The sequence below is a fragment of the Pelobates fuscus genome, chromosome 10, assembly GCF_036172605.1.
Source record: "Pelobates fuscus isolate aPelFus1 chromosome 10, aPelFus1.pri, whole genome shotgun sequence".
In the NCBI taxonomy this organism is placed as follows: Eukaryota; Metazoa; Chordata; class Amphibia; order Anura; family Pelobatidae; genus Pelobates; species Pelobates fuscus.
Genome location: NC_086326.1, coordinates 66,667,021 through 66,739,109, shown reverse-complemented (window position 1 = coordinate 66,739,109; position 72,089 = coordinate 66,667,021). Strand labels below are relative to the sequence as shown.

At 42.6% G+C, this 72,089-nt stretch overlaps 2 protein-coding genes and 1 pseudogene across 2 annotated transcripts; all 3 read right to left on the bottom strand.

Annotated features, from left to right (window-relative positions):
• Window positions 1-2,113: 2,113 nt before the first annotated feature.
• Window positions 2,114-13,354, bottom strand: LOC134574737 (interferon-induced protein with tetratricopeptide repeats 5-like). Its single transcript, XM_063433833.1, has 2 exons — window positions 13,329-13,354; window positions 2,114-3,542 (listed from the first exon to the last, which is right to left on the bottom strand). Exons 1-2 carry the CDS (start codon window positions 13,352-13,354, stop codon window positions 2,114-2,116), a joined length of 1,455 nt encoding a protein of 484 aa, XP_063289903.1.
• Window positions 13,355-17,024: 3,670 nt separating this feature from the next.
• Window positions 17,025-20,882, bottom strand: LOC134574736 (interferon-induced protein with tetratricopeptide repeats 5-like; annotated as a pseudogene).
• Window positions 20,883-24,157: 3,275 nt separating this feature from the next.
• Window positions 24,158-36,981, bottom strand: LOC134574735 (interferon-induced protein with tetratricopeptide repeats 5-like). The gene is made up of 3 exons (XM_063433832.1): window positions 36,471-36,981; window positions 35,482-35,677; window positions 24,158-25,595 (listed from the first exon to the last, which is right to left on the bottom strand). Exons 1-3 carry the CDS (start codon window positions 36,979-36,981, stop codon window positions 24,158-24,160), a joined length of 2,145 nt encoding a protein of 714 aa, XP_063289902.1.
• Window positions 36,982-72,089: the final 35,108 nt, after the last annotated feature.

Here is a 72,089-nt window from a genome sequence, read left to right as displayed (position 1 = left end):
ACTCCCGTAGTGCCCCTATAAAACCCACTTTATAAGTCTCACTACCCCGTGATGCGGAAAACAAGCAATGCCTACTTGAATCCCCCCAGGAAACAGAGTCCCCTGCCACAAGACTAAGTCCCCTACCACAAATAAACAGAAAACTGGAATTCCACCAGCCCCAGCGCTCGGGGTTGTGGTTACCAAAAGAAAATTGGAATTCCCTCAGCCTCCACACTTGAAGCTGCGGGTTACCACGTGCACAAGGAAGCTAGCTAGGCTCTCAAAGTGACACAAGAAGGATCACAGGAAATTAGGAGTCTACACAAAATCCACAGTTCCAACAATCCTCTTTTTCCTTACAGCCACAGCCACGAGGCTCCTAAAAGAGGTAAACAGGCAAAGAAGACCCCCAGGAACGCATCCGCGGGTCAACCCCCCTTTTTCCTTACAACCACAGCACCGTGGTTCCTAAAAGGAGTAAAACAGGCAACAGAAGACCCCCAGGAACGTATCCGCAGGTCCACCCCCCTTTATCCCAAAAGGGGTAAAATACAAACAGATAGACAGACACACAGAAGACCCCCAGGAACGCATCCGCAGGTCCACCCCCCTTTATCCCAAAAAGGGGAAACAGGCAAACAATTCAAACACACCCAGGCAACAGATAGACTAAAATGCAGGTAAACAAGTGAGTAACGAGACACCGGGCAAGATATTACCTGTCTTTGATGTCCTCCCGGGAAGCAGTCACAGACACGTGGACGGGTCAATCAAAGGGGCCGGAACATACCGGTGGCTCTGCAGAAGTCTCTACCGTGTACCTGGAGGTGATCAATCTCCTTTCCTTCCCCCCGGATTCCTCCGTCCACCCTTGTCTTCCTTAGGACGGCTCACCGGCCGGACATAGCCCGATGCCCCACGTTGGGCGCCAAGTTGTTATGGTACTTTTTAAAAGTAAACCAAAATGTTTAAATGTCTATCTGTTCCTGTCCAAATCAATAAAATTGAATTGCGTATATACGCTGAAGTAATTAAGTCTGACACACAAGGTTCAGGTTAAAATAACTTCGAGAAAGTTTATTGGCAAGTGAAGAAAAAGCGGGCGCGCAGGCCCTTTTAAGAGGCATTTTGCGTCATCATTGATTATAAGAATATCAGCAAATAAACATCATCAATTGGATTAATTGTTAAGTGTCGGGGTTAGTGTCTTACCTATTGGTTCAAAAATTAAGAAGTTAGTCCCGTGCCCACCCACCGAAGGTGGGATTGTTCTGGACACGGGTGGGGATAAGGGGGGTCTTGAGCGTCATTTTACACGGTCAGTGATATCAGGCCTCATGTCCAGGTGCAAGGTCTCTTATGAATAGAACATTTCATTACTACTGTGTTCTCGTGGCCTTCAAACTATACTATCTTACAAGTTTTAAGGAGTAGCCAGCACCTCCTGGTGCTTGTCCTTGCAGGAAATACAGTCTTTGTCTACTATACTAATTGGGTTGAGAAGTTCAGTCACGTAAGGTAGTTTTAAAATGAACAAGTTAAGTCATGAGGACAAAATGGAGGATTGAAGAAGTCAGGTTAGGAGGACAAAATGGAGGATTGAAGAAGTCAGGTTAGGAGGACAACATGGAGGATCATCACAGTATAGAGTTAAAATGGAGTTAGTACAATAATTCAATACAAGTACAATAAAGATTTTTAATAATCCCACATCAGTAGAATCTGAGCCAACATGGCTGCTAATAAAAAAAGAGGCATTTTCTCAAAAACTGAATAGGCATTATTTAAAAAAAAAAAAGTGATTAAATGTAGTGAACTTTTTAAGTGAAAAGTGAACATTTAATGGCAGTCATTAAAGAAAAGTTACATTTCAATTGCTAAGAAAAATAGTAAGAAAAAGATAAAAAGTAAGAAAAAGTTAAAATGTTCCCAGTGCTCAAGGGAACTCACTTTAGAGAGAGCAGTGACCAGGCTCTGTGTGAAAAAAAATGGAATGTTGTTGATATTACAGATAATGCAGAAAGTTCCCAAATGGTTGTCCTGATGAAACAAGATGTAGAGGAGTCAACAATGAATATCTAAAATATTCACAGACTCTTTAGTGCACTAACTCAGTTTATGATTGGACCTTTTACAAAATTGCTAATTCACACAGAGCCCTGGTATATTCATCATTGGAAGGGTCGTGCTTTAGGGCTTTTTCATAATATTCAGCTGCCTTGGTGATGTTTCCTTGCACTTTATACACTAGTCCAAGTAAGCCATAACCAGTTGCTTCACTTGGGTCTCTCCTAATCTTTCTCATTGCTAACCTTTGCAAATCCCTTTCACATTTCTCGCTATTCATCCAAGAGCAGGGTATCAGGAGTGCTTCCTTGTAATGTTCCATAGCTTCCCATTCAGATTTCTTAGAATATTCTGCAAAACGACCATACTGGAAAAGAATTTGCTGTTTATCTTCTCCTATAAGATTTTCAAACGCCAGTACCTTTTTGAATGTTTCCTCTGCTTTCTTATTTTGCTTTGCTTCTCTATATACATTTGCCAAATCTATGTAAGCATAATGAAATGATTTTTCATATTCCAAAGTCAATTCAAAGTGAAATATGGCTTTCTGAATATGTTCATTTAAGTATTTTTCAGACAATTTTCTATATTGACAATTAGATTTTTCATTTCTATTTGCTATAATTATATGCCTGTGACATAGGCCTATCTGATGATGAAGAAATGCAGACGTAGGAAGTAAATTCAATGCTCTTGATAGAATATTGAGAGCTTCATCAATCATCCCTGCTCTTCTATAAAATTTTGCAACATAGCGAAGTAAATATGGAAAATCCGGCTTTTCATCTATAGCCTCTTCAATATATTTTAGTCCTTCGTCTTGTCTGTTCAGGTCCTGTAACGTCAAACCAAGAAGTGCCTTAAGTACAGTATCCTTTGGGTTTAGTTCTATTGCTCGTTCCAATGGCTGTAATAAATCTTGATCGTAGTTTACATTTGGTAAAGATGCAAATCGATAAACCGCAGTGGCATAGCCAGAGTTCCATTCAGGATCATCAGGGGCTTCTTCAAGTGCTTTTTCAAAACACTCTTTGGCTTTCTCATAATATTGTTCACCGTACTGCAAAAACGACCATCCCTGTTCACCGTATATTTCAGGAATACTAAACTCCGGGTCTGTTGAGAGCTGTAGTTCTGTGTAAATTTTATTCACTTTGTCAATATAGTGCTGAGACTTTTCAGACTGGTTTAATTTGTAATATACCCATGCACAGTTACCATAAATGACCAGAAGGTTAGCACTTGTTTGAGTTGAATTAGACAGACAAATCTTCTCAGCTTCTTCTAGATTGGCAATGGCATCATCAGAATGACCTTGCATATGTTTTAAATATGCCATCAGATTGTACACCATATATTTATACTCGGTAACCAAATATTCTTGCTGGCCACTCACTTTTTCCTCCATTGAAATAATGTCTCCTTCTTTCTCATGCAGATCCCAAGTAAAATGGCATCTTAGTTTAATCAGTTGAGATTTTAATGTGCTCTCACTAGTAAAGAAAACATAAAATGAAAGTTTCAGCAACTATAACAAAGTAGTATGTAGTAAACTAAGTCCTAGGACTTTGTACAGTTTTTAGACTTTCTCATTTTGCATTGAACATTTGGTGTGTTCACAAGGTTAAAAACAAAACAAAACAGGTTGTTAGATAAAAAAAAATAAACATGAGACAAATATTGAGCAAATCACTCCCAATGTAGATATATTTAAGGATGGCAGGACCACTAGTTGAATTAGGCAGCTGTCTAGGCAGCTGACTGCCTAGCAGTCTCTGGGTGACCAGCAGGAGGGGAGTGCACAACACAGAACATACAGCACAGCACTCCCCCTACTGCCGGTCACAGCATGTCGACTGGCCCACCCGCGGTAGAGGAGCTTGTTTCCCTCTACCTGGTCTGACAGGAAGTGTGTGCAAAGATCTTCGAACTGCTTCCTGTCAGACCAGGTAAAGGAATCAGAAGCTCTTCTACCACGGTCGGCAGCTTGGCAACACTACACAGGAGGAGAGAGAATAGCTGGCACAGAGGCTAGTAAGGGGAGAAAGAGGCACACAGGGGTTGGTGGGTGAGAAAGAGGCACAGAAGGGCTAGGGGAGAAAGAGACACACAGAGGGGCTGGGGCAAAAAAGACACACTAAGTTGTCGATTTTTGTTTGGAGGGTGCAAGTAGCTGGTCTTATCTAGGACGCAAAACAGTCTTGCTCTTACCCTGGATAGATTTAGATACATTGGCACTGCATATACTTTTTTATAATTAGAAAACTCCATAATTACATGGTAATTTTTAGTTGAAAAAGATGCATCAAGCTCAACATTCACACATGTGTTCCAAAAGACTATGGAAACCCCTGTTTGAATCAATTTCTAGTTGTGTCACAATATAGCAAAAATGCTTCTTAACTCCAAAATGATAAATCAGATTTCTCCTAGGATTAAGAAGCTGTTGCCTCTCATATTACCTGCTTAAATATTCATTTTTCCTACAAAATCATGTTCTTTAGGAGGAGAATTCCACATTTTGTTTTGTCCTTACTCCAAAAAAAACAAAAAACCTTACTCCAACCTTTCTCCAGACATGTCCTTTGCTCATGTCTTAATCTATTTTCCTTAACACAGTCTTGATGATGAACGGGCTAGTAGAAAGTGGTCTGTGCTTGCCCTGTGTTTATTTATATAGTGCAATCAAATCTTTCTCAGAAGAATTTCCTGGCTAATCATGTAGCATCACTTATGGGTTAGTCCTGCCTCAGTCACATCAAGACAGGAAATAACCAATCAAAAGGCAACTGAACGTATACATGGTCCCTCCTCCCTTCACACACAAGTCTTTTTTCTTGTCCTCATCCGGAAGGCAGGACATTTTGCCTTCCTAAACTTATTATTTTTTTGGCCACCTTCCCATGTGTACCATGGGTCTCCCAGACACAGGTCAGCCTATCTGTACCTGAAGGATCCACTAATCAGCTTACATTAGCATTTTGAATCCACTATTAAGAACTAAATGGCTTCAAATCATCTGACATATTTGCAGAGTACTGGCTCTAAAGTAGCCTTCATATTAGCCTTCATATTTTGTCAGATGCTCCACCACCCTGATTGCCAAGCTAATAAATGACACTCATCACGAAACTAAAAATGTGGATCAGGTCCCACTAAATTTGAAAAGACCCAATATAGACAAGTTCAATTTTAGACCTGTACCTATTAGTGTCATTAAGAAACATCTCAGTAATTTAAAAATGAAAAACAAGTCTGGACCTGATCAAATTCAAATTTCAAATCTTCCCCAGGCCTAAAATCCTTTAAGAGATCCCTCTCTACATAACTCAAAACAGAATGCACCTGTCATGGTTGATTATATATTTCTTACTTGTTCTATGTTAAATTTTGTATATATTGTGTATTAATATTGTTTTTGTATTTTATTGTACCCTTTTGTATCAATGCAATGTTTTTTGGACCCATGACATACTTGAAAAGAAGAGGAATCTCAATGTATCCTTCCTGGTAAAATATTTTATAAATAAATAAAAGTATGCCTCATCAATAACCCTTAGAGGCAGCAGGGATAATTGTTATTAAATTCCTGTATATCCATCTGGCCAAGAATATCTCAAGCTCCTCCCTGGAGACTACCTGAATCATCAGACCTCCTGTTTCAGAGGCCAGCAACCCAACCAAACCTTCCAGGTGGAACTTGGAGCATAGCTTTCGAAAAGAGGAATCCCTCTTGAACCAGAGGCTATTGGAGCCGGTAATAAACACCCTTCTCGAGGCAAGGAAACCTTCTACCCCATCCTGCTATTACTAGGTTTGGAATGCGTTTATAATCTGGGCAGAAGAAAATTCAATTGACTTCCAGCATCCTTCTCACCTCCATATCTTGGAATTTCTGCAGGCAGGCCTGGACATTTCTAGGTTCTTCAAAGCTACATAGTGAATATATCCACCAGTAAGAAATATGTCTCCTCAATGAAACCTTGCTCTGGGGTTAGACTCCTTCATCTTACTTCCATTTGCTTCCTTTCTGAGATTTCTATCCAATATTTCACTTACAACACAATGTTCTTGGTAGCCTATTTCCAACAGCAAAACGAATGTCAGTCTTTTCCAGCAACACTTCCCACACTCTTTTCTTCCATGACAGAATAGTTCTAAGACCAAGAGAAGATTTTCTTCTGAAGGTTGTTTTAAAATTTCCCCTTCATCAAGAAGTGGTGCACAGCTTTATGTCCATCTCCCTCCTCTCCAGAAGACATTAAACTGCACAATGTGGATGTGAAAGAATGCATCATTAAATACATCTCTACCACTTCATAATTCAAACATTTAGGTGTTTGCAAAGTAGAAGTTGCTTCCACTCACACAATAAGACGCTGAATTGCTGGAGTAATTTCAAATGCATACCAAGAGAACAAGCTGCCTCCTCCAGAAAAGATTAAGGCTCATTCAACCATATCCATGGCTACATCTTGGGCTAATTGGGCAAAGATTCCTCCAGATGACATCTGCAAGGCAGAAATCTGGTAACCTCCTTCTACCTTTATCAATCATTACAAGCTAGACCTGAGCTCCTCTTCATCAACTTCCATTGGGAAGGGAGTCCTTGCCTCTGTTTCTAAGCACAATAAAAAAATGGGTTTCTTTTGCACCTATCTAATGTCTTGTCTTCCTTAACCCCTTAAGGACCACACTTCTGGATTAAAAGGGAATCATGACATGTCACACATGTGATGTGTCCTTAAGGGGTTAAAGAAGTTGGGTTTTCTCTCCCATTTGTTTGAGCTTGGGTATTACCCATAAGTGATGCTGCCATGATTAGCCAGGAATAAGGACAATTAGACTCATACATACTTGGTAAGTTTCCTGGCTATTTATCAAGGCTGCATCAAAATTCCCACCCTGAATTTAGCGTTAATACTCGACTCATGTGAAGGAAGAAGGTTACTCTTTATATATTCAGTCGCCTGTTGATTAGTTATTTCCTGTCCTCATTTGACTGAGGCAGAGCCAACCCATAAGTGATGCTGCCATGATAAATAGTGAGGAAAAGAAAATTACCAGTTATGTAGGAGTTTAATTTTCTTTATTGTCTACAGTAAATAAATGCATTTTCCTTGTCTTTAGTCATTTTGTCAATTCCTCTTCAATTCTTAAATGTTTTATTTATTTTTGTATTAATTTTGTAGCTCACCTCTGCGCTTTTTTTTACAGATGGTTTTGCTACACATTCAATATGGAATCTCATCATTGATATTTTCATCACGTGAATTATTGCTGAATGATACTGTGTCTTGTTGTCTAGTCTCTTTCCTATGATCATTCCAAAAGTCCTGTTCATTTACCTTCTGTCTAAGTCAAGAACACAATTTTGTGTGTTCCTCACAAAATGCATAACTTTCATTTTATCTATGTTGAGTCTCATCTGCCCTTGCCTGCCCTTGTTACCCTTATTTATCCAAATTCCACTTTAGAGAAGCAATATCCTGCTCAGACTGTACCTTGCCAAGTTTTGTGTCATCTGCAAACAATGACATATGACTTTTGATATCCATTTCAAAAACATTAATACACAGAACAAAGAAAGAACTCTGAGGTACTCCACTTACCACTTTTTTCCCCCAAAATCCCAAAATTTCCTTTAAAATCTGTATTAATTTGTATAGGATCCATGGGCGTCTGCAGTAAAGGGGGGTACTTGGTACACCTTGGATTTTTCAACTTTCTTCCTTACCACAGACACCAGGATATCTAATCTGCCTTTTAAATAATTAAAAGAAGGAGAGGGAGGTACTGGAGGCTGCAGGGAGGTGCTGGGGCCCGCATGTAGGGTGCCAGGGGACCGGAGTGAGCACTGTGAGGCTACCTTCAGAATCCCCAGCAATTCGGTGCCTCTATGCTCAACTCCCACACTCAGGCCCCACCTCCAGCATGCAATCCTTCCCCCACATGAGCTACGCACATACTCACGCTGCTGACCTCAACGGAAGGAAGAGCAGAGAACATGAAGACTTCGCCATCCAGTGCTCCCAGTCTCCCACAGCCTTCTGTGACAGGTAGGTTTCCATGACAGTGAGTGTGTGGGAGTGGGAGTGTGTGTCTGATAGTGAGTGAGCTTGTATGTGTGTGTGTGTGTGTGTGTCAGTGAACTTGCCTGTAAGTGCACATTTGTATATGTGTGTCAGTGAGTTTGTAGTGAGCATGTGTGTGTCAGTTAGCATGTGTGTGTGTCAGTGAGCTTGTCAGGTTTGAAATTTGCCTGGGTTATAATTAAGTGGAGCGGCTGAGATGCTAAAGCAGTTAGTTGCCTTCTTTTGGAGGAATAGGTAGGGGATGTGTAGGCGGTCTGTCTGCCTTAGACAGCTGAGGTAACTTAGGCTACAGATACACCTGACTGCATTTGCAGCCCTTCATCTTTGGCTTGTTGATTATTAAGGGATTGCAATGTGCTGCAGGAAATACTGCTTGTCTGATTTTTTTTTTTTTAGGATTAGCCAGCAGCAATTATATGTTTAGAAGGTTGGCTGCATCTTAGTAATCTAATTGAACTGCTATTTTTCCTTCAGCTTAAAATTTATTTTTTTTGTAAGTTTGTTGAGCCTGTCCTTTTGTCATTTCCGATTTCTAATCCCTGGTAATCCTCAGAGTTCAGGAGTTACAACCTTCTCTGATACATCTTCATGGTTAGATTAGGCTTCCCTTGTTCTTTAAGCCTATACCTTTAGCTATTTTACACCCTCTGCTACTTTTATTACTTTAGACAGTCATCCTCTTTAGGTAACTGGTTATTCAATTCCCCTTTAACTGCTTTAGTAGTAGATAATACTTTGTTCTCTCAGTTATAATCAGTGTTATATAGAAACTATTCTCCTTGCCAACCTTTCTGTTTTGTTGACCGTAGCTGTATATTGATATTATCAGTGATCTCTTTGGCACATTTTAATAAAGCATTTAGAGCCATTGGATACTTTGTATACCTTTTCACTGTTACTGTTAATTTGTATCCATTTACCCAGTATCCTAGACTTCATTGTGTTTATTAACATAGATCATTAGACCTGTGTCTTAAAGAGACACTATAGTCACCAGAACAACTACAGCTTATTGAATTTGTTCTGGTGAGTAGAATCATTACCTTCAGGCTTTTTGCTGTAAGCAGTGTCTTTTCAGAGAAAATGCAGTGTTTATATTACATCCTAGTGATAACTCCACTGGCCATTCCTTAGATGGCTGCTAGAGCTGCTTCCTATCTCAGTTTTGCCTAGTGTGCATCACAATATATCAATATCTCTACCCTCTGCATGCAGACACTGAACTTTCCTCATAGAAATACATTGATTCAATTAATTTCGATGAGGAGATGCTGATTGGCCAGAGCTGTGTTTGACTTGTGTTGGCTCTGGCCCTGATCTGCCCCCTTGACAGTCTCAGCCAATCCTATGGGGAAGCATCATGATTGGCTCAGACCACCACTGATGATGGTCAGAGGCCAGAGGAAGTTCACAGGCAGAGGCAGCAACTTCAGACCTGAATACAAGTAAGATTTTACTATATTTAGGGAGGCAAAGGGGCCAGGGGGCTAGATGGTGGTTTTAACACTATAGGGTCAGGAATACGTTTGTGTTCCTGACCCTATAGTGTTCCTTTAATATTCATTACCAGATTTATTTTGCCTCTTTTTATCTATTTGTATTAATAGGGTTCAAGCCCAGGGTAGGGCTGGTACTACCCACACTGACCAACCTATTAGTGATTTATTCTTATAAGTGGATATAATTTTACAGAATGCTGCACTATAATCTAGCCTTTGTAGCTACTCTGTAGAAAAAGACTTCCATAGACTGTAGCAGTTCAGCTCAGACAGTGCTGTGACAGTGGGAAAGCTTTTTACCAACACCAGGTGTAAGCAACCTTTGGCACTCCATAATTTGTAGGACTACATCTCCCATTATGCCCTTACGGCCATAATGCTGACAAAGCAGCAGGGGAGATGTAGTCCACAACATCTGGAGTGCTGAAGGTTGTCTTTCCATGGCCTTCACTATTAAGGAATTCTAAATAGTAGAATTCAAATGGTGGCTTTGCCAAGGAGGCAGACATATGGTGTAACATTCTGCAAATTATGCAATATTAACAATGTGTCAAAACTTAGCATCAACATGGATTGAGCGTCTCTTATATTAAATCTCTAAAAATAACATTAGTCTGTAAACTGAATGGTATTCTGTTATAAAATATATTAGCATAAAAGTGCACTGACATACACTGACCTTCCAAAAGAATATAGATAGTAGAAGGGGTATAGGTAAAGCACAAATTTAAATAAAATCAATCAATCATATTGGGTAGATAACAGCTATTTTTATAATGTAATGGACGTTTAATTTGCAGCGTCAAGAAACTAGTAACAGACCCTAAATTACACAGTCTCCCAAAGCATTTTCTGTATTACCTCATGGTGATATGTTGCTAGTGTCTCGATTTCCAGTGCTGTAGTGATGATGTCTTGATAGTGATCCAGTGCTTTTAAAGGAAAAAAAAAATATTGACGCACCTACAATTATCTATGAGATAACATTTATGGGATGCGTTATTGCTGGATAGATTGGATATGTACATTCCAATCTAAAACTCTAAACTCAATTTAGTGCACACAGCATATTTCCTTCTGATTAACCCTTCATTAGCGACTTTTCATTTTACTCCACATGCAAACTAAAATTTAAATACATTATGAATTGTAGCAGAGCTCCAATACCTAGCATAGGCATCTCCACTATTCCTTCCTCGAAGCTGAAAGAAAGACTGTAGTAATCCAAAACTCTTCCCCCCCCAGCTACTAGACGACACATAGTTCTGGGAGTTAACTGATTTTATTTTGGCCTCATACTGCTTTTATTCACTGTCTCCTAGCATGAGGTCTCCATTTGAAAAATACGAGGTTTTTCTACCCAGGATTCTCTGTTTCTGAGAGATAATTGCATGAGAAAACTATAATCCAATTATCTCTCAGATACAGGAAAACATACAATATTTCTAAAACACCCAAAAAAACATACTTTAGTTACATAGAAACCACATCAAAGTCACATCACCGAATAGCTTGGATCTGAGCACCCACTTTGTCAAAATATTGCTCAGATCCCTTCAGTGGTTTGGGAATGCCATTCTAATTAAATTTTGACTGGTCGGCCACGAGGTGATGCCCCAAAACAGTTCCAGAGAAAACAAGGTATCGACCGGTCATCTTTCGGGGTTCTCACACGAACACTGACGAATGCATCCCCTGGCTGTTAAGGAGCAAATGCTCCACCCGTCCAATAGTTCATGCCTCCTGAACACCATTCTCATCACTGTTTGGGAAGTTGGATGGGCAGCAGCACTAGTTTCCTGGGTATCCGCAGGGTCGCGTATCCGAAAATAGTTCCTCGCTGTTGATGACCATGTACCACTGCCTGCTTTCGGGAGACAAAATGTGTTCAGTTATACAAATGGCGGCCACACAAGGGAAACACTTGTACTAATGATCAATTTGTGGTTAACAGCCAGGGGTGGTCGATGCAAACCAGGGGATCACACTGAGTTGATTCGGTAAAGGAACGGAGGTGTACGGACAGTCGAACAAAAGGGAATAAAAGTGTAGCTAGGGCATCCATTCCATCAACTGCTAAATTTTACGTTAAAAAAGCTACAAAAACTTATAAAAAGACATATATACAGATATAGTCCAATTTTATGGTTTTCATATTTAACCACACAATATACGACCAAAAAATAAAACTGACCTACTAGTGGACAGAGAGGACAAATCAGACCAGCATTAAGGTGTACCTGAGGACGCCAAACACACACCATGCACACACCTGCAGAACAGAATTAGTGATGTCCCGAACAGTTCGCCGGGAACCGTTCGCCAGCGAACATAGCGTGTTCGCGGTCCCTAACACGCGCGATGTTCGGTCCGCCCCCTATTCGTCATCATTGAGTAAACTTTGACCCTGTACCTCACAGTCAGCAGACACATTCCAGCCAATCAGCAGCAGACCCTCCCTCCCAGACCCTCCCACCTCCATGACGAATAGGGGGTGGACCGAACATCGCGCATGTTCCCGGCGAACTGTTCGGGACATCACTACACAGAATAGATTCAAATAGAATAAAAGATCAGCAACAGGTGGAGACGTAAAGTTTTTTAAAATAAAGAAAAATATAATACTATGTCAGAATGTCCCCTCAGCAAGGATTAAGTCTGACTAATATCTCTTGCTGAATTATGTCATAGTGTTTAATACTTAATTGTTTAATATTTGTCTGATTAAGTTTGCCTATTTTAAGGGATTCTACAGTGCCAGGAAAACAAAGCCGTTTTCCTAGCACTATAGAATTCGACAGTGCCCCCCTCCCTCGCACCCCCTCCCGCAGCACTGAAGGAGTTAAAATCCCTTCAGTCACTTACATGAATCCAGTGCCGATGTCCCTCGGTGCTGGGCCAGTCTCTGCCCAAGCTCCTCCACCGCTGACTTCAGCAGGCGTGGGAGACCTAATGCGCATGGGCGGCAATGGCCGCACTCGCATTAGGATTATTCAATGCTTTCCTATCGGTAAAAATCTGACACTGGAGGTCATCATGCAGGGCGTGAGGAAGTCCAGTGTCAGATAATGGACCAAGGATCAATTTCAAACCAGTAAGCCCTCTAGTGGCTGTCTGGTGGACAGCCACTAGAGGTAGAGTTAACCATGTATAGTATATATTGCAGTTTCTCAATAACTGCAATAATTACTATTGCAGGGTTAAGGGACATGGGACATTGCATCCAGACCACTTTAATGAGCTTCAGTGGTCTGGGTGCCAACAGTGTCCCATTAAGTATTGATCATTGGAATCCTTATTGCTAAATTATTGAGTACAGTGCTCTAAGTGACCTGATCAGATCTGTTGCTCTGCTTGTTGGCTTCTGACCTTCGCTCCAATGTAGTGACCAGACTATTGGTAATCCCTTCTTCTCTCAACTCGCTGGCTTCTCACAAGGATCTGATATTTCAATTATGCTTAAGCCACAACCCTTTATGCTCTGACCTTGATTGTAGTCTTGCTCTGCTCTTCAGACTTTCACAGATTGCACCCTTTGTGCTGTGGCCCCAGTTTGGACAGATTCCTTGTATCAACCTACATTGTATTGAACTTTGCCCATTTTGCAAGCTTCTGCTGTATTCCACATAGGTTACAGTAAACTCCCAATACTCACTTATTCAGCCTGTTATCATGGTGCACTCACTTGATGAGCTGCATTATGAAAGTCATTTTTAAGTTTGGCCCTTTGTGCTTCCCTTTGCGGGTGTGTCCCGATGGTTGTACCCTTTGCAGGTGAGCCTTGATGGCTATTTGGCCCTTGTATGCCACCTAATGCATCCTCTGGCACTTGGCTCCCAGTGTTGCTCACAGCCGCATCTTGTGGTACATGCAGCTTTGCCGCTTTTTATTCCCAAAGTTTTTATTTGGCATAAAAGTAAGTTGTGTTTTGCCCTTGGACACCCCTTTTCTTTATTGATTTATTGTTTAAGGAAAATAGTCTCTTGTGACATGTTTTTCACTGCGTAATTGGATTTTTGCCTATGAGGTTCAACCAATGGGATCGTTATGCAGTTCATGCAATTAATGAAGTAAGTGTTTGTTTGCAATTTCACTTATATTTATGGTTCATGACATACAGACACAGGCATACAGAGACATACAGACAGGGGCATACACGCATATAGTGACATTCAGACACAGATGTACAGTCATATAGTGACATATAGACACATTCATATTGTGACAGATAGAGTCATACAGAGACATGCAGACACAGACATACATAAACAGACATACATGCAGTCACAATTAAATATTTTTCAGTCCTGTGCAATTTGGTGCTTCCGGGTCTGTGGAGTCCCAATCTTCCAGCCCAGCCCCATCAATAAAGTGCTGCCATGCCAACCACAATGTACAAGGAGCAGAATTATAACATGATTCATATCCTCAGTCTGCAGCATGAATGGAATGCTGTGCTTGGCAAAGGAGCTAGAGCTCAGCACTCTATATGAAGTAAGTGACTTGCAGGTGAGGAGTGCTGTGTGCTCCCCTACTGCTGGTCACCTGAATATTGCATCCCCTGGGCTGATGCGCCTTATGGTGGACACCTGTGTTGCCTTATGGTAGCGCCACCCCTGGGCTCAGGTATCACAGTCTATAAAAAAAAGTGGTAAGGTATTTGTTAAGATACTCACCGCTTAAATAGATGAAACCGCCGTTTAGCCGATAATCCCCTTCGGTAGAAATGCAGGCTTTGCACAGCCAACCGCCAAACTCCCGAACGGAGTGTAAGGGAATGCAGTAACTCACGAACATAAAATCAGCTGAACTCCTTTCACGGCTAAAATAAACGAAATGCGCTTTCCAAGTAATAATTCCCCCCACAAACGAGATCAAGCTCCGTCTTGAGGGTAAAACAGGATTCTGTTTAATGGGGGCTACCTGCCCGGTATTTACACAGGTCTCCCACCGGGTGGACACCCCCTAGGGGACCAGATGGAAGACTGTAACACATATTGGACAGTAGCCAATCGCAGTGGCTTAGGTATAATCACTCCCCTTTACACACATAAATCCCTCCTCTCTATCCTGGAGATAATTGGGAAGAAACCTAATTATCTCCAGGGATAGAGGTAAATCGCCATTTTAAATACAGTAATAAAAATACATTAAAATACATAAATGTGAAAATACCGAATGTATGTGTTTCATGTAACGTATCCCCAGATAGCCTGGATCTGAGTGCACATTTCTACCGAATAGCGCTCAGATCCAATGTATACAGTTCAATCGCCATGGAGTCAAAGTCTCTCACAATTCTTTACATATATACGATATACGATTGACTCCATGGGATGGCTATCTGGGCGAAGTTCATACGTACGTTGCAAACTCCCGAACGGACTGGTGTTCGTATGCCTCGACGAAATAGAAGGCGGGCGGTAGTTTTCAGCGGTGTTCGGTAGATAAAGTGTCTGCTTTTAATTCCATAGAATCCTCTCCGAACACCGCTGATTCTTTTCGTGTTCTAAAATGGCCGTCGCCTCGTGGTCGGCATACGAACGACGACCACCCGTACGGATGGAATGGAGAGGTGTCTGCGGTTAACCGCAATGTTCTAATTGGGGCCAAGAGGTTAACCAACAGCACACTCCTCTCCTGGGTGGCCATCCGTTCGCTAGTTTCAATCGGTATTTAGAGAAACACACGAACAGGGGCATACGGACAGGAATTCAAACGAAATAAAGACAAACAGACAAACCAGCAATCTAAGTCTGTACAGATGGATCTGTCACAGTATTTTCATTTACTACTAAAATTATTGTGTCCTCCAACCATTGCACAATATAACCATGACTACCAGGAAACAATAGAGGAGGTTAAAACATGAGGGAAGGGGTTTAAAACCATACCAGGGGTAAGAGGACTAGTGATACACATGGGAGGTTAACAGATGCAAATGAGCTTTAACAGACACACAAGGGGTAAGGGAGTAAGAGATGAATATGGGGGATTAATAGTCACACATCAAGATTAACAGACACACATGAGATTAAGACACACATTTAACAAAGCAAAGTGCACTTGTTTACTCTGTAGCATGTCAGAAACGATACTTAAGACTAGTTTCTAATCTTAACAAACTTCTTAACAGATGCCATAAACAGTCACTTTTAGTTAGTGATATCTAATATTTACCAACATATTTCCAACCTTTATTTCATTTTTACTGGTTGACAACCAATAAAGTCTGCTGTCAAAGTTACTACTGAAGATTAGCCACATGCTGTAAAAGTACAGAAATGCGTTTAAGCGGTCACCATAGCAAACAAAGTAAATTCTATATTGTCTCATGTTAATAATTTGCAAGAGTCTTACATAGCGACTGGGTTTACGTAGAGGCAACGGTCATCCCTACTCGTCATTGCTAGTCATAAACCTTGAAGGGTTGCTTATTTTCTATTTTTAGCAAATATGTGTTTTGTGAGGTCTGCAAAATAACATTAAATGAAAAATTCTAAACCCCTGTATTGATCTCTTTTCTTGATTTAAGTGCCTCAGTATTTTTACTACATCATTGTAATTTGTGCCCTACCTGTGTCTGGATGGAGCTAGGTTGCGATAGCAAATCATACATTTTTATTTAAAGGACCTTAATTTTTATCCTTTGTTTTTCTTCTTAATTCTTTATTTTATTTGTGCATAGATTAAACAAGCAAGTTTGCTTTGCCACAACAGCTTGGGTAAACACATTGTTAAACATGGCATAACATTAGTGTGACATCGAGAGTACTGCACATTTTTGTAAAATTAAAACATTATTAACCTGATGCCTACATGCCGAAGCGGAGAGATTAAAATACTAAATTACAAGGTAGGAGACATGTGAGAGTTGCTGATGATATGCACCACTGGCTCACAGTAGGAGAAAAGTGTTCCTCCGTGGCAAGACAATGCTAATAATATTAGAAAGGAAGTTAACATTTGCAGAGGTGAAATTAAACTTATGGTGTAAGCAATGGGAAGGTTGGGGACATCCACCTGGCATATGAAAGTCCCAGAGTAGAGGCTAGACTACTTCCTCAGGATGGGGCGCTCACTCATTCAATGCCCTTGTTTGTTTTACTCAGGGGAGTTATACTGAGATTGCATAGTAGTGTGGTGGAAGGAGTATAAGGGGGAACATACCTCCTGCCCCAGGCCAGTAAGTAGGCCAGCATCCATATCCCTCTAACTCAAAGGCTCCAAGAGTCCAAGTCCTCCTTCGCTTAGGAGAGACAGGAGGCCTAGCAGGTGTTGTGCTACTGCTGAAAGTGGTCGGTTTCCTGGCCGTTTGGTCGATGCTTAGGGGTCCCCCCCTTCGTGGCCCTCAGCCCTTACCATAATGGAAATTAATTTTCTATTTTTTCTCATCTGTAAGGGTTGTAAAGGACAATACTTTTTGGAATGTTTCCACTGCTTTTTTGTACTCCTTAGCATCTTTATACATCTTGGCTAAATCAATATATGCGTATATATGTGTTTTTCTTTTTGTATTCCAACCCCATTTCAAAGGGAAATATGGCCTTCTGAAGTAGTTCTTGCATTTCTTTTAACCCCTTAAGGACACATGACATGTGTCACATGTCATCATTCCCTTTTATTCCAGAAGTTTGGTCCTTAAGGGGTTAAGTATGTTCTTTTATTAGTAAAATCAGAGTATGCCAAAAAAAACCTGTTTAAACATTTTATTCCTGTAACACAGGCCAAGCTGATAATGGTGAAATCCTGAATTAGGAATTAAACCCAGAGCTGTTTTAAGAACACAAATGGCTTCATCAATCATCTCTGCTCTCCTATAAAATCTCGCAACATAGCGAAGTAAATATGGAAAGTGTGGTGTTTGTTTTAGAGCTTCTTCTATATATTTCAGTCCTTCCTCTGTCTTCTCCAGGTCCTGTAGTGTCAAACCAAGAAGTGCCTTTATCACGGAATCCTTTGGATTTAACTCTATGGCTTGTTTTAACAGTCTTAGAGATTCTTCATTTGCACCTCCCAACCGATAAACTACAGTGGCGTAACCATAGTTCCACTCAGGATCTTCAGGAGCCTATGTGAGTGCCTTCTCAAAGCACTCTTTAGCTTTTTCATAATATTTATGATTAAACTTTAACAGAGTCCATCCCTGCTCCCCGTATAGTTCAGGATATTTTCAGAATCCTTTTTTTGTTTAGGTTCATTGAAAATACTGTTTACTTTCTGAATGTAATGTTGGGATTTTTCAAACCTATTTAAGTATTAGTGTACCCAGGCATAGTTACTATAAATGACAAGAAGTTTGCAGTTGGTTCCATTTAAATAAGACAAACAAACCATCCCTGCTTCAGCTAAAAGAGCAATTGATTCACCTTGTAGATGTTTTATGTAAGCTAGTTGATTGTACAAAATGAATTTGTTGTCGCTAACTGAAAATTCTAACTGATTGTGCAGGCTTTCTTCAATTTCATCAAAACTGCCAGCCTTCTTCTGTAAACCCCAAGTAAAATGGCAATTTAGTTCTAGCAAGTGGGTTTTCAAAGATGTCTCACTATTGAAGAAAAATGATAGTAAGCATAAGTAATGGCAATATTATTTGAAATTGAATAGAAGCTAAACAGTTTAACTATGATATAAGTAATATAATAATATGATGTCCATCCTGCCTAGAATAGGTTGGGTGTGATGTATGTGGCAAATCCCAGGACTCCATCCACAGTGAGTGAAAGTGATCTTGTGGGAAATTAGCTTCTGAGTACTATTGAGCTTTGTGTCAGTGAGCTTGTGTGTGTCAGTGAGCTTGTGCATAGTGAGGTTTGTGTAGTGAGCTTCTGTGTGTCACTGAGCTAGCTGTGAGCTGTGTGATATTTTGCGTGTATGTCAGTTAGTTTGTGTCTAGTGAGCTAATTGAATTGAGCTTTTGTGTGTGTCAATGAACTTTCTGTAGTGATTTTTCTCTAATGCGCTTGTATGTCGATGGATGAGCTTGTGTGTAGTGAGCTGTGTTTAATGAGCTTATGAAAGTGTTAGTGGACCTATGTGTAGTGAGCCTATGTGTGGATGAGTGAGCTGTCTGCAGTGGGTTGTGTGATTTTGTGTGTGTGTATATCAGTTTTAATGTAGGGAGCTGTATGTAGTGAGTTTGTTGTGTGTATGTAGTGAGCTTGTCTTTGAGAATGTGTGTGTATGTGTAAGGAACAACATTTAGAATTTTTAAAAGAATGTTTTTTAAATCAAAAAAACCCTGGGTGGGAGCTGCAGGCCCCCTTGTAGCATGTTGCAGAATACTGCCAGTGACGCACATAGGTAATTAAGAGACGTTTATGCTGTCTAAAGTGATGTCCTAGGGGCTCGCCTAAAGTCTCCTAATGGGTGATCCAGCTAGGAGTGTACATAGTAATATAGGCTAAACTTGTCCATTCGATTTCAGGTGGATTGTGATTCATCAGAACTTTGGGCGATGAGCAATTTGTCCTAAATCTTAAACTCCACAATACCATATGGACATATCATGGAACAATAAAGGCAATGAACTAACCATTTTATTTGTGCAGCATATCTCTATGCACTTGTGGATACAGCATCAGACTCTTGTGTCATTCGTGTTGAGAATGTGCTCTTGTTAAATATGCTATGCAGTGCATGAACCATTTGGCATTGCAAGAATGACACTGACCTGTCACACGCAAGGGTTACATAAGCTCATTCCTCACACAGTACCCTGCCTTGGTAATCCAAGAGAACATTATATTTTGGTTTCTGTTTTGGCTACTTTGACCTCGGCAAGTATATTGACCATTCTGTTGTACATGCAACTTGGCTTCTCTACTCAATTACATTTCACACTGTCTCCCTTACCTTGGCAAATTTACGACTATGTCTAGTTTCAAGCCTGGCCACTCTAAAATCCAGTAATACATCACTATACCTTTTCTCATCCTACTTGAGTTTCCAAGAGGTTTGTGACATTACAACATGGTCAAATTGACCCTTTAGGCTTAGGTAAGCAATTGTCCTCATGAGAGTCTAAGGTAGAGGAACTTGATCATCACATGGATCAGTTCAAACAGGCACTCCAGACATTACTCAATTAAAACTGCCTATCTCCAACCTGAGTAACAATCTGCATCTCACACACAACAAAAGTCTGGTGCAGCAGGAGTTTCTTCCAATAACGGTCCCTCTGTTCATCTGGCACCTCCTCCAAGAAATGGAGAAGATCCTCCAGACTAAACCAAACTGGGGTTGAGGTTTATTTTGAGATTTCCCCTAAATCTATCCTGTCAGTCATTGCTAAGATAAGTCATGTCATGAACATAATACTGGGTAAAGCTCTTGCTTAGACAAATCCACTATGATAAAGCAATTGTTCCATTGCTTATAATTACTATGAGCTTTCTTCTGAGTTTAAGAGAATATTTGAATTCCATTAAGCCTTCATACATTCCTTGTGGGTGGCTTACCGAACAAAACTGAAACTCCCGAACTTCCATCATCGCCTGCGTTCGGTTCTATACAACTTAGAAGGGCACTGTTCTGTGGAATCGTTTGTCTGGATGAGGGGAACAAGCTCTAGGGTAAGACTATTGACTATGTTTGGTAGTTTGTTTGGTTTTTAAACTACCGAGCTAGACCAGTTTGTGAGGCTCCCATGTGTTTTTGGGATACTTTTGGGGTATTGTTATGTGCCTGTATGTTTTCTGTGCTTGGAGATAATTCAGTTTAGTACAGTTCCTGACTCAATGATCTCACAGGCACAGGCGAGGGATTATCCTTTTTTGTGTGGGAGTGTCCTGGACCTGAGAGCCAATGTAATTACAGTATGTACTTTGCCATAGTCCCCTCTCAGGTCCAGTGGGGAATTCCCCTGGAATATTTCACGGTAAACCCCTTGCATGGGGACTTGCATATAAACCGGCCAGTTGACCTTAATAAATTAATTCCTGTTGTACCCTTCATCTAGTCTAGGCTGCGAGCTATAATCACTCAGCCTCTAGCAGTTCAGGAGGAAACAAAAAATAATCCTGTGCTAGCCCGTCAAATCCTGTGCTAGCCCTCATAGACTGAAGGCCACAGGGGCTCAGCCACCAAAATATCGGCAACACAAGCAGACAGCGGTTAGTTGTGAATGCCAACCTGTCTCCTGGTTGAGAGGGACCTGGCCTCATGTTGATCCAAGGGCTGTGTTTCACTGATGCAGGTCTACAAGATGGCCTGGGTCAGAGGGAATGTCTTACCTCATCCTAAAGCATCTGTCTCTTCGGTGGATTGCCCTGAGAGCTTGTTACACTTCCCACTATTGGATGTCGGCTGACATGGACTATATTCTGAAGCAGCCACACACTTGCTTGCCAAAATCTCAATTACTTGATTATTATGTTGTCAAAACTAAGTTTGATTATTTTTTCCATTATTCCACTATTTTTTATTAATAAGCTGTACTATCGCTTCTGCAGTATAATCCACTTTGATTACTCATAAGTAGTAATTTTCACTGACACCTTAATGTAACCTCTTATCTCCAATTAGACATGGAAACATAGCTTGAATATGTTGTTTTTCATTATAAATAAAAATAATGTGCATGTTTTCTCAATTACCCCATATATTATGCTATTATGCATGATGAAATGCTTGATGATTGCGGTTGGGGCACCCCAAGCTTGTCTGTGTTATTACAATGCACTACAAAAACACAAAATAAAAAAAATGAAAACATCTAAAGCATACAGAAAGAGTGAGTGTTTACACTTTGATTACAGCTATGCCTCTCTGTATACGAATAGTGACTCTGTCTAGAATGTCAGCACGTGTGAGCAAGGCCCTACACATCCTCTGCTCCTGTACGTCCAACTCGTCTTGTTACAAATAATTGTCTGTTAGTCCAACTGCGGAATTTGTTTATAAATAATAATTATAATAATAATTGTTTATTTAACAGTTCTTATATGGTGCTCTACAGAGTGCTTTACAATCTATAAAAACTGAACAAAGACCTCCCTCAGCTTACAATCTAGCAATTACAGTTTTGCAGTAATAACAGACCTAAAGGAACAGTTATACAGGGAGTAAAAGTCCTCTAGTGTGTGTTTGAGCCTGGAAAATAAGGGATAACTGCCCACTAGTAACCTCAGACAGGAAATGCCTTGCAGGAGGAGAAGGGGAAGCTTTCAGTGATACACTCTGTATACCCACTCCACAAGAGGCTCATTATGATAATCTCAGCCAAGAAGGTGGATTAGAGGCCCACACATGTGGCGCTGGAATAAAGGTGAGTGTTCTTTTTAATATACAGCGGATACAATGGCGGACCTACTGTGGTCGCAGGGGTCTAAGGTGTGACTGGGCACGTCACTCCGGGGGCCCTGCCACTCTGTGGACCCCAACGACAAGGGTGTCCGTTGGCCATGTGGTGCGGCGCTGGCCCGCCTGCCGGGGCTGCACATTTATGGACCCATGGGGAGGTCTATGCTGTTAGGGCCACCCAATGCAATGTAGTTTCAGGGGCCCGGTTAGCGCTACAACACTAATGCAGCAATAATACAGTGCTAATAGCGCAATCGGCCCTCCTGTAATGAGGTCAGATAGCTGGGAGGAATTGACAGCCCTGGTCACTTCTTCCCTGCAAACACCGAAAGCCACATGGGAGGAGGAAGGAGTCAGAGTTGGAACTCTGACTCCCATCAGCCTGAACCAGCTACTGGACCCCAGGGTAGTCCTGCAATTAAAAGGTAGAAAACAGGAGGGTGATTAAAACATGCTGCATGTGTGTGTCTCTGTGTGTGTGTGTCTGTCTGTGTGTGTCTGTCTGTATCCGGGAGCCTCTGTATGTACAGGTGTGTGTCCCTGTATGTATGTGTGTGTCTCTGTATCTGTGTATGTGTGTGTATGTATGTTTGTATGTATCTGTGTGTCTCTGTATGTATGTGTGTGTATCTGTGTGTGTATGTATTTGTGTGTGTGTGTATGTATGTGTATCTGTTTGTCTGTTTTTGTATCTGCATGTCTGTGTATCTGTATGCCAGTGTGTGGCCAATGTATCTATATTTGTGTCACTGTTTGTGTCTGTATGAGTGTAATTCTGTGTATCTGAATGTTTGTCATTAAGTGTCTGTGTATCTGCATGTGTGTCTGTATATGTGTCTGTGTATCTGCATGTGTGTCAATGTCTGTATCTGTAGGAGTGTCATTCTGTGTATTTGCATGTGTGTCAGTGTGTATCTGTATGTTATATGGTGTGTATCTGCATGTATGTCCGTGTGTTTTTGTCTGTTTATCTGCATGTATGTCTGTGTAACTGTCACCCCACCACACACACTGACCCCCCTCTTCACCCTGCCACACTCACAATAACTACCCCAATCTTATCACTCTCCCATGCCATACTCATTTCCCATTGCTTTACACTCACCTTTCCTAGCAGTCACACTCACTCCCCAATCCTGTCACACTTATTCTCCATCACTCTGTCACACTTGCCCCCTTTCACCCTGCTACACCCTATCACATAAACCCCTACAATTCTGTCATACTCATCCACCCCAACCATGCCACTCTCACTATGTGGGGCGTAAATGAAACAGATGGAGGGGCTGGGGGGAGGGGTGGTGTGAATGTTACACATGGAGGGGCTGGGCAAGGGAGTGGGAGATGTATGGGTGGAGGGGGGAGCCCAGGGAAATTTTCGCACCGGGGCCTGTGGTTTCTAGTTACGCCTCTGAGCAAACCTTTGTATGAACTGACTCCTTTGTATGATCTCTTAATAGTGTCTCCAGGTACTTGGGGCATGGCACGGTCTGAATAGAACTATACTATAATAAGTCCATAGGAGTATGTTCCAACACTAGGGCCGGCCCAAGACATTATGTTGCCTGGATCCAAGTATGAAAGGCTGCCCCTCCCACCCCCCCCCCCCCCCCCCCAAAAAAAAAACCAAAAAAAAAAACATATATGCTCCTGCATTGGAAGTGTCTCTATGTGTGTGTGTGCTGGGGATGTAGTGTGTCTCTGTGTGTGCTGGGGATGAAGTGTGTGTCTGTGTGTGTGCTGGGCACGTAGTATGTCTGTGTGTGCTGGGGATGTAGCTTGTGTTTGTGTGTGCACTGCAGCCAATACACTTACCTATACACTGTGTCTATGTATATGCATGTGTGTCAGTGTTTGTATCTGTGTGTGTGTGTGTGTCAGTGATTGTATCTGTTTGTCTATGTATCTGCATGTGTGGCGGTGATTGTGTGTCTGTATATCTGCATGTGTATCAGAGTGTCTGTGCAACTGTATGTGTGTCAGTATATGTATCAAAAACTGACACACATGCAGATACTGACACACATACAGATGTACAGACACACTGATATGCCTGCAGATACACAGACACATACTGACACTGACACACACACTGACAAACATGTAGGTACACAGACATACAGATATTATGCCGAACATGTAAATTATATTTTTACTTATAAGTGATACAATGTTTGTATTGGAGTCCATATTGCTCATCCCACAGTTTCTTTATATTGCTAGTTTCAATTCACAGAGATTACTTAAATATTCTTCATTATGTGGATCCAGCTTCAGGGCTTTTCCATAACATTCAATTGCGTCTGTTGACTTTTTCTGTATTTTATAAACAAACCCAAGCAGACTGAATCCAGATGCATCTGTAGGGTCTCTAGTGACCTTCCGCTCTGCCAGTTTTTTCAATGCCTGCTCACATCTTTGTTTATTATAGAAAGCACCTGGTATGAGGAGTGCTTCTTTGTAATGACGTATAGCTTCTTTTTCAGATTTTTTATGAAATTGTTCAAAATTACCATAGTGGAAATGAATTTGTTGTTTTTCATTATCTGTAAGGTTTGTAAAGGACAATACTGTCTGGAATGTTTCCTCTGCTTTTTTGTATTCGTTAGCCTCTGTATACATGTTGGCTAAACCAATATATGCATACATATATGTTTTTTTACATTCCAACCCTTTTTTGAAATGAAATATGGCCTTCTGAAGTAGTTCCTGTATTTCCCTTGAGTATGTTTTAATATTTTTAAAATCTGATTTTGCTAATGTTTTCTTTTCAGACATTTTGCTCCTGTAACATAGGCCGATCGAATAATGATGAAATCCTGAATTAGGTATTAAACTCACAGCTGTTTTCAGAACATGAAGGGCTTCATCAATCATCCCTGCTCTTCTATAAAATATAGCAACATAGCGAAGTAAATATGGAAGGTTTGGTGTCTGTTGCAGAGCTTCTTCTATATATGTTAGTCCTTCCTGTGTCCTCTTCAGGTCCTGCAATCTCAAACCAAGAAGTGCCTTCACCACTGAATCCTTTGGATTTAGTTCTATGGCTCGTTTCAACAGATTTAATGATTCCCATTTCAGACCTGGACTTTTTACGTTTTGAAAACTTTCTAATCGATAAACTGCAGTTGCGTAACCAGAGTTCCACTCAGGATATTCTGGAGCCTCTTTGAGTGCCTTCTCGAAACAGTCTTTGGCTTTTTCATAATATTTTTTATTAAAATTCAACAGAGACCATCCCTGCTCACCATATATTTCAGGATATATATCATCACGATTCTCTGTGTGCTTTAATTCTTTGTAAACATTGTTTACTTTGTCAATGTACAGTTGAGATTTTTCCAATTGATTTAAGTAGTAGTGCACCCAGGCATAGTTACCATAAATAACCAGAAGTTTGCCGTTTGGTCCATTTGATGTAGACAAGCAATTCCTTTCCGCTTCATCCAAATTAGCAATGGATTCTGTGTAATCACTCTGTAGATGTTTTATATAAGCCAAAAGATTGTACACCATGTGTTTGTTCTCTCTGACTAAAAACTTTAATTGATTTTGCAGTCTTTCTTCTATTTCATCAATTTCACCATCTATTAGATCCCATGTAAAATGGCAGTTTAGTTGTAGCAAGCAAGTTTTGAAATTTGTCGCACTATTGAAAAAAAAAAATAAGAGTAAGCATTAGTGATTGTAACAGTATTTTATGTCAAAGTACTATTACTACAGCCCATTGTGGTGGTTATGGTGCTAGCAGACTGCATTTTCATCCCTTGGTTCTGTGTTAGAGTGTATTTAAACAGTTTGACACAAACCAGGGGTATCTCATAGGCCCAATACCAGGTCCCTTAACCTGCATGTCAATTTCATCTAATTTGGGATAACATTAATTAACCGAGTGTGTCAGCTGAATTGCTAAGAATTCAAAGGAGATTTTAAAATGTAAAGATAAAATAGATAAAATGGAAACAGATTTTTTATTTTATTTATTTGGATTAAGAGTTATATCTACTTACTTCTAGTACACAGGCAGTATAAACAATATATGTAGAACCTATAATGCTGTATTTTTGTATTAATTCATTTATTTGTGTTTATGTGGTTTGTTCCTAAAAAGTTATGCCCTGAAAGTATATTCCTTCTATTGTAAGAGGGACCTTTAAGAATATTCTACCAATTCTGATTTGTTAATTACTATCAAGTTCTTAACTTACATATGGTTAATATTTACTTGTATTATCTATGTATACTGCAGCTATAGAACCACTGTGGTTACTTTTTACAATTATTCAGTGTTGAGAAAGATCCCCTGAGGGATAAAACGCGTTGACTTTCTTTTATGAGAGCGAGCATTATGCTATTGTCTTTATATTGATAAGCGGATTTACTTCATCACTGCTGACTTCATCCTTTTCCACTAGGATTCAATTTGTGCAGGAGGTCCCTGTGTGCATGTGTGAGAGGATTGTCTCTGTGTGGAGGGCAGTGCCTTCCCAATGGGGCCATAGGCCCCAGGTGTCTTTTTTACATGGATTGGCATTTTGCCACCCCTGTATATGTTAACATGGCAGCACACAATAGGCGACTTAGGCAGCCGCCTACTCAACTTAGGCCAGACTGATGAGCCTGGCTCTTGGTCCGTGACAGAGGTCCTAACACTGGGAGGGGGCTCAGCAGCTTGCCCTGTATGCTGCCGGGTGTGGGGCCACTCCAGTCAGTCTGCCCAAACAGGGAGAGAGAGAGTCTGTGAAATAGCTGTCAGTGAGCTTAGCCAGTCAGAACTTGAGTAGCTCTACTATGTAGCACCTGGGCGGTATGATCCCAATAAGGTAAAGAAATGGTTCAAAAAGGTACTTTATTGAAGAAGAGACCAGCCATTCTTAGGAAGGGATCATGCCACACAGTGCCCCATCCCCCTGTGGCATAAATGTGGGCATATCACAATTTAGGCACATTACCTAAATTGTATTATAGCCTCACAAATGCCACACTGTGCTAAGCCAAACCATCATGCCACATTGTCCAACTTGTGTTTATCTCACATCCATGACACATTGGCAAAGATGTGGGCATAACACAATGGAGGCAAACAGAAATAAATGTAGGGCATGTGGACAAAATAAAGAGGAGACAAACTTAAAAAATATCAAGGATGTGGGCAATAAGGTATCATGTGAGCATAATAAAAGGAGGCAAACTGAAATAAATGTATATAACGTGGCATGATGTGGGTGTAACAAAAGGAGGCTAATTGAAATAAATGTGCACAGAATGGCATTTGAGCCATGTGGCAGGGATGGTGTAATAAAACCTTATTAGTTACACTCACAACCACTCAGTGTCTGTTCACTGGTCTTCATTAGTGGCATATTTAATTTATGTGATTTTTCACAGAGCAATGATGAAAAAATGAATTATGATATAACATAATGGATGTAGGTGTGGTTTTGATAAGGGCTGGCAGTATTTCATCCTTGGACCTATGTAGCACAATGTCTTTGCCATCCCTGTTGGAGGGGGTACACTCAGGGGCATACCTAGAGCATTTAGCACCTGGGGTGGATCCTGTGTTTGGCTCCCCCCCTTCCCCCTCCCCCCCCCCCCCCGCCCACCACTCTCCCCACCTCCAGATAATAATAAAATAAACACCTGCAATTTTTTTTTGTATTGCACAAATTTGTAAACTTTGTAAAACCCCTTTTAGCCCTCTTCTACAAAACCCCTGTCCTGCCCCGTTCCTACAGAGCACCTGTCCTGCCCCCTTCTACATACCCCTTTAGTGCCCCCTTCTACAAAACCCCTGCATTCCCCTTCCACAAATCCCCTGCTCAGTCCCCCTTATACAAGACCCCTGCCCCAATACAAAACTCCTGCCCCCTTCTACAAAATCCCTGCACCCCCTCACACACAGTTACAGGCAGACAGTCACACACACAGTTACAGGCACACAGTTACACACACACGGGGTTACAGGCAGACAGTCACACATGCTCAGTTACAGGCATACAGTCACACACAGTTACAGACACACACCGGCAGACAGCCACTCAGACAGGCAGGCAGACAGTCAGGCAGACAGTCATGCAGTCAGACAGGCAGGCACACAGACAGACAGACAGGCACACAGACAGATAGGCAGGCCCACTTGCAGGCACACCGACAGGCAAGCAGGCAGACAGACAGGCACACAGACAGGCAGGCAGATAGGCAGGCATACAGGCACGCAGGCACACAGACAGACAGTCAGGTACACAGACAAACAGGAACACAGACAGATAGGCAGGCAGGCACACAGACAGATAGGCAGGCAGGCACACAGTCAGATAGTCAGGCACACAGACAGACAGGCATGCAGGAATACAGATAGACAGAGAGGCAGGCAGGCACACAGACAGGCAGGCACACAAACAGTCAGACAGGCACATAGACAGACAGGCACACAGACAATTACTTCTTTCCATTATGGCTGGAAGGGTAAAGTGGAGGCAGTGCAGCTCCTTTTGTCAAGTTGGTGGGGAAGGACTTCATGTGCATCAGTTACCAGGGGATTCTGCTGCCATAGCTCTGCCTCCTGCTAAGCTCTGCCCCAATCATTCCACCCCCGCTGCTTTGCTATTTTTTTTTTTATAGACCCGGGTGCAGAATAATGAAATCCTCCACTTGCTTTGGCTCACCCCCTGCACTCTTGTCACCCGGCCATGTGTGAGCTCGCACACCCTAAGGCCGACCCTGGACCAGGGTGAGGGTCATGGCACCTCCCTACCTGGTGGCACCCGGGAAGGAACTCCCCCCCACGCCCTCCTCTTAGTACGCCACTGGGTACACTGAGTGTGTGTGGCGTTGCACTGCATGTGGGAGGAATGCTCTGTGTGGGGTGTATTGCGTGGGAAAATACTGTTGTGTGGGTGGTGCATAATGTGTGGGTGCATTGGGTTTGCTCTATTTGTGTATCTAGGAGATGTAGGGTAGCATGTATGTGTATAGGGGCTGTACTCTGTGTCTAGGTATAGGGATTGTACTGTTTGTGGGGTGTGCCCTATTGTAGAGGCTGTACTGTGTGTGTGTTTGCATTGTGTGTAAGAGTGTACCCTGTGTGTGTGGGATGCACTTTGCGGTTGGTTTTACTGTGTGTAGGGGTGTCCTGTGTGGGAATGTAGTCTGTGTATGTAGGGGGGTTGTGTGAATGCACTGTGTGAGGGTGAGGGTGTACTATGTATGTCTGTGGGGATGTACTCCGTAGTGGATGCCCTTTCAGCGGATCTAGTCTGTGTGTGTGTTTGGAGATGCTGTCTGTGGTGGGTTGTAGTTTGTGTGGCTCAGAGGGCTGCTTATTATCAAGTGTAGGGAAGGAGCTGGGAGGTCTATGTCTGCCCTGCACTTACTGTCAGTGTTGCTGCAGGTAACCATGCTTGCGAGGGGTGCAGTTTTACAGGGCAAATATAGACCTCACATATCCTTTCCCCCAGCATTATGGCTACCCCTCTCTCCCCACCACCTGCCTGACATCTTCGACCTCCCCACAGGTTCATTAGGGTATTTTACCCCAGCAGGAATAAGTGCAGGAACACCAGTCCCACACATCCCGGCAGGACTACAGAACCACAAACACTCACAGGTCTATAGTTACAAAAATAATGCAACAATGCCACTCAGTGGGTTACATTCAAGCATAATTATGACACTTTGTATAACTATACATTTGTATAACTATACATTTATGCACAATAGATTCATATAAATACAGCTCTGCAGTTTACATTTTTATTAATGACACTTGTTTTTGAGACCATCAAATTACTAGTTAATTAATAAATTTGAGAGATAATTGTTAAAGCAAAACATACTGGTTAAAATGGAACTTGCAAAATGTGGATAAACATTCTATCGATTTCCATGGTGACTGACTGGTTATATAGCACTTTTTACCAAAATAATAACTGTTTTCTCCATAAGATAGAATACTCATAAGGAAAACCGAAATATTGTTCATTGAATTCTGTACTTACATCATGATAGTTTTTGTTGTTGTTGTTGGAGAAGACCTTGTCCTGGATATCTTTGCTGTTAGCTCTGTGGCATAAAGTGCTAACTACTATTATGCCTATAAAGGTAAAATGCAGAAAGTCAATGACATCCTAAGAGAGAAACGAAAGTTGGAATTCAGTCAAGTATTGCTATCTTGAACTCACATTGTCGATGAGTCAGCAGCAAGGGAAAATAAAACTCAAGGGAGTTGTCTTTGCTTGTTGCAAACATAGGTTGTCACAGGGATTACGCTCTGTGGCAGTATATGTTTTAGTGACTACGTAAGAGTTAGGTTTGGGGTCAGGTTATTGCTAGTCTGTTTAGAAAGCTTGTCTGAGGAATTTGGAGGTTTCTAGGCAGAAAAGGAGCTGTAGGTCACTGAGCTGTTCCGGGGGGGCTAAAGCTGACTGGGGATTGGAAGTGAGCTGTGTAAATGGCAGGAAAGGGCAAATGGATAGTCAAACCGCGGTGTAACGGAACTCCACGTACTCTGACCGAGTACCTTCCGTTGATGGACGCTTCCTAGCTTGCGCCGAGGACCACAAGCACCACACCGGACACCACAACCACTGCAGACTCCACAACTGCCGTAACTTAACTGGAGTCTCACCGTCTTCCTTCCACCCCGGATCAGCTTCTGTCCTCCAGGACCGTGTGGGAAATACCTCTTCCTTCCACCCTGTAGGAACCTCCAGCATCCAGGACTGTGTGGGGAAGCCCTCTCCTCCAGGAGAGCGTATCAGGAACAGCTCTTAGAAGAGCTGGATGATTTAAAGCTCAAGGGAGTATGCAGAGCATAGCAATCCCCAGTGTGATTATAGCAGTTCCCTCCAATCACGAGACAAGACTAAGTGTTGAGGGTCAAGAAGATCTCTTTAATCCACACAAAAGGACTTTCTTTTATACAAGTTTTTTTTATATATCCTGGAGATAATTGGCTTAAGGAACTGCAATAAACTCAATTATCTCCAGGTACAGAAAATATCACCATTTTACACTAACAGTAAAATACAAAAAAATTCATAATTCCTATTATATTACACAGAACCCCCACATTTAACCTATCCCCAGATAGCTCGGATCTGAGCACTAGAGATGTCCCGAATAGTTCACTGGCGAATAGTTCCTGGCGAACATAGCTTGTTCGTGTTCGCCACAGCGGGCGAACATATGCGATGTTCGGTCCGCCCCCTATTCGTCATCATTGAGTAAACTTTGACCCTGTACCTCACAGTCAGCAGACACATTCCAGCCAATCAGCAGCAGACCCTCCCTCCAACACCCTCCCACCTCCTGGACAGCATCCATTTTAGATTCATTCGGAAGCTGCATTAATTTTTTTTATTATTATTATTTTTTTTTTATTCTAAATGCAAAACATTGTTATACAGGGGAATATTCACTGTCTGTGATTGTGTGTTTGTAGGTAAGTGATTGTACGTATAGGTCTGTGACTGTGTGTGTATGACTCTGTGATTGTGTATGTGTATATCTGTGATTATGTATGTGAATGTATGTGCTGTGTGTATAGGTATGTGATTGTGTGTGTGTGGGGGTCTGATTTTGTGTGCATGTTTGTGATTGTGCGAATAGGTCTATAGCTCCCTCTCTACCCTCTTCTTTCCAGTATCCGATACCATAAATGTCAATGTTACTGAATCTTACAAGTTTATGTTAAATGTGCATTGTGAGGAGATACTCAACTGTTATGATCACATGAAACCTTGTTTACCAATCAATGTATCGAAATCAAGATTAACTTTGTATCACTGGCGATGTAAACTTGATGCAATGTACATTTCCACCCTGTTTGACTTAATAAAAATGATATATGAAAAAAATAAATAATAATCTTCATCTTGCATCAGTGATGAGATGTTCCTCTACTTTGGGGGAAAAAAGTCTGCGAGTGTCAACTTCACAGTTTTGTTAATCCAATTTTTGGCAGATAGACATTTGGGTCTTGCCAGACAAACATCTTGCCCAGCGCTTGGCTAATGTGAACTTTCAGTTCTGGATAAACCTTTTAACCTGGAATAGCAATGACATAGTGGCGGGTTAATCACATGGCAGGCAAGAGGACGGGCTGTAAGTACCAGGTGAGACCCCATTCTGACATATACAGGGGCATAGGCGTGCGCAGCCTATTGCATTAGGGTGTGCACCCTAAAGCACAAACACACACGCCGTGTGTGTATATGTATATTATATATCCACACATACACGTGCAGTCAGAGAGGGCTGGTAACCTAAATAGTTAGTTTAACCCTATAGTGTCAGGAATACCTGTTTGTGTTCCTGACTCTATAGTGTTTCTTTAAAGATATGCTAATAATCTATTCATTGCAATATTTAGGTGGAATTAAATCCTTTCCTTAATATCTCAGTCAGCAATCAAAATCTTTGTAGACGTTTTCTTTTGTCTTTGCTGCACATTTTCTATGTATTATAACTTTTAGTAACATCCTATTTATCTCAAGACAATGTCATGCAAACTGCATCCAGGCAAAAAACAACAGAGTGGAACCCACATCTAATGAGCATACGATATATGTATACAACCTGGGAATTAGACCAGAGTGAAATATTCTATATACAATAATAGTAGGATCTAGAAAAACAAAAATTGAAGATCATAGCATAACACTGTTATGTGTAATGAGTGAATAAGTGATAGTGATATCTAACTCACAAACGAAGGTAGAAATCAGGCCTCTCACCCCCTTGGGGTATATGGAGTATGAACCTTGATAGCCGCTTCAAATGCACAATTCAAGGAGGTATGTATCTTTAAGAAGTGGATAAAAGAAAACCATACATGGTGAAGTATGTTATAAAAATTACAAAAAGGATTTATTGGATACACTTACAAACAGAAGGAAATTCTGAGCATATCTCCACTCTCTGTGGAACTCCAGAGCAGCATGGAACAAACAGCACGATTCCAAAGAGGAGTAGCACGACCAAGAGAGATCAAAATACAATAAAATATAAAATAAAAATTAAGAACAACTTGAGTCCATATATCCAACGCGTTTCGTCCAGATAAAATATAAGGGACTTCTTCAGGGATATGTAGAGGATCGTATGAAGGAGGATCTTCTTATACCCGTTGCAATTCTTCATAATGCCGATCACCGGCGGCGTGCGTTTCAGTGTGGAACGCACAAACATATTTCCTGTGACGTACATCCGTTTGTTGAGCGCATGCGCGCTAGAAATCTAAGAGTAAAACGCTCGAGACTCGAGCATATGTAAACACAAAAAGGGGAGATCAAAACACCAGAGATATAAATAGCCCATGATTATGTCGTTGAGTAACAAAAACATAGTTAGAACCATACAGAACCCCAGAAATTATGGTATACAACCGATTCAAAATTATATACATGGATAGACAACCTATCTACTGAACAAATACATAATAAATCCAGCGTTAATTCCAATGTGTACATGGATGCGTAGGCAGGTTGACAAAACACCCAATATATGCATCCATGTACATAAACGACAACGAACTGGAATAAATTGGGTTATAAAATTACAGAACAACCATCTAAGTATGCATATATACCTCATAGTACAAATAAAGCAAAAAATGGTATAAATATTATATACATACATATGTCGGTAAATGAACAAGAAATGAGAAAATACAAGAAGAAAACCAGTCTATACCAATTAATATGACCAGCGATCAAAATATCTATATAAGACCTTGAAGATCTATTTCAGCATTCCATCCATAATGTAGCGTCTTTAGTGTATAAATCCAAAATGCTTCTTGTCGGATTAATTGTTGGAGCTTATCTCCTCCTCTGCAACCCAGTGTGATATGTTCAATACCAAAAGCCTGGAAATTTTCCCAACGAAAAAGGGGACATGAATTACAATGTTTAGGAACACTGTGATCCAGAGTACCCCTTTTAATGTTGTTAAAATGCTCCAAAATTCTGATGTGGAGTTTTCTGGTGGTACGACCCACATACTGGGCTCCGCATCCACACTGGAGTATATAGATAACAAAAGTGGTAGAACACTGTATGTGTTTTTTAATTACATATGTTTTTTTGGTCTGGGTACTGACAAAGCTAGTAATTTTTCTTTTTTGATGTTTGCACGTGGAACAATGTCCGCAACAATAAAAACCTTTAAGGGGTTGAAGAAAAGAACCAGAAGTAGATGAAGGAAGTGCAGGAAGAAGGCTAGGAGCTAATTTGTTTTTTAAATTGGCCGCTCTTTTGTATATAATCATGGGCTTATCAGGAATAATCTCTTTGAGTACGCTATCACGTTGTAAAATGTACCAATACTTATTTAGAATCTTTTTGATTTTATTGGCATGTGGGTTATATTGGGTGATAAATGCAAATTGAAATTTATTGTTCTTAGGGTCAGCTATATTATTGCTTTTAGTGTGTTGTTTTTTATGATGATTTTTCAGGAATGTATTTCTGTCTGTAGTTAATATATTTTGTATATCTGTGTTGATTTGATCCTGATTATAGCCCTTTTCCAAATAGCGTGCCTTTATTACTTGAGCTTGTTGTACAAATGTAGCATTATCTGAACAATTCCTCCTGAGTCGAACTAACTGGCTTCTTGGCACATTGGAAAGCCAGGGGGGGTAATGGGCACTCGACAAGTCTATGGCATTGTTACAGTCGGTTGGTTTGAAAAATGTCTTGGTTTGAAGCTGATTTTGATCTATATAGATAGTAAGGTCTAAGAAATCCAAGGACACTGAGCTTGTGTTATAAGTGAATTTAAGATTATAATCATTCGAATTGACATGATTAAAGAAAAGATCCAAACTTTCCATGGAGCCCTCCCAGATAATGAGCACATCATCTATGTAGCGCCGCCATAGGACCAGATTGCCCCCCAGCTGAGGGCCTAGATGAATATGACTCTGTTCCCAATGGGAAACATATATATTGGCAAAGCTGGGGGCAAACTTAGTACCCATGGCGACGCCACATTTCTGCAAAAAGTACTGACCATTAAACCAAAAAAAATTCTTAGTCAGTACAAAAGCCATGCATTGTATTAGAAATTCGATTTGAATAGGTGGAAGACATTGATGTTTAATAAGTACATCTTTAATGGCCTGAATGCCCTTATCGTGTGGAATGTTTGAATATAGGGCTGTGATGTCTGTAGTGGCCAAAACGTATGTAGATTTCCAACGAATTGAGGAAATATCCTGTAGAATATGTTTGGTATCCCTAATATATGAATCAATGCGGGAAACGTATGGTTGGAGAAAAAAATCAACATACTCTGACAAATTACAGGAGAGGGAATTAATGCCACTGACTATAGGGCGGCCAGGAGGTCTTTGTAGGTTCTTATGAATCTTGGGTAAAAAATAAAAGGTAGCTAGTTTGCAATTGGAATTGTAAATAAAATCATATTCTTTCTTTGTTAGAATTTCTTTTTCAATACCCAAGTCTAATAGTTGTTTTAAAGATTGTAAGAACCTCAAAGTTGGATTCTGTGATAGAATTTCATACGTGTTAGTGTCATTTAGAATGTTATATGCCTCTTCCATATAGTATGATCTATCCATTATTACTGTACCACCTCCCTTATCAGCCTCCTTAATGATTATATTCGGATTTTCAGTTAACCTTCTTAAGGCGTCTCTTTTCTTTTTGTTCAAGTTAAGATGGTATTTGTTATTAGTTAGTTTATCAAGGTCTGCTTGAACTAATTCATTAAAAATATCCAAGTATTTGCTTTTAGCAGACCAGGGGTAGAAATGAGAAGTGGATTTAAAAGGAGTATGTATAATATCTGGTATAGACTTAGAATCATCGTTAGGCGTCTGGTTTAGTTCTTCCTGCACTATTGTATTAAGTTGTGAATTACCGCTGTTTTTATTCTGAAAGAATCTTTTGATGGTTAATTTTTTTAAGAATTTTTGGTTGTCTAAATATAAATTGAAACTATTAATGTTAGTTGTGGGGGCAAAATTAAGTCCCCTCTTTAAGAGGGTTAATTCATCTGATGAAAATTCAACCTGTGAAAGATTGAAAATACCTTCAACTTGATTTAATTTTGTCTGTATGGGATATGTACTGATATAGTCTGATCCTCCTCTACCTCTGAGTGGGGTCTTTTCTTTATTGGGGATCTGAGTGTTTGAAACCTGTTTTGAGTAGGGAATGTGTATATTCGATCTGATTTTGGTCTCGCCCCTTGTCTAAAAAAATGTCTTGGTTACCATTCTGAGGGTGTGAATGGGTGGGGGAACGAGGGGGACTCCGTGTCTTAGAATTTGATTTAGAATACGAATTAGAATTAGAATAGTTAGAATTCGAATTAGAATTAGAAATGGCAGAACGTGTACGATTGAAAGAATTAGAATTAGAAGAATTACGTCTGGCCTTAAAACCATGGCCAGCTGGGTTATGGACTCTTAATTGTGATTTCTGTTTATTGTTAAAATGATCTCGTTGTTTAGATTGAAAATTGGATTTGGACCAATTTCTTTGATTACCCTTTTGGTAATCGTCTTGGTCTCTTTTAAATTTGGTGGATTTTGTTGTTGAGATTTTCTCATCAACAGTCTTTATTTTCTCTTTGAGAATACTGTAATTGTTCTCTACGGCTTTTGGTTCCCTGCAATTGGAGATATCATTCTCTAAGATTTTAATTTCATCCTCTAGTGAGGTGAGAGATCTCCTTTGATAATCAATCAAGCTAACCATGTATTTCTTAGAGCATTCATCGCTAGCTTGATGCCAGTCTTTCATTAATTGGTGGTCTTCCAGACCAAAAGCTGGAACTTTTAAAACTCTTAGTCCTCGAGGTATAATATTTGAGGCTAGATATTGCTCTAGTGAGGTAATTTCCCACCACTTACGGGTTTCCTTTTCCAAAAGGTGCTCTAATTGTACAAATTTACGGTTTAATGAGTATTCTGTAGGAGGAGAGCCTCCTTTGAATAGGGAATCAATCCTCTTTTTTCTCTCATTTCTTATTTCATCATATATATTTTTGGAAGCCATAATTAAATTGCAGTGATATAGTGTATTAGTAGTATACAAGTGAGGAATAAACGTCAAAGTGAAAACAGAGAGTATACTAACTAATTACAAATAAAAAATCTATATAATAGAAGGGGTCCTAGGTGAACCTCACTGATCACCCAAATAGTGAGACAAAAAACAACAGAGTGGAACCCACATCTAATGAGCATACGATATATGTATACAACCTGGGAATTAGACCAGAGTGAAATATTCTATATACAATAATAGTAGGATCTAGAAAAACAAAAATTGAAGATCATAGCATAACACTGTTATGTGTAATGAGTGAATAAGTGATAGTGATATCTAACTCACAAACGAAGGTAGAAATCAGGCCTCTCACCCCCTTGGGGTATATGGAGTATGAACCTTGATAGCCGCTTCAAATGCACAATTCAAGGAGGTATGTATCTTTAAGAAGTGGATAAAAGAAAACCATACATGGTGAAGTATGTTATAAAAATTACAAAAAGGATTTATTGGATACACTTACAAACAGAAGGAAATTCTGAGCATATCTCCACTCTCTGTGGAACTCCAGAGCAGCATGGAACAAACAGCACGATTCCAAAGAGGAGTAGCACGACCAAGAGAGATCAAAATACAATAAAATATAAAATAAAAATTAAGAACAACTTGAGTCCATATATCCAACGCGTTTCGTCCAGATAAAATATAAGGGACTTCTTCAGGGCTATGTAGAGGATCGTATGAAGGAGGATCTTCTTATACCCGTTGCAATTCTTCATAATGCCGATCACCGGCGGCGTGCGTTTCAGTGTGGAACGCACAAACATATTTCCTGTGACGTACATCCGTTTGTTGAGCGCATGCGCGCTAGAAATCTAAGAGTAAAACGCTCGAGACTCGAGCATATGTAAACACAAAAAGGGGATGTAACGGACCGTTTCACTTACAAGAGGATAAAACCCAGTTTAGGCGATAATCCCCTTTCCAGATGCACAGGCAGCTACTGCAAACACCATTCTCCCGACTGGAACCACACGAACACTGGAACAGCTGAACAAGAAAAGCAGACATCGGCTTACACTCTTGGCAGTCAGCATACAATCCCATTCCCCCAAAGACCGAGACGACACAACGCTTTGAGGGTTAAGCAAGACTCTAGACTGGGACACCCAGTCTGGCTTTTATTTCCAACTCACACATACAGGCCACACCCAGGGGGAGGCATAAAATAACCAATGACATAGATGTTACCTCCCACACATCCCCTCCCCTTAGTGTGACACATAATCCCATTATGCATACAGAGTAAAATATACTTTTACACAACTTTCATAACTTTAAAACCATACATCACATTCACATAAAAATACATATCCACAATCAATCCATTCAGGGGAACAACATATTAAAAAATGGCATGAATCCGACCAGGGGTTTAAAAGTTACTAAAAGTATATTTTGGGCCCTGGCTTGCAGCATGGCACAATCTGGCTCAAACAGAAGTAAAACATCCCCCACAATGCATCCCGGCTTCCTCCCTTCTGCCCTGGAGATAATTGGAGAAGTAATTCAATTATCTAGGACTAGAGTCAGACTCCATTAACCACATGTTTGCAAAAAGACAGTAAAAGACATAAAATTACCTACTGATACATTTAACACATAAAACACACATTTCTACATATCTCCAGTTTAACTGAACACATAAATACCTACATAATATTTAAGACAGTATTACTGTGATATGTTACAAAGTCTTAAAGGGACATTAGTCCCAAAAGTCCCAATATGTCCATCGCTGATTTTAAAGGGCCAGTAGCAGCAATATAAATTATTACATGCCCAAATATAGTGTTTATAGAGCAATATGTCCATGGGCCGTAGTCGCAGGGCAGGAGGCTAGCAGCCAGGCCTCTCCAGTTCACAGTGGCGAAGCTGGTTTCGCCACATTTCTCCCCTTTGCCAATTAGACTAACAGGGTACCTGACTTTCTGCCGGTCAGTGCCCTGGTTAGTCCAGCAACCCACCCACGAAACAGAAATAACAGAGCAGCCCACCCACACTAACCGGTTACTACATCTGGGTGAGGAAGGATTTTGTCCAAGTTCTGGTGTTTCACCACTGCTGGGTGGGAGACGGGTAGGCTGCCTTGGTGGGTTGCTGAGGGGGCAGAGACCAGCGGTACTCTGTCCTGTTGCCAGCACTACCACGGGAGTAGTCTGGTGGGCGCCTGGTTGCTGGAGACTGGCTGTCTCCCCTTTAGGTGCACAGCTCGACTGCCGGAGGGGGAGACCGACTGTCTCCCCTTTGGATCCATCACACTGAGGCTGGGGAACAGGACCGACCGTCCCTATCCCTTGTGCTGTAAGTGCAGAGACTACGGTCCCATCTGCACAGTTGTGGGGCTTAACATCTCCCCTTGGTGGGTTAGGTTGCCGTGGGAGAGAGGGTGTAACAAGTTCCTCTCTCTGGATGGCAAACTGCCGCTGGGGAGAAAGGATGGCACCTTCTGCTCCCTGGGGTACACACTGCCGCTGGGGAGGAAGGATTGCACCTTCTGCTCCCTGAGGTACACACTGCCACTGGGGAGGGAGGACGCTGCTCTCCTCTCCCTTCACCTCACCCTGCCTTCCTGGCACATCACTTTGTTGCTGGGGGGCAGGAACAACAACCTCTGCCCCCTGTAACTCAGCCTGCTGCTGGGGAGGATGGACGACACCATCAGCTCCCGGAGACACACACTGCCAGTGGGGAGGAAGGACTGCACCTTCTGCTCCCTGGGGCACACACTGCCGCTGGGGAGGGAGGACGCTGCTCTCCTCTCCCTTCCCTTCACACTGCCTTCTTGGCATATCACTTTGCTGCTGGGGGGCAGGAACAACAACCTCTGCCCCCTGTAACTCAGCCTGCCGCTGGGGAGGATGGACGACACCATCAGCTCCCGGAGACACACACTGCCAGTGGGGAGGAAGGACTGCACCTTCTGCTCCCTGGGGCACACACTGCCGCTGGGGAGGGAGGACGCTGCTCTCCTCTCCCTTCCCTTCACACTGCCTTCTTGGCATATCACTTTGCTGCTGGGGGGCAGGAACAACAACCTCTGCCCCCTGTAACTCAGCCTGCCGCTGGGGAGGATGGACGACACCATCAGCTCCCGGAGACACACACTGCCGCTGGGGAGGGAGGACGCTGCTCTCCTCTCCCTTTACTTCACACTGCCTTCCTGGCATATCACTTTTCTGCTGGGGGGCAGGAACAACAACCTCTGCCCCCTGTAACTCAGCCTGCCGCTGGGGAGGAAGGACAACACCTTCATCCCCCTGGGACACACACTGCCGCTGGGGAGGAAGGACGGCACCTTCAGCTCCCTGAGATACAATCTGCCGCTGGGGAGGACGGACGACACCTTTAGCTCCCTGGGACTTACTCTGCCGCTGGGGAGGATGGACGACACCATCAGCTCCCTGGGTTACACACTGCCGCTGGGGATCTGGGCCGACTGCCCAGCATCCCTGTAGGGACGGTAGAGAGACCTCGGTCCCATCTCCACCTGCCTGTTGTGGTTCCTCACAGGACCAATCTATGAGGACCCCTACTTCGGGTTCTTCCTGCCGCCTCGGGGGGGGGGGGGCGGCTAACCTCCTCGGATGCAGCCTCTACTCTGCTGCTGTACCACTCTTCCTGCTCATCATACTCTTCGTCCATCTTTGAGTTTTGCTCAGCCATGACCTGGTCCCAGATCCCCTGGAATGTGTCCATGGATATATAACCCCCATACTGGGCCACTTGCTGCCTCACCTTGGCCATAAAATCATCTTCAGCGTCAGAGTCTTCCATACTTGTCTGCTCCAAGTCGCTGGATACCTCTGCTGCCAGGGGCGCTGCACGAATGCTAACGTTGCCCTCAATTTGTAACTCCAAGGAATTGGTGTTCTGTAGCTGTCCTTCTGGCTGTGGGAACAATCCCGCAGCTTGTTGGTTCCTCTGCGTCGTTCGCAGCATGAGGTACGCCTGTACATCGTTGTAGACCCGGTCTGCCATCCGCTCTGCTCGGGCTGGTGAGAATAGAGCCATCCTGCTCCTATATTCCCTGGCAAACTCGGATTCCTCCTCCTCCCTCGGAGGTGCTGCAGCAGCTGCGACTCTGTCTCCTTCCATTTTCCTGATTTCCTTTGTAGATAGGGTCGCTGTACGGATACTAGCGTTGCCCTCAATTTGTAATCCAGAAATGGTGTTGTCTGTAGCTGTCCCTCTGGTTGTAGGAACGATCCCACCGCTTGCCACCAATTGTAACGGACCGTTTCACTTACAAGAGGATAAAACCCAGTTTAGGCGATAATCCCCTTTCCAGATGCACAGGCAGCTACTGCAAACACCATTCTCCCGACTGGAACCACACGAACACTGGAACAGCTGAACAAGAAAAGCAGACATCGGCTTACACTCTTGGCAGTCAGCATACAATCCCATTCCCCCAAAGACCGAGACGACACATCGCTTTGAGGGTTAAGCAAGACTCTAGACTGGGACACCCAGTCTGGCTTTTATTTCCAACTCACACATACAGGCCACACCCAGGGGGAGGCATAAAATAACCAATGACATAGATGTTACCTCCCACACATCCCCTCCCCTTAGTGTGACACATAATCCCATTATGCATACAGAGTAAAATATACTTTTACACAACTTTCATAACTTTAAAACCATACATCACCATACATCACATTCACATAAAAATACATATCCACAATCAATCCATTCAGGGGAACAACATACGCACGCCTATGTACAGGGGCAATGACACCAACAGACCATTTGTTTCATAGATGTTGCAACTACCAGTAGTCATAGGCGTGCGCACGGGGTGTGCCGGGTGTGCCTGGGCACACCCTAATCAAGCCTCAAATTTGAGGCTCCATCACCTCCGTGCTGCACTGCCGTTTACGGTCTTTAACACAATGTTTCCCTCCCATCCGATCCTTCACTATGCGAGCGGTATCGCTGCATAGTGTAGGATCGATCTTCTCCTCCTCCGCCAGACCTCCCCTATAGCTTACGTGGCGCGTTCCGTGACGTCACGCGGAGGCACATCAACGCTAGGGCGAGGTGAGGCCCGGCCAGATCACAGCACAGCGGTATCTTCTCCAAGAACGGCAGGTACAGATTATTTCCCCTCCCTTCCCGAATCCTGCAGCATGGCTTATTTTGTCATTTACTGAAATATTACTCACTCACTAATATTTACAAATTCAGCAGGCAAAATATGAGCTACGAGGTTAGCTTGGTCCCTCCAGGACTTATCCATAGTAAGGGTAAGAAGCTCTTGAGAGATTTCTTGAAAATGAACTTTACTGTATATCATTGTGTCATGCTTATAAATCGTTTTTATCTACTCTGAATGGCACAGAGATTAATTGACAGCAAATATGTGTCTCCCATCTTTACCAGGTATGTTTATTTTGGGTATGTCCATACATCATTCATGCAGGTCTACAAGTTAGAAGATACTGGGCCCATTCCCCTTCTTACTTTGCCTTCAACACATGCACTTTTACCTAGGTCTTTTAGTATCAATGAACATGCAATGACAGGGTTAGGTCTATATGAGGTCATTATGGTTTCCTTAGTGGAATTCATTAACACTGAACTCAAATCAAGTGTTATTTTGTATCTGAATTCCAAATTATTGATTCTCTGTACATACTATATACATGTATTGGTGTTGCTGTGCATCATTCAATGGACACAATGGGCAGGAATTCCCTCTGAACAGACTGACTGCTCTCTGACATAAAAGAGGCTCAATTTAGGCTTTTTTCTAATCCCATAAATCCCTGTATACCAAGAGAAATATAGGTTTTCCCCAGCCACAGTTCCACTCATCACATAGGATAATTGGGACTTCTCAATCAACTAATACACTGGCTCAGACCGTTTGTATACAGCCTGGCTCACAGTAAGGTTCTATCATTATTCTATAATAGATTCTATTATCCTGCAGCATGGCTTATTATGGCATTTATAATAATAATATAATAATAATAATATAAGACTTTCATTTATTTCTCACTACAATAAACATTTGAAACTGTAAATGCCATAATAAGCCTATCATCCGGTCATTACATTGATATAATGTTAGAAATACACAGAAAGCTCAAAATCATTGTCAAAAAGTGTAAATTGATAAAAAAAATTCTAATAATGCCTTGGTACAAAATAGTAGCCTAATATATTTTATGAATGTATTTATTTGGGGGGGAAGGGTCATAATTGTGAACTGGCAGCATCCAACATTAGATGAGGGGATTATTTGGGTGCCTACCCTGACTGAAAGAGACACTAAGCACCATAACCACTGTTGTGTGCTACAGTGGTTATGGTGCTATAAGTCCCTGGATGCAGTTTGCATGACATTGTCTTGAGATAAATAGGATGTTACTAAAAGTTATAATACATAGAAAATGTGCAGCAAAGACAAAAGAAAACGTCTACAAAGATTTTGATTGCTGACTGAGATATTAAGGAAAGGATTTAATTCCACCTAAATATTGCAATGAATAGATTATTAGCATATCTTTAAAGAAACACTATAGAGTCAGGAACACAAACAGGTATTCCTGACACTATAGGGTTAAACTAACTATTTAGGTTACCAGCCCTCTCTGACTGCACGTGTATGTGTGGATATATAATATACATATACACACACGGCGTGTGTGTTTGTGCTTTAGGGTGCCCACCCTAATGCAATAGGCTGCGCACGCCTATGCCAGTAGTGGGTATAGTGCACAGATGGCTCTTTTACAGTCATATAGGCACACTCCCACAAACTTAAACACAGTCACACAAACTTGCACTGATAATTAATATAACTGCAAGTGATGGTGTTTGCAGGTTGAAAGAAAAACCGGCACTCAAGGATTTTGTTCAAAGATATTTACTGTTGAAGAGATTAAATTTTTTTTTTTTTTGCTATTCTCTACATTTGAGCTACCAGAGCACCAGGTATATATATATATATATATATATATATATATATATATATATATATATATATTTTTTTTTTTTTTTTGGAGTGCAGGGGTTTACTATGTTTTGTATATATATATATATATATATATATATATATATATATATACAGGATAATTGGTCTGGTTTTATAGGAGTGGTTCTCTAGAAGACTGAACTGAGCAGGTGGGATTTCTAATCATAATTTTGTTGAATTTTATAATTGTCTAAACAGCTAGAGTTGAGTTGTATGCTTTCTTATAATTTTACAGATTTTTCTCATATTAAAACTGGCTCCTTGTGTGCTACAAATATCCATCATTGCACTTCATTGACTTATTGGTTTTAAAAAAAATGTTAAAGGAATTTTCTGAGCATCAAAACCACTTTATTATATAGATTTTGCTGCATAGAGGAAGTTGTTCATGTAGACAGTGAAGGAACTACCGCGGTTCCGTGGGTTGCAGCTGCGACCGGGACCGTCACTCCAGGTAACCACCGGGGCCGCATTGAAGAGCAAGGAATTTCCAGGGGGCCCAGTCAGCGCTGCGGTACTTTAACAGCGTTACCAGACGCCCTAAGATGACCACAGAGCTGAGAGGAAGTGACTGCCTCAGTTACTTCCTCACAGCAACCACCGGGAGTCGAGCGGGAGGAGGAAGAAAAAGAGTAGGGAGTCAGAGTGGGAACTCTGACTCCTATCAGCCTGAGCCACCACTGAACCCCAGGGAAAGTCACTCTCCTGCACCTAAAAGGTAGGAAACAGAAGGATGACTAAACATTTTGTATATGTGTATGTATGTATGTATGTATGTGTGTGTGTGTGTTTGTGTGTCTGTATGAATGTGTGTGTGTTTGTATTAATGTGTCTGTATGTATGTGTGTGCATGTATGTGTGTATGTGTGTCTGTGTATGTCTGTGTGTCTGTATGTATGTGTGCATGTCTTTCTGTGTGTCTGTATATATGCCTGTATGTCTGTCTGTGTGTGTGGTTGTATGTATGTGTGTGTGTGTGTGGTTGTATGTGTGTGTCTGTATATGTACGTGTGCCTGTATGTGTGTGTCTCTGTCTGTGTCAGGATTACAGCATGATCCAGCACATAAAATTGTGTAACACAAAGGACTGATAGGTAGCTTATACCGGACCTTAGAATGGCCGGAGTAACGTACCAAAGAATAGTCAGAAATAGCCGAGGTCAAGGGACACAGAAAGAGACACAACGATAAGGAAAAGCCAAGGGGCAGGGATGCCAGAAAACAGGGAAGTCAAAATCAATGCCAAAGTCAAATAACCAGAAAAAACAGAATCAATAACGCGCTCTTGGACAACCACAAGGGAAACCACGACAGGGCACTGAGCAAGAGGAGAACTGGGTCTAAATACCCTGCCTGTAGATCTGATTGGTTGTAACTGGCCTTTGATCCCAAAGGCAGTTACCAGGTTCCTATTTGCATGATTGCTGCTCAGCACAAACCCTCCTGTGGATTGATTGCTGCTTGGCACAACTTTTCCTGTCAGGACAGTAATTTTGCTTGGCACAACTTTTCCTGTCAGCACAGTAATTTTGCTCAGCACAACTTTTCCTGTCAGAACAGTAAATGCCATTAATCACATTTTTATGTGCGGAATATGTGACAGTCTGCATGTGTATCTGTTTGTCTGCATGTGGGGGCAACATATGGCAGAGGGAGGGTAGATGTATGAGGGGAGTGGCGGGAGTAGACGTATGGGAGTGATGTGGAATTATTAAAAATCTTTATTGTACTTGTATTGAATTATTGTACTAACTCCATTTTAACTTTATACTGTGACTTCGTCCTCCATTTTGTCCTCCTAACCTGACTTCTTCAATCCTCCATTTTGTCCTCATGACTTAACTTGTTCATTTTAAAACTACATTACGTGACTGAACTTCTCAACCCAATTAATACAGTAGACAAAGACCGTGTTTCCTTCAAGGACAAGTACCAGGAGGTGCTGGCTACTCCTTAAGACTTGCTGGCTACTCCTTAAGAGCTTGTAAGATAGTACAGTTTGAAGGCCACAGAACACAGTAGTAATGAAATGTTCTATTCATAAGAGACCTTGCACCTGGACATAAAGCCTGATATCACTGACCGTGTAAAATGACGCTTAGGACCCCCTTGTCCCCCACCCGTGTCCAGAATAATCCCACCTCTGATGGGTGGGCACGGGACTAACCTCTTAATTTTACTAACCAATAGGTAAGACACTAACTCCGTCACTTAACAATTAATCCAATTGATGATGTTTATTTGCTGATATTCTAATAATCAATGATGACGCAAAATGCCTCTTAAAAGGGCCTGCGCGCCCGCTTTTACTTCACTTGCCAATAAACTTTCTCGAAGTTATTTTAACCTGAACCTCGTGTGTCAGACTTAATTACTTCAGCGTATATACGCAATTTAATTTTATTGATTTGGACAGGAACAGATAGACTTTGAACATTTTGGTTTACTTTCAAAAAGTACCATAACAACTTGGCGCCCAACGTGGGGCATCGGGCTATGTCCGGCCGGTGAGCCGTCCTAAGGAAGACAAGGGTGGACGGAGGAATCCAGGGGGAAGGAAGGGAGATTGATCACCTCCAGATACACGGTAGAGACTTCTGCAGAGCCACCGGTACGTTCCGGCCCCTTTGATTGACCCGTCCACGTGTCTGTGACTGCTTCCCGGGAGGACATCAAAGACAGGTAATATCTTGCCCGGTGTCTCGTTACTCACTTGTTTACCTGCATTTTAGTCTATCTGTTGCCTGGGTGTGTTTGAATTGTGTTTGAATTGTTTGCCTGTTTCCCCATTTTGAGATAAAGGGGGGGTGGACCTGCAGGGGATTTGCCTGGGGTTCTGTCTTGCTTGTTTTCCCCTTTTTGGGATAAAGGGGGGTGGACCTGAGGGGACTTGCCTGGGTCTTCAGTGTGTGTGTCTATCTGTTTGTATTTTACCTCTTTTGGGATAAAGGGGGGTGGACCTGCGGATTCGTTCCTGGGGGTCTTCTGTTGCCTGTTTTACCTCTTTTAGGAACCACGGTGTTGTGGTTGTAAGGAAAAAGGGGGGTTGACCTGCGGATGCGTTCCTGGGGGTCTTCTTTGCCTGTTTACCTCTTTTAGGAGCCTCGTGGCTGTGGCTGTAAGGAAAAAGGGGGGTGACCTGCGGATGCGTTCCTGGGGGTCTCTGTTGCCTGTTTCACCTCTTTTAGGAACCACGGTATTGTGGTTGTAAGGAAAAAGAGGGGTTGACCTGCGGATGCGTTCCTGGGGGTCTTCTTTACCTGTTTACCTCTTTTAGGAGCCTCGTGGCTGTGGCTGTAAGGAAAAAGAGGGGTGTTGGAACTGTGGATTTTGTGTAGACTCATAATTTCCTGTGATCCTTCTTGTGTCACTTTGAGAGCCTAGCTAGCTTCTTTGTGCACATGGTATTTCTGTTTATTTGTGAGGGGGCTTAGTCTTGTGGCAGAGGACTTTGTTTCCTGGGGGGATTCAAGTAGGCATTGCTTGTTTTCCGCATCACGTGGTAGTGAGACTTATAAGTGGGTTTTATAGGGGCACTACGGGAGTGAGGATAGACGTGGCCACATTCTTGTGGACTGCAGAGTAGAGAGAGGCTGACGGAACTCGGACCGGTGTCAGTTGTTTTCCGTGGCCGCTGGTAGTGAGACTTACGAAAGTCGTTCTCCGAGCGGAGACACTACGGGGTTGAGGGAGGTGACTTTGGAGTAAGCACACGAGTAAAGGAAAGGGATTATTGTTGATTTCATTTGAACTGTGATGCATGCACTGTATTTCAATTGTATTGTTGTCTTGTTTGTCTAATTAGGAGTCTCATGAACTCCTGTGTCTGTCTCTAAGGATTTTCCTTGTCTTTCATCTTTTCTATACTTCCTATATTATTATACTATCCACTCCCATTCCTCTTAAAAAGAGAAGTGATTGGTCACACACTTCTCACTTCGCTCCAATCCGTGTCTACCACCCCGGGTAGGCGGATTCAGTGACTAGTCTACGTTTTGGGAAGACGCACCTGAGAAAATCCCACGATTCTCGGGTGGCAGTCGAGCATTGTAGACGTTCTTGTTCAGTTTTCCCTCTCTCTCCCTATATCTAGGACGCTGGTATAGGGGTAAAGGGATTATGGGACAGGATTTAAGCAAGCCCAGTAAGGGCTGGTTAGCATGTGATTTAGTCGAAGACAGAGAGGGTGAGGAAATGGTTAAAGGTGTTGAAAAAATTGCAAAAGTATGTAGAATTGCTGTACCGACATGTGGAAGATTGCAACCAGAAAGTTGGCGTAGGTTACTGACAGAAAAGAAAGGCAAACTTACAGATAATGGTTTATTAAAGACTGCTGAAGCATGGTATAGAGTAGCGAAGGCTATTCAGCTAGAAGGTTGGGTTGAGGAAGAGATAAATCACAAAGGTGTGAAATTGTTTGTGTATCATAATAATTGTGTTGCTGGGGTCTATCCTCAGCCAGCGCCCAAAACCGGCGCCCAGGGAATGTCTATCCCCAAGGTTCAGTCAGCAATAAGTGATAGCCAGCTGACTATGTTCCCCACTCCCAATACCCATCCCATCACCTCCCCTGTCTGCCCGGTCCTGAATTCTGATGGATCTTTCTTTTCCCCTGCCCCATCTTTAACATTCCCATCATCCTCATCCATCCCTACGCTACCTGCTATACCTTCCCCTAACATTTCATCTGCCATTCCTGCCCTACACTCTCTCTCTGTTCATGACCCCCTCCCCTCTTCTTCCACCCAACTAACCATCTCCTCCGCCCTTGCCCCGGCTCCTCCCTCTACACCCACCCCTACCAATCCCTCTCCGTTCCCTCCCATCTCCACCCCAGCTCAATACCCCACCTCCTTCCCCTCCCCAGCCTGGCCCTACCCCTTCCCATATCCCATGGCCCTGCCCTATCCCGGATATCCACTCCCCACTCCCCAAGCCACGCCCCAGGTTCCGGTCATGCCCAGTCCGGCACAGTCTGCCCCGGATGTGCCCTCTTCCAACATGGCCGCCACTTCTTCCCTTAACCCTAATGTAGTACCTTCTCCGGCCACCAATATGGCGGCCCCCAGTTCGGCCCTGATGCCGGTAATTCCCGGTGACTACCTATCCCCAGGTTATGACTCGCTAGCCACCCCTGCATCTGGGGCTCGTTCCCAACCACCGATCCTTTCACCTCATTCAGGCCCTGCACCACGCAAAAGAGCCAATATCATAGAATTCGATGATGACGAGATGGACAGGGTGTCCCATGTCTCATCGGAGCTTGCCGCGGGAGCCCCAACTCATCGTTCTATCGATGACCCCTTTGGCCACAAGGGTCGGGGAGAACAGGCCCCTCCTAAATATGTTGCTTTCAATCCCACTCAAGCTAGTGCTCTAATGAAATCACTCCCTGACCCAGAAAAACAGCCTATGCCCTTCTACCGAGGGATAGTTCAAATTCAAAAGACTTATTCCGCAGCATGGCGTGACCTACTGAGCATTTGTGCTATAAAAGCAGGGGATGCATATTGGCCAAGCATGGCCCGACACCTCAGTACGGATCTGCTCGGCAGTGACGTTGATTACCCCTCCGGAGTAACTTTTTGCACCCAATTAAGAGAATGGGCTAAGGACAAACTTGCGGATCAGGCTGCTGGCCTCACTGATGTTATTCAAGATAAAGGAGAATCAGTGGAAAGGTTTCATGCAAGGCTGTATCAAATGTTCACAGATTTGGGGTTTGATCTTACTGACAAGATTCATTCACAAATGCTGTCAGGTGCGTTTGTCCAAGGTGTTAAAGACTCTATACGCAAGGGAATCATTGCCGCACGCCCTGAATATAAGGTTGTTCCCCTGGATACCCTGCTTTTAGTTGCTAGAGGTTTGGAATCCGTTCAGACCCCAAGGAGACCTACTTCAGCTCCTCTCATGGTATCCCGCTCCGCTCCAGCCCCAAGAGGTCCCAGACCGGAGGAGGGGGGACATTGCTTTAATTGTGGAGCAAAGGGTCACTTTAGGAATGACTGTCCAGAACCTAAAAGGGAGCAAAGGGAACCCAGAAAACTACCCAAGCCTGCCCCGGCTCCCAAAGCCACCAAACAGGTTCCAATAGTTGAGGAACCCGATGAATAGGAAATTGGCAAGCCTGTGTCCGTGACTCCTGTCATGGCAGTGTCTACAGGGGACAAAGGGGGGCCACTTGCCACAGTGACTTTACCCATTGAAGGCCACCCCACCACATTTCTAGTTGACACAGGTGCAGCCCGTAGTGTTCTACGAGAACAAGACCTGCCAGACCCATCCTTCCTGTCCAGTATTGATGTCTCTTGTGTTGGAGTGGATGGCCAGCCAAGACGTAGCCCTTTAACAACTCCGCTGCGAGTTGGTTCTAGCCTGCTCGCTCGCTTTGTAGTATCCTCCACATGCCCCATTAACCTGTTAGGTGCTGATGTCCTCTCACGCCTGCAAGCATCCATCACTTTTACCCCGGATGGGCAGGTAGAAATGTTTACACCTCTGTCTGTATCAGACACTTCAGCCCTATGCTCTTTGCCTCTGATGCTGCATTTAGAAAAGCCCCGTGAGGGGGCAGCAGAATTAAGGTCCAATTTCCCAGAGGAATTAAAAACACAGGTGCCCGCTAAGTTATGGTCCTCAGGCCCAGAGGACATAGGTCACCTAAATGTTCCCCCTGTGGTGGTAAAGCTTATTCCAGGAGCTAAGTTACCAAGAAAACCACAATATCCATTAAAACCAGCACAGTCCGCTGCAATTTCTGTCCACATCAAGGCACTCTTGGAGAAGGGTGCCCTGGTAAAATGTAAATCTGAATGCAATACCCCGTTATTTCCTGTGAAAAAGAAAACTCCAAAGGGTGAACCAGAGAAGTACAGGATGGTCCAGGACCTCCGTGCTGTTAATGAAGCTACCGTCCTGGACACCCCTCTTGTACCAAATCCTCATACTCTGCTCTCTGGAGTCCCACCATCTGCAAAATTCTTTACAGTTATTGACCTGGCCAATGCCTTTTTCAGTGTCCCACTGGACCCATCCTGTCAATACCTGTTTGCTTTCACTCATGAAATGCAACAGTATACCTGGACTGTCATGCCCCAAGGGGCACAAAATTCTCCAAGTCAATTTGCTAAGGCCATGGGCACCATCCTTGACCCATGGCAAGCTGAGCACCCAGAAGTTGTCCTACTTCAGTATGTGGATGATCTACTGCTGTGTGGAGATGATATTCCCACTACTGAAAGGTGTTCAATCAGTCTTCTTTCCTATTTGGCAGAACAGGGATGCAAAGCTTCACTCATCAAGCTACAATTCTGTCAATCTTCAGTGATCTTCCTTGGACATTGCCTATCTCAAGGTACCAGACATCTTACTCGGGACCGGGTAAGAGCTGTTTTGGACATTCCACCTCCAAGGACTTCAAAGTCTCTTCATGCCTTCCTAGGCCTCATTTCCTACTGCAGCGCATGGATCCCAGAAGCCTCTCTGCTTATGCAACCTCTCTATGATGCTCTTAAGTCTGACCCGTTCTGTCTGACCAATGAAGCCCTGGCCAATTTCGATGCTTTAAAACGGGCCATTGCTTCTGCTCCTGCCTTGGGCCTACCTGACTACTCCAAACCCTTTAAATTGTTTGTCTCTGAAAGACAAGGCCACGCAACAGGAGTACTCACCCAAACTAATGACTTAAGAGGCCGCCAGAGGCCTATTGGATATTTCTCATGTCAACTGGACATTGTGGCCAGAGGGACTCCTTCCTGTCTCAGGGCTGTTTTTGCTGCAAGAGAACTCATAGAGAGGACCTCAGACCTGGTCCTTGGCCACCCTCTGGTTGTTTTGGCCCCTCATGACATCTCTGCCATCGTCAACCAAGTCCAGCTCAAGCACGTGTCTCCAGCCAGACACCTGCGCCTACAGTGTCATCTTCTTTTGCCTGACAACATTTCCATCCAAAGATGTCAAGTGCTTAATCCGTCCACTCTTCTTCCACTCCCTGAGGGGGGTATCTATTATGGATTTATCACGGATGAAACCTACATTCACCTGCTCTGTGGATGTATCAAGAAAGTCATGCATCCACATTTGACATTTTATGAAGGCGAAAAACCTCTCTGTGAAGGCCCAGATCACGCCTTCTGCACCATGTGGTACAAACCGAACATTACTCCTGAACCTTGCTATGAAGATGAGCTTTACCACCGGACCGATGTAAAGCTCACTGCACAAGACTTCTATTGTGACTCTGAAGGCAATAGCATGGTCTTGATCCAGCTACCTCAACAACTTAACTACCTTTACCGTCATTGGGATACTGCTATCCCACATATTCCTGTTACCAAGTTGAAGACAAGGTCATGGAATGATCTTGGGCCCATGGCAAAACTATGGGCCACCATGAACGAAGAACAGCTACAGGAAAACGGTATTGCCAAATACCCAACAACTGACCTTCTAGAAGCATGGCCACGCCATTTCCTGGAAAAGGAATTTCAAGACCTGGTCATAAAGAATGATTATGACCCAGAAACACCTCATGACTGTTTTGAACAGATGAAAATGGAAACAGTGCACTTACCAACTGTGCATGAGAACCCATTACCAGATCCGGATTTTACCCTGTTTGTGGACGGATCGAGATATGCCGATGAAGGAGGAACATATCACACAGGATATGCCGTAACCACAACAGATGAAGTCATTAAATCATCATCCTTACCGCCAGCAATGTCTGCGCAAGAAGCTGAATTACAGGCTCTGACTTCAGCATGCAAAATTTCCGAAGGAAAACGTGCCAACATCTATACAGATTCAAGATATGCTCTGGGTGTGGCACATGACTTCGGCCTTATTTGGAAGACTAGAGGATTTCTTACCACCGCCGGTACACCAGTCAAACACAGCACTGCAATCAAGGAGCTAATGGATGCCCTCCTACTCCCCAAAGAGGTGGCCGTTTTGAAAGTCAAGGCCCATGGGAAATTGGATACAGATGAAGCAAAGGGCAACCATTTGGCTGATCAAGCTGCTAAGTTAGCGGCCAGGGATCTGCAGGAAGTGGATGAAGAAGTGTCCGGACAAGAAGAAGAAGAAGAAGAAGAAGTCCCTATTTTTGCTTTGCAAACTCTTCCTACTGATTTGCGAATCTTACAAGAACAACAAGCTGCAGTCACTCCTGAGGAAATCCAGAAATGGAAAAAGAAAGGAGCTGTCCAAAAGGACGGAATATATTACAACAACTTCAAATTTTGTCTTCCCAGAAATTTATACCCAGCAGTGGTCCAATGGGCACATGGGCCTGCGCACCTGTCAAAAGAATTGATGGCCGCCCTCATACAGAAGTATTATGAAGCACCTGGAATCACAACATTGATCAATAGCTTTTGCAAGGCCTGTGTCATCTGTGCAAAATGCAATCCAGGAAGACCAATTAAGGTGCCTGCGAAACACCTGGCAAAGCCCATGTACCCCTTCCAGCGAATTCAAATTGACCACATCCAAATGCCCAAGAGTGGGCCCCATGAATATGCACTAGTAATAGTGGACATGTTCTCAGGCTGGCCAGAAGCCTACCCAGTGGCCAATATCACTGCAAAGACAACCGCAAAGCGCCTAATTACAGATATTGTATGCAGATTCGGACTCCCAGAAGTCATTGAGAGTGATCAAGGCCCAGCCTTTACAGCAACTGTGACTAAAGAAATTTGGACTGCTCTAGGGGTGACTCTGGCCTTCCATACCCCTTACCACCCACAAAGTAGTGGTAAAGTAGAGCGCATGAATGGCACCCTAAAAACCAGAATGTTAAAAATGTCACAAGAAACAAAGATGCCCTGGCCAGAAAGCCTGCCAATAGCTTTATTTAGTGTTAGGCACACACCTAGAGGGAAGCATTCACTGTCCCCATATGAAGTTCTATTTGGGACAGCACCCAGGTTAGGTTGTTATTATCCACAGCAGGTACAGCTCCAATCAGATGTTTTAGTAGATTATGTAACTGAACTTGCAAGTGTTTTAAACAAAATACATGCCCAAGTTTTCTCTTCAATTCCAGATCCTGAATTGGATACAGGTTCCCATAACCTGCTTCCCGGAGATTGGGTCCTGATCAAGAAGTTTGTGCGGAAAAATACCCTAGAACCAAGATTTGACGGTCCATTCCAAGTTCTCCTGATTACCGCAACCTCCGTCAAATTGGCCGGTAGGCCAAATTGGGTCCACGCTTCCCACTGCAAGAAATCTCCTGCCCCAGAGGAAGCGAATATCGCACAAACATGTATCTCTGGTACATCTTCTCCTTAATTAGCCTTATGAAGGCCCAGCAAGTAGCCATTACCAAAGACATTAGTGGGTACACCTTCTGGTATAATTCATCATGCACCCAGGTGGCTACTTATACCTTTGACTATTGTGATATTGTAGAATGCCCATTTCCCACACCACAAATCCAGAGCATCTATAGAGATATCCCTCATTCGAAAGACCCATATGTTTGTGTAGTTGACAAACAATGGGGGCACAATTGTGACCATTGGGGGGCGGCGGGATGGAATGCCGGGCCTGCCTGGGGTTACAAACCAAAAAGTGCCGTATCTAAAGTAGATGATCATGGTAGATCCCTCCTCCAGAGAATGACTTTGAGAAAGCCTGGGGGGAGTACACCAATGAAATTAATCCTTAACATTGAGCATCCAAGCCCAACAGATGCAGACCAGTATGTGATGGGAATGTATTGGAAAAAGGGTTCCTACCAAAAATTAGGGCATTTCTACCTTAAAGATATGTGCAACTCTTCTGAGTGGCAAGGGGCCACCCATATGGTCCCTAACCCATTAAAACCTCATATCCAGACCTTTCAAGACATGATGGCCATTGCTAACCCCACCTTTGAAGATACCATGGCCGCTGAAACAGGTTTTAATGATGTAAATTTATGGTTAGAATGGATGAAATATAATGCTAATAAGCATAATAGAACTGCATGTTACGTGTGTGGAGGTGCCCGGCCTCACCTGGGTACCGTACCTTTAATCCTACCTGTAGATATAGAAGAATGTATTTTAAGCCTTTTTGCCTATCACTATAATTTTAACAGGTCCATATGTATTGCATGGACAAAGGAGTATCCTCTCCTAGCCAACGATGTCAAACCCCCTGATGGTATTACCGTATATAAAGGTAATTACACTTGCTATGCCATGTACGATGGTATTGGTAAATTTGTGGGTAACTTTTCCAAAGGCTATTGTGCTACATACAGAACTGTCCCTGTACGTTTGCTGCAACATCACACTAGGTCACTAGGGGACATTTATTGGTTGTGTGGGGATTTACAGCTAAGATCCAGAATGGACACAGAATGGTGGGGAGAGTGTACTTTGACTAAGGCCATTATGCCTATACATATTATTTCTGACACACACCTCAACACCCATGAGTTCAGCCACACTAAGGTTAAACGTGACGCCCCAGTGAAAGGAAGTTTTGATCCTCATGTATATATTGATGCCATTGGAGTGCCCAGGGGGGTGCCCAACGAGTTTAAAGCTAGGGATGAAGTTGCTGCAGGATTTGAATCAATTTTTACCATAGTTACCGCAAACAAGAATCTAAATTGGATAAATTACATTTATTATAATCAACAGCGTTTTGTCAATTACACCAGAGACGCCCTCCAGGGGTTGGCCGAACAGTTACAGGCCACATCCCAAATGACTTTTCAGAATAGAATGGCCCTAGATATGATCTTAGCCGAAAAAGGAGGGGTTTGTAAGATTTTGCCCGACACTATGACATGTTGTACCTACATCCCAGAAAACACAGGCCCTAATGGTAAAGTCACACTAGCTATAGAAAAATTAAATGACTTGTCTGAAGAGTTAAAAAGGAATTCTGGGATAAAAGATCCCTGGGAAAGATGGTTTGGTTGGATGACAGGATGGCAAAAGGCTTTAATGCAGATTGGTATGGCTATACTAATTTTTCTTTTTATTTTTGCTCTTCTCTTTTGTTGTGTCCTCCCATGTCTGAGAAAATCCCTCATGAAGACTGTTGACCAAGCAGCACCCACTTTGACCCATCTCGAAGTTGATGACCAAGAATTCCAAGACATCAACTCACCCTGTCTGCCGCTGCAAATTATCCCCTTTGTTGATAAAGTGCAGGAATTCTAGGAAGGGACTAGATTAGGGACAGCATCTGTCAGTGAATGGTAAAGGCCCCATGTGGAGAAGTGGTGGGTTAGCTGCCATGGGATACCCTTGGGTGTGAAGCGTTCGAGAGCCATACTGACGGATGGTTAGCCTATTAGGGTCAGATCTAGGGACAGCCTTGCACTTTGCATTAACATCTAGCTAGCAGCCACGGGGTTTCTGTGCCTTTGGGTTAACACGTCTTCTGATACTAACATAATAAAGTTTTATCTCTTAGAATCTAACATTTCATAGGGGGGACTGATGTGGAATTATTAAAAATCTTTATTGTACTTGTATTGAATTATTGTACTAACTCCATTTTAACTTTATACTGTGACTTTGTCCTCCATTTTGTCCTCCTAACCTGACTTCTTCAATCCTCCATTTTGTCCTCATGACTTAACTTGTTCATTTTAAAACTACATTACGTGACTGAACTTCTCAACCCAATTAATACAGTAGACAAAGACCGTGTTTCCTTCAAGGACAAGTACCAGGAGGTGCTGGCTACTCCTTAAGACTTGCTGGCTACTCCTTAAGAGCTTGTAAGATAGTACAGTTTGAAGGCCACAGAACACAGTAGTAATGAAATGTTCTATTCATAAGAGACCTTGCACCTGGACATAAAGCCTGATATCACTGACCGTGTAAAATGACGCTTAGGACCCCCTTGTCCCCCACCCGTGTCCAGAATAATCCCACCTCTGATGGGTGGGCACGGGACTAACCTCTTAATTTTACTAACCAATAGGTAAGACACTAACTCCGTCACTTAACAATTAATCCAATTGATGATGTTTATTTGCTGATATTCTAATAATCAATGATGACGCAAAATGCCTCTTAAAAGGGCCTGCGCGCCCGCTTTTACTTCACTTGCCAATAAACTTTCTCGAAGTTATTTTAACCTGAACCTCGTGTGTCAGACTTAATTACTTCAGCGTATATACGCAATTTAATTTTATTGATTTGGACAGGAACAGATAGACTTTGAACATTTTGGTTTACTTTCAAAAAGTACCATAACAGGAGGGCCCAGAGCAATTTTGCACTGGGGCCCTGTGGTTTCTTGTTACGCCTCTGCATGTAGACTTTTGAAAATTGAAGGTCTTCAAGTTCAGCATCATCACACCCAACATGATGATGCCAAATTAAGTAACTGTATCTCTGTAAAAAGTGTCATATTGTGCTAATGTGCTAAATGACGTGCGTACTCCAAACTTTCCAGTCTTTCTCTTTATCTAAAATAAAGAAAAAAAAATGGGATTTCTAGCGCTTGTTCAATGTCTCTGTGGCAGCTTGAACTTAGTAAGCCACCAGAGTGTCTTCGTTCTGGCCTTAGGAAGGTATAGAATGGGAATGTAGGTGAGCAGCGCCTTAACAAATATCCTCAATTCAATAGGAGATGGAGCGATATGAAAAACAAGAGGACAAATGAAGTCGGAATATGGTGAAGTATTTTGGATGTTGGTGATTATAAGTAGAGGAAAAGCACTTACAATATTCTGGAGCTTGAAATCAGCTCCAGATGTATGCACAAAAAAATGGAAATGGTGAAGGAGAGGAAAAAAAAGAAAGGAAAGAAAGAAAGGGGGTGGGAGTATGAATGATGCAGCTAGTCCTATTAGGAAACGACCTCTAACCTAAAGATGTAGGAAATATACAGGGACTGTGCCATCTTATGATCCTTGTGTATATAAAATGCTATCATCTATAGCATAATTCAAAATCTCTTTTAGTATAGCTAAAAAATGAAAATAAATTTAACATTGTTTTTATTTCTTTTTAGCAAGTAAATAATGGTAATAATGTGTCCACACCCTAAATAAGGGAGAGGAAAATTTTGGTTAAAGAATCACATGGCAAATATGACGAAATAGCCCTGATTCTATGATGAGAAATGTCCATGGCTTCTAAGGGGTTAAGTAATGTTTCTGCATTTTTCATATCATCCAGTTCATGAAATTGTTTCCATCTGTTGTGGCTGAGGCAAAAGCGAAATGAAACTCAGACACAGAGACTAAACTATCTTTTGTTCAGGAAAACGAAAGTAGGGCTCTAAGCCAATTCCAAGAGCAGGCAGCTATGTGTTTATCACTTAGACATCAGCAGGCAGCAGAACAGCTGATTACAACCAGCACTTGATTTGTTTGCATTTATAAATAGCATGACGCATAGACCTTTTTTTCTTCTCGGTCATAAAGCATAAGAAATATCTTTTACAACGCCATCTGCTGTTAAATGTCTAAAATAATAGTTTTAGGGGAAAAAAAAGTATAAACAACTAATAATAACAAAAGGATAACAATAACCTTAACTGTATGAAATAAATTATAAAATATATAATATATTTCTAAAAACGATGCATTATAAACAACATGTAAATATATGAAGATTTTGCAAATGAAATTCCAATTCAGATAGTCATGATATGGATAACACAGTGCAGTTCTGGCGGTTTTGCTATTTTTTGCAATTTTTTTCCCATCACTAAAAGGCTATTGGATGTAGAAAAATAGAATTGCTGTTTTAAACTATAAGATTCCTCTCCGCTATAAAATAAATTCCTAAATTACCACTTAAATGGACACTCCACTGTCTAAAAAAAAAATATAAATCACTATTTAGTAGATATTCCCCAGTGAAAATAAGCATGAATGTAATTATGCATTTTTTTTAATTGTGGGTATATCTAAAAACAGCTTGCAAAATCTGCAGATCTTCACTCAGCTAAACAACCGGGAAGTAGCAGGACCGGTTTTCTGGTTGACAGTGTAATAAGGTTTATTTACAAAAGTGTTAATTTCTATTGAAATCTGCAATTTTTGTGAACAAAGAGGACACACTCTTCACACCTAAAGCACTTCAGCAAGTTAAAGTGCTTTAGGACCGATGGGGGACATCTCGGTCCCCGCCAGACGAAGCACTCCTAACCCTGCGACAAGCTTCAGGCACGATGACCTCCCAACACAAAGCGGAGAAGGGAGCTGCCAAGATGGCGGATCAACTCGACACGAGAGTGCCGGACAAGCAACACACACACCATACCATGATAGAAGCCGATGTTCGCTCCAAAGACTCCATTGCAATCATCTTCGACAGCTTCTGGGCCAAACTAGAGGCTCTCATGCTGCCTGATGCACCATGTCCAAGAATCCCCGCCGGGGTCAGAGACGGAAGCAGACGGAGGTCTGGGGATACCCGCAACTCCAAGCCCCAAGCCCCGAAATGTCAAGTCCAGAGCCCTCCCGGACAAAGAGCAAATGGGGGCATTCCCCAGAGGCGCCGGCCACACTGGTGGAGAGCAGCTCACAAATATCGCAAGCGACCGACTAAAGCTCCACACACCACCCCGAAAGGGGCGACCCTGGGCCGCTCAAGATCCCGGGCTCGAGGCCTACGAGCACCAACCCTCTCATGGCGCCGGGGCAAGGGAGGATTCCCATCCCCAAGACGGCGAAACTCTACCCAGCTGAAACAAACCCTAGGCGTGAGGCCCAAACCCAGCAAGAGCCCGACACTCAAAGGAAGCCGAACACGCAACAGCGGCACGGGAGAAGTCTCTGCAGCATCCATGTTCCGCGATACCAAGGCCTCATGGGACTTTTCAGTATGTGCCTTGCCAGAGACGACTGAAGGGGTAGGCTGACCTATACGAACTCTCAATGCAGCACGGTGGTCTGGGCCGTTGTCACGCCACCTAAGCTATGCAGTCATAGAGGACAATGTCCCGCAATATTTCCAAGCCTGACCTCCCTGAGACTGATTAATGATGTTTATGATATGCTAGGTTTTACTGTGCAAATTTGCTTAAATATTAATCGCATGCCATATACGCTCATGTTACACTGTCGTTCACCTAATGCGTCCTTAAATGCTTAAATATGATGCCTAGATTATCATAAATTGCAGACCTAATCTCCAGTTACTTCATGTTACTCCATGTGTGTATATATTACTTGCTCAGTTGACGACAATATGCCGCCGGTTTAACACCATACTTACGAGCAACCGCGATAATACTCTCAGCCAGTTAGGCAAAGTTAAAATGGCTCTAATTGCTAAGGTACAGGCTGGAATCATAGCTTGTAATATGAATAAAGCACTGTGACCCGCCTCAATAGACGGGATTAGCTAGCCAGCACACAGATTGTTCATAAACGTAAATGTGTTAATAGCCTGTGTTTTTCTATCCTTAAAAACAAAAAATTGTGCGGTTAAGTTATGCCATGACTTTGTATGCCAATGAAACGCCTGTAAACGCTGTTGTGGCGCTACAGGTATCTCTGTTGTAAAATCTAATGCACAAGAAAAAATAAAGAATTAAAAAAAAAAAAAAAAAGTGCTTTAGGTGTTTTTATTTTGTTTTGTTTTTTCATTTTGTGGCTGCAGGGTCTGGTGTAGGTATGAAGAGTTTTTGCATGTGGAAATTCTTTATTAACATCTCTTTACAGAGCCAGATTAAGGTTGCCCAGGGCCCTAGGCAGGTGTGTGTCTAACATTATATACCTGTGTATGTGCCTGAGAGTATATGTGTGGATTTTCGTTGAGTGTCTCTGTGTCTCTAACATTGTGTACCTGTGGATATGCCTGAGCATCCTTCTGTGTCTGTGTATGTACATGTGTATACCTGTGTTTGAGTGAGAGAGGGAATGAGTGTGTGACCGGGTCAGGAGGTGAGTTTGACAGGGTGAAGGGGGGGGGGAGGGGAGTTTGAGAATAAAGGGGTTGAGTACTACAGGGTGAGTGAGTGTGGCAGGGTGAGAGGTCTGGTGATTGGGTCAAGGTTGGGGATGTGTGTGTGTGTGTGTGACAGTTTTAGGGGGATGAGAGTGATAGAGAAAGGGAGTGATTGTGACATGAGGAGGGATGGAGAGTGTGGTGGGGGTGGGGGCTGAGTGACTGTGGCAGGATGAGCGAAGGGAGGACTATTTAATGGAGGCTGAGTGTGTGTGGGGGTAGTGACAGTGTGTGGAGAAGCTGTTTTAAACACAGTCTGTAATGCCTTTTGTTTTTTATGTAATATTTGCTTCCCTCCTACATTGTTCCTGGGAATAAAGAGGGGAAATAATACATTACTTGATGATCCGGTGGGCTCCCACTACAGCTGTATGTCTCTGGTGAAACAGACAATTTAATAGCTGCTTCCGGTCCAGAGCTCTGTGAGGAATCCCCGTGCCAGCATCCTGACTCCCTCACGGAGAGCCTGAACCGCAAAGGAGCCGCAATTACATCTCCAACCAGCAGGGAATCATTTTTTTATTTAAAGGGTTGTGCACTGCAGTGAGGGCATGCTTAGGGCTGAGACTTCAGGCGCAACCAGGGGACCCTTGTCCGAGTGACTAGGTGGCCTCCTTGGTTGCCTAGTGGGTAATTCAGCTCTTACACTATATACATAGGCATGCGCACGGGGTGTGCCTGGGCACACCCTAATCCCCGCGGCACGCCTGTGGTGTGAGACCGGCAGGGGAGATCTCAGGAACCCCCTGTCAGGGATCCCCCCTGTCGGCTCATGCAGAGCCGGCGCTATCCGAGCGCTGGCTCTCCTCTAAGCCTCCCTCCCCACCGGCAGTGAGGGAGGCAGGAGAGGATCCGGGGAGCTATTGCCAGCAGCTCCGCCGGGTACCTCTCGCGAGACCTGAGCGTTGCCGCGGCAATGCTCAGATCTCGCGAGAGTGAACTCTAGCCCCACAAGCTAGAGTTCACTCACCACTGGACCACCAGGGATGGCAGCAAGGAAGGATCTCCCCTCCACACATAAGGTAAGACCGGAGGGGGGATATTAAGTAATCTGCCCCCACCTCCATTGGACCACCAGGGAAGGCAGCAGCACGGTCCCCCCTCCCTAGATAAGGTAAGAAGGGAGTGGGATATTTACTAATCTGCCCCCAACTCCACCACACAAATCACCCAAACATACAGCAGACACACACACACATACAGCACCCACCCACACACCCACATACAGCACACACACAGCACCAACACACACACATCACCACATACACACATGCACCAACACACACAGCACCAACACACACAGACAGCACCAACACACATACAGCACCCACACACACACAGCACCCACACACATACAGCACACACAGCACCCACACACATACAGCACACACACAGCACCCACACCCACACACAGCACCCACACACACCATCCTCACACACGCAGCACCCACACACATAGCACCCACACACACACACAGCACCCACACACACAGCACCCATACACACACAGCACCCACACACACACAGCACCCACACACACAGCACCCACACACACACAGCACCCTCACAAACACACAGCACACTAACAGCTCCCTCACACAAACAGCACACTCAAAAACACACAGCACCATCACACACACTGTACACTAAGAGCACCCTCACAAACTCAGTACACTAACCGCACCCTCACAAACACACAGCACACTAACAGCACCCTCACAAACACACACACACAGCACCCTCACACAAACAGCACACTCACAAACACACAGCACCCTCACACACAGCACACAAACAGCACCCTCACACAGCATACACAGCACACTACCAGTACCCTCACACACAGCACACAAACAGCACCCTCACACACAGTACATTAACAGCACCCTCACAAGTGCGAACACACACAAACACCCTCACCCACATAGCACACTACCAGCACCCTCACACACACATCACACTAACAGCACCCTCACACACACACAGCAGTGTGTGTGTGTGTGTATATGTGTATATATACATACATATATATATACGCAACGTAATGCAATAGGCTGCGCACGCCTACTTATGTCACTCACCACTATCCCTTCTATACTTGTATCTCCTTACCAGTTCTTTTTTTGGGCAATATGTATTCTCCCTAACCTTTTCTGTCCTCATAGTCACTGTAGTTTATCTGCCTTGTCTGCCTTGAAAGAGGGGATATGATATTAAGTCACATTCCTGCCCCCTCATACAGCACTAGCAAACTTGAAACTCCATTTCCCCTTATGGAGGATTGACCGTTCACATCCAATAATTTAGCCAGTGAGAATGGCAGAGATTGGTCAAGAATGTACACAATCACACCAAATACCTATATAACAAGATATAATCAGATATGTTTCTTTATTTCTGTAGAATTTATTAAAGGACAAACTGTGAGAAGGATAGTGAATAAAGCTTTGGTATTTAAAGGGTTAGTGTTTCAGTGTTCTTGACATTAACTGGTCACTAAAAGCATTCACCGTTTCTGATAGAAACCCAAGGAGAAATGAAAGTCAGACAGAGAAACGAAAGGATCTCCTCTATATCCACACATTACATTACCAAAGAAAATGAAACCGAGGCTTTGAGCTACATCCAACAGCAGAAAGCAAAACATGTCTTGTCATTTAGATGTCAATAGATACCTTGTCTTTTTGGTTTCTTTACACTTACTCGCATGACGCAGAGCGATCTTTAGCTTTGTTATACCACAGAAAAAAATTAATCTGTTACAAAGTCCTCTGTTGTTCAGAAGATACACAATAAAAATTTGAATGCAGCACAAAGTATAGCAAAAACAAGTTAATTAATTTTGTAAATGGATCAGATCTTGAAAAAATTTATTGCATTCAATGATATTTTACATTTCTAAAATCAATACTCTACAGTGTGTGCATATATTAAAAATGTTTATACATCTGTGCGTTTTCTATGTTTTTATCTGTATGTCTGTATTTCTATTTAAATTTATTAGCCAATCCTATTGCAGTAGTTGCCAGACTGTGTGCTATGGCAAACTGATCACCTCAGTGTGTCATGAATGTATTCACTTAAGGAATTGAATAGACTGAATTAACATGATTTTATTAAAGGACCACTATAGGCACCCAGACCACTTCAGCTCAATGAAGTGGTCTGGATGCCAGGTCCCTGTAGTTTTGACCCTGCAGCTGAAAACATGGCAGTTTCAGAGAAACTGCTATGTTTCACTGAGGGTTAATCCAGCCTCTAGTGGCTGTCTCATTGACAGCCGCTAGAAGCCGCTTCCACGATTCTCACTGTGAAAATCACAGTGAGAAGATGCTGGACGTCCATAGGAAAGCATTGAGTAATGCTTTCCTATGGGCGGTTTGAATGTGCACGTGGCTCTTGCCGCGCATGCGCATTCCGATCTGACGTTGGCAGGCGGTGGCGAGGTCACCAGCGCAGAGGGTGCACGGCGCTGGAGAAAGGTAAGTGGCTGAAGGGGTTTTAACCCCTTCAGCCCAGCGGGAGGGGGCCCTGAGGGTCGGGGGGACTTAATGACCCTATACTGCCAGGAAAACAAGTTTGTGGTCCTTTAGTGGTCCTTTAAGTGTCCGCATTAAAATAGTTTTTCCCATCTGCCAAGTAAGTAATACTAAGTCAATTTTGCTTTAGTATGTGTATCTCTATAGTAAAGCTTCAAGTGTCAGTATCAGTGGTTGATTAACCCCTTAAGGACACAGCTTCAGAAGCTTGTCTTACGCTTAATGACACAATCAATTTTTGCATTTTCTTCCTGTTTGCATTCAACGGCAATTTGCATCTCTCTCGTTTATTGCACCGACACATATTATATACTGTTTTTTAAAGGACAGAAAGGGCTTCAATTTGATGTAACACACACACACATATATATATATATATATATATATATATATATATATATATATATATATATATATATATATATATATATATATATATGTGAACTTTAACCCCTTAAGGACCAAAGTTCTGGAATAAAAGGGAATCGTGACATGTCCCACATGTCATGTGTCCTTAAGGGGTTAAAGGAAAAAAGGAAATCCAGGGCTGCACTTACGGTCTTTAGAATGAAAAAACTTCTTTATTCCATAAAATGAGAGAGATCAACGTTTCGGTCCACGCAGGGACCTTCCTCAGGATTAAAAGGTCATTTAATCCTGAGGAAGGTCCCTGCGTGACGTTGATCTCTCTCATTTTATGGAATAAAGAAGTTTTTTTCATTCTCAAGACCGTGAGTGCAGCCCTGGATTTCCTTTTTTCCTTTAAAGTTTATCTACATCCCCATGGGGACTGGCACCCGGCAAGTACAACAAATGCTTTAATGCATATATAATGTGAGCATGAGTGCATGGATCAGAATATTTTTTGTATATATATATATATATATATAGGAAACATGGGGGGATTTATTGTATATATATATATATATATATATGCTTATTTATTATAAAAAAATTGCAAAAAAAAAGAAAAAAATTGTGTTTTTTTTAAAGTTTTTGCAATAATAATTTGTGCATAATTAGTGCAGGTTAAAGAAAGTAATTAAAAATAAACTCATTTAGTTGTTCTGATTTACAGAATATATAATGTGTCTGTGATTTTAGGATGTTTTTGGTAGTTACAGGTCACAAAGCACAAGGAGTAAAATAAACTTTTAATGTGGAGCGATTTTATAATTTGGTATGTTTGTCTTGTAAGCTTAATAGCCAAAAAAGAAAACAAAATTGGCACACAAAAGTATATATTTATATAAAGTAGACATCACAGGCTATTGTTCTATGGTTGTTTTGACACTTTCTACGTAGCCATTTCACCGCCAATCTCTGCTAAATATTGGAGTAAAATTGTGTTTTGTTTTTTTTGGGCACACAAACTTATAACAAAGAATTTCTCATGTGTATTTTGTAAAGTTGGTGTGTGCTAATTCTGTACAAAACTTTATTTTGTGTTCAGCTACATCTGCTGAGTACAACAATACCCCCATTGTATGTATTTGGCACTATTTTGTGAAGCTACAGTACCATATAGGAGACCTGTCCTTTTCAGTATTTACAGTAGAATTTTGAGAGATGGATTTCATGGGTAGTGATGTCGCGAACATAAAATTTTCGGTTCTCGAAAGGCGAACGCGAACTTCCGCAAATGTTTGCGAACGGGCGAACCGGGCGAACCGCCATAGACTTCAATGGGCAGGCGAATTTTAAAACCCACATACAAAGCAATAGGTGGAACCGCTTGAATCTGTGGTAATCTGTAAAATAGAGATGGAAAAAAAAAAAGTTGGTTGATCCTCCTACTTCAAATTTGGGGCACTGCGCGTGCAATCTAATGTGCCACCAGATAGGAGTGTGTGTTAAGTAGTACTATTCTTAACAGTTTAATCCCTGTTACGTCCCCTATCAGGGGACGTGTATATAAGGCATCGATTTTAAGAAGCGGGAGATGGAAAAAGATGCTTGGTCGGTCCTCCAACTTCAAATTTGGGGCACTGCGTGTGCAATCTAATGTGCCACCAGATAGGAGTGGTGTATTAAGTAGTCCCCCAATGATCCACCTGTGCGTTCAGGGCGGACAGGAGTGCTGGTCCGGTGTGACTCTCTGCTTTCTGGCAAGTCAACCCCAAGACGGCGTGTCACTGCCGTATCCGGGATGTGGAACAGTACCTGTGGAGCTGGGGGGGGGGGGCGTTGATGTGGAGCAAGATGCAGCAGCAGAAGAGGTCTCAGCCGAGGAGGTTATGGAAGAGGATGGAGTAGGGGGAGTAGAGGAGGTGGCAGCAGGCCTGCCTGCAAGTCGTGGCGGTGTCACCAACTCCTCTGCAGAGCCATGCATTCCATGCTTGGCAGCCGTCAGCAGGTTTACCCAATGCGCAGTGTAGGTGATATACCTGCCCTGACCATGCGTTGCAGACCAGGTATCAGTGGTCAGATGGACCCTTGCCCCAACACTGTGTGCCAGACATGCCATTACTTTCTTTTTGCACAATCGAGTACAGGTTGGGGATTGCCTTTTGTGCAAAGAAATTTCGGCCGGGTACCTTCCACTGTGGTGTCCCAATAGCTACAAATTTTTTGAACGCCTCAGACTCCACCAACTTGTATGGTAAAAGCTGGCGGGCTAAGAGTTCAGTCAAGTCAGCTGTCAGACGCCAGGCAGGGGGGTGACTTTGTGACATTGGCTTCTTACGCTCAAACATGTCCTTGACAGACACCTGACTGTGGGCAGATGAGCAGGAACTGCTCAAGGCGAGAGATGGCGGGGCGGATGGTTGAGAGGGGGCAAGGAGGACAGCAGTGGTTAACGTGGCTGAAGATGCTGGACCAGGAGGAGGATGGCGGCTTTGAGTTTGTGTACTGCTTGTACTCATGTGTTGATCCCATAGGCGTTTGTTATATGCGATCATGTGCCTTCGCAAACCAGTTGTACCTAGGTGGGTGTTGGACTTCCCACGACTCAGTTTATTTTGGCACAGGTTGCAAATGGCATCGCTGTTGTCAGAGGCAGACACACAAAAAAAATGCCACACTGCTGAGCTCTGCAATGACGGCATTCTGGTGGTGGCAACAGCATGCGTTGATTGGCGTGCTGTCTGGTTGACCGCGGGTGCCGATGCATGCTGTCGGACTCTGCCACTAGCTCCTTGCGACGACCTCCCCCTGCTTCCAACTCTTCTCCTCCTTCTCCTCTCTGTCTCCCCATCTGAACTTTCCCCCTGTTCTTCTTCTCTTCTAGCGGGCACCCACGTGACATCCACGGATGCATCGTCATCATCAACTGCTTCACTTGTATCTGACAACTCAGCAAAGGAAGCAGCAGTGGGTACAACATCATCATCATCACACCGTACGTGTGTAATGCTGCCTGACTGAGACATATCCCTGTTATCTACATCCTCTGGCAATAATGGTTGCGCATCACTAATTTCTTCCAACTGATGTGTAAATAACTCCTCTGACATACCAAGTGAAGCGGCTGTGATGCTAGTGTTGGTGGTGGCGGCAGGCGGGCGAGTGGTAACTTCAGAGGTGCCCGAAGCTAAGCTGGAGGAGGATGGTGCATCGAGATTCCGAGCGGAAGCTGTAGAAGATTGGGTGTCCTGTGTTAGCCAGTCAACTATGTCCTCAGAACTTTTCAAGTTCAGGGTACGTGGCCTCTGAAAACTGGGCATTATTCTAGGGCCAAAAGGGAATCACAGCACCACGACCATGACGGCCCCTGCGGGGTGGCCTGCCTCTGCCTGTCATTTTTTTTTCGATTAGTGGTACTATGCGTGCAAGCTACTGTGACAACAGATATGAGTGGCACTGGTGTGACCCTGTGCCCTGGCAGGCCCTGAAACACACACTCGTGAAGGAAACTGACTGCTATTATATTACAGTCCAAAACATTTTTTTTGTTAAATGCAAGCTATTGGGACACCAGATATGAGTGAGTGGTGGCACTGGGCAGGCCCGGAAATGCACACTCGTGACGGAAACTGACTGCTATTATATTACAGTCCAAAAACATTTTTTTGTTAAATGCAAGCTATTGTGATACCAGATATGAGTGGTGGCAGTGGGCAAGTGGGCACAGTATACGCTGTGAGCCTGACACACACGCTGGAAGACAACTAACTGCTATTCAATCTATTACAGTCAAAATTGGATTTTTTTTAAAAAAATGTACACTACTGTTACACCAGATATGAGTTACACTGGTGTGACACTGTGCCCTGGCAGGCCCTGAAACGCACACTCATGAAGGAAACTGACTGCTATTATATTACAGTCCAAAAAGGTTTTTTTTTTTTTTAAATGTACACTACTGTTACACCAGATATGAGTTGCACTGGTGTGACACTGTGCCCTGGCAGGCCCTGAAACGCACACTCGTGAAGGAAACTGACTGCTATTATATTACAGACCAAAAAGTTGTTTTTTTAAAATGCAAGCAATTGTGACACCAGTGAGTGAGTGGTGGCACTGGGCAGGCCCTGAAATGCACACTAGTGAAGGAAACTGACTGCTATTATATTACAGTCAAAAATGTTTTGTTTTTTCTAAATGCAAGCTATTGGGACACCAGTGAGTGAGTGGTGGCACTGGGCAAGTGGGTACAGTATACACTGTGAGCCTGACACACACGCTGGCATACAACTAACTGCTATTCAATCTATTACAGTCAAATTATTATCATTTTTTTAATTGTACACTACTGTTACACCAGATATGAGTTGCACTGGTGTGACACTGTGCCCTGGCAGGCCCTGAAATGCACACTCATGAAGGAAACTGACTGCTATTATATTACAGTCCAAAAAGTTTTTTTTTTTTTAAATGCAAGCTATTGTGACACCAGATATGAGTGAGTGGTGGCACTGGGCAGGCCCTGAAACGCACACTAGTGAAGGAAACTGACTGCTATTATATTACAGTCCAAAAAGGTTTTTTTTTGTTAAATGCAAGCTATTGTGACACCAGATATGAGTGGTGGCACTGGGCAAGTGGGCACAGTATACGCTGTGAGCCTTAAAAACACGCTGGCAGACAACCAACTGCTATTCAATCTATTACAGTCAAAATTGTAATTTTTTTTTTTTTAAATGTACACTACTGTTACACCAGATATGAGTTGCACTGGTGTGACACTGTGCCCTGGCAGACCCTGAAACGCACACTCGTGAAGGAAACTGACTGCTATTATATTACAGACCAAAAAGTTGTTTTTTTTAAAATGCAAGCAATTGTGACACCAGTGAGTGAGTGGTGGCACTGGGCAGGCCCTGAAACGCACACTAGTGAAGGAAACTGACTGCTATTATATTACAGTCCAAAACTTTTTGTTTGTTTTTAAATGCAAGCTATTGTGACACCAGATATGAGTGAGTGGTGGCACTGGGCAGGCCCTGAAACGCACACTAGTGAAGGAAACTGACTGCTATTATATTACAGTCCAAAAAGTAGTTTTTTTGTTAAATGCAAGCTATTGTGACACCAGATATGAGTGGTGGCAGTGGGCAAGTGGGCACAGTATACCCTGTGAGCCTAACACACACGCTGGCAGACAACTAACTGCTATTCAATCTATTACAGTCAAAATTGTAATTTTTTTTTAAAATGTACACTACTGTTACACCAGATATGAGTTGCACTGGTGTGACACTGTGCCCTGGCAGGCCCTGAAACGCACACTCATGAAGGAAACTGACTGCTATTATATTATGATATAACATCATATGGCCATATGGTGGAACTAAATCCCCATATTTATTCTCTTAGATAGGCGTTTTAGAGTAGCCTTCTTAGTTGTGAATTTTTACATGTCTGAGTGCGCCGTAACTAGTTTTTCTGTATGAATTTTGGTCACTGCGGCAGCACCTTTCATGCATAATGCATCTTTCGGATGTGCCCCCAATCTCTCCTTTGTGCAAATATATTTGGAATCCAGACCAGATTCCTTTGGGGTTAAGCACCCCGCCCAGGCCCCCCAGCTTCTGAGACCTCTTTAGAGGTGGCCACAGGTGTGTATAAATAGGAGGAGTTTTATAGTCATGTCACTTTTATTATTTTCTTCATGCAGCACAGATATTATCTGCAAATGTGAGTATACTCATTCAAGCACCAACACTTTAATTGTTTAGTTGTTACACTGTTTTTAATTGCTTTTATCACTCTTTATTGTATACTCACTTTGCTCTTACAAAGAAATTAATTTAATGCACTGTTGCTTATGTTTAGCACTAGTACTATTTAATTTATCTCCCACATTTTTGTTATTAGCGTAGGACCCACTGATATTGGGGTACTTTAAAGCAGTAGTGGGCTTAACATCATATGGCCATATGGTGGAACTAAATCCCCATATTTATTCTCTTAGATAGGCGTTTCAGAGTAGCCTTCTTAGTTGTGAATTTTTACATGTCTGAGTGCGCCGTAACTAGTTTTTCTGTATGAATTTTGGTCACTGCGGCAGCACCTTTCATGCATAATGCATCTTTCGGGTGTGCCCCCAATCTCTCCTTTGTGCTATTATATTACAGTCCAAAAAGTTTTTTTTTTTTTTTTAAATGCAAGCTATTGTGACACCAGATATGAGTGAGTGGTGGCACTGGGCAGGCCCTGAAACGCACACTAGTGAAGGAAACTGACTGCTATTATATTACAGTCCAAAAAGGTTTTTTTTGTTAAATGCAAGCTATTGTGACACCAGATATGAGTGGTGGCACTGGGCAAGTGGGCACAGTATATGCTGTGAGCCTGACACACAGGCTGGCAGGCATGCAACTGCAATTACAATACACAAAAAAAAACCCGAAGGAATTGTAGCTTTAAATTTTCGATTGCAGTTGGATCTGTGGGTCCTAAAAGGTATCTGACTGCGAGGAAATAGCAATTGGAATAATACTGACACTTAGTAGATATAGACCAGGGGTGCCCAAAAGGTCGATCCCCAGATATTGTAGAACCACAACTCCCATAATGCTTTGCATGTCTTTTGAATGCTTTAGAATGACAATGCATCATTGAAACTGTAGTTTTAAAACACCTGGGGATCTACCTTTTGGGCACCTCTGATATAGACCATCTTGTTTGTACAAATACCTAGTTGAATTGAAGGGATTGGGGCAGTTTTCTTCCTTTTAGTAGCAAATTAGAGCTTTCTGCTACATGTATTATTTGCTGGGGCAGATGACAGATGCTTTGGTGCTTAAATTGTCACTAAAAGCATTAACTGGACACTAAAAGCTTTTCAGGGTTTCTGAAACCTGAAGAGAAATGAAACTCAGACAGAGAAACGAAAGGATCTCCTCTATATCCACACAATACATTACCAAGGAAAACAAAACTAAGACTTTGAGCTACACCCAACAGCAGAAAGCAAAAAATGTCTTGTCATTTAGATGTCAATAGATACCTGGTCTTTTTGGATTCTTTACATTTATAACTGGCATGATGCAGAGTGATCTTTATCTTCATCATAAATCAGAAACTAATGTTTCTGTTACAAAGTCCCCTGTTGTTCAGAAGATACAAAACAAAAACTCACATGTAGCACATAGTATATAAAAAAAAGTACATTTTGTAGATAAACCATAATTTGAAAAAAATGTA

What these genes read in the sequence shown, in the direction of transcription:
- LOC134574737 (XM_063433833.1), bottom strand. Translation starts at nt 13,354, where the DNA reads ATGACTTTCATAATGCAGCTCATCAA. An exon ending in TTCATAATGCAGCTCATCAA is followed by an intron (nt 3,543 to 13,328) that starts GTGAGTGCACCA and finishes TTTCTTTACTAG; the next exon opens with TGAGAGCACATTAAAATCTC.
- LOC134574735 (XM_063433832.1), bottom strand. Translation starts at nt 36,981, where the DNA reads ATGGCTTCCAAAAATATATATGATGAAATAAGAAATGAGAGAAAAAAG. An exon ending in CCAAGACGATTACCAAAAGG is followed by an intron (nt 35,678 to 36,470) that starts GTAATCAAAGAA and finishes TTAATGAATTAG; the next exon opens with TTCAAGCAGACCTTGATAAA. An exon ending in ATTCTAAATGACACTAACAC is followed by an intron (nt 25,596 to 35,481) that starts GTATGAAATTCT and finishes TTTTTTCAATAG; the next exon opens with TGCGACAAATTTCAAAACTT.